The 72089-nt window shown below is 29.7% G+C and overlaps 4 protein-coding genes across 8 annotated transcripts; all 4 read left to right on the top strand.

Annotated features, from left to right (window-relative positions):
• The first annotated feature begins 791 nt into the window (after positions 1 to 791).
• LOC119684154 lies at positions 792 to 10826 on the top strand. The gene is made up of 10 exons (XM_038098123.1): positions 792 to 1045; positions 3621 to 3749; positions 4648 to 4919; positions 5930 to 6149; positions 6916 to 7065; positions 7166 to 7309; positions 7384 to 7668; positions 8361 to 8632; positions 8832 to 9135; positions 9414 to 10826. Exons 1-10 carry the CDS (start codon positions 898 to 900, stop codon positions 9743 to 9745), a joined length of 2256 nt encoding a protein of 751 aa, XP_037954051.1. The 5' UTR covers positions 792 to 897; the 3' UTR covers positions 9746 to 10826.
• A 15498-nt stretch (positions 10827 to 26324) lies between these two features.
• LOC119678252 (glutamine--fructose-6-phosphate aminotransferase [isomerizing] 2) lies at positions 26325 to 35817 on the top strand. 5 transcript variants are annotated; one of them, XM_038089980.1, is made up of 9 exons: positions 26325 to 26359; positions 27681 to 27878; positions 27937 to 28250; positions 28402 to 28543; positions 29303 to 29329; positions 29640 to 29663; positions 34116 to 34237; positions 34300 to 35139; positions 35205 to 35817. In XM_038089980.1, the coding sequence occupies exons 1-9, from the start codon at positions 26353 to 26355 to the stop codon at positions 35577 to 35579; spliced, it is 2049 nt and encodes a 682-aa protein (XP_037945908.1). In that variant the 5' UTR covers positions 26325 to 26352; the 3' UTR covers positions 35580 to 35817. The 5 variants fall into 5 exon arrangements, with proteins under 5 accessions (XP_037945908.1, XP_037945905.1, XP_037945909.1 ...); XM_038089977.1 differs by having other exon boundaries at positions 34080 to 34237; XM_038089981.1 differs by lacking the exon at positions 29303 to 29329.
• An 8631-nt stretch (positions 35818 to 44448) lies between these two features.
• Positions 44449 to 54225, top strand: LOC119676022 (intraflagellar transport protein 88 homolog). Its single transcript, XM_038087244.1, has 8 exons — positions 44449 to 44547; positions 44634 to 44830; positions 44893 to 45154; positions 46761 to 47520; positions 47674 to 47873; positions 51683 to 52598; positions 52664 to 52777; positions 54054 to 54225. Exons 1-8 carry the CDS (start codon positions 44449 to 44451, stop codon positions 54170 to 54172), a joined length of 2667 nt encoding a protein of 888 aa, XP_037943172.1. The 3' UTR covers positions 54173 to 54225.
• Positions 54226 to 65581: 11356 nt separating this feature from the next.
• On the top strand, positions 65582 to 66608 carry LOC119676020 (ATP-dependent DNA helicase PIF1-like). Its single transcript, XM_038087243.1, has 2 exons — positions 65582 to 65859; positions 66005 to 66608. Exons 1-2 carry the CDS (start codon positions 65582 to 65584, stop codon positions 66606 to 66608), a joined length of 882 nt encoding a protein of 293 aa, XP_037943171.1.
• Positions 66609 to 72089: the final 5481 nt, after the last annotated feature.

The following is a 72089-nucleotide window of genomic DNA, read 5'->3' as shown; positions in this document are numbered from 1 at the left end:
TGTATAGCTTCTAAACTAAACCGATATTTAACCGAAACCTGAATGTAACTGTACTGTACCACAAACCGACACGTTCTAGCTTTGCATTAAAGAAACGGTTAATCAAACCAAACCAAAGGTTAATTGTATTTCCGAACCATTAAACCAGAATATTTTAGAAATTTGTGCGGTTTATAGTTCTGTAATAAATCGATTTCTTTATGTAAATTTTGTAAATGGTTATTAATTCAATAATTCAATATTTAAAAATCACTGAACTTGAATTACAATACTTTGATTTTGCAACTTTACACTTAAAACTCTAATATTGTCAAAGGAAATAATTTCTTTGATATAGAGTTACCGCACTGGAACAAATAGCATCAAAATTTCGGTTTCAGCACGTTGTCACGCTCAAATTCCTTGATACCAAAATGATGCTTTCCTTATTTTCTTTTAATCCCAAAATAATTTCAAATATTCGTTTCGAAGTGTAGTTTTTACTTTGTTTTAAAATTCGTTATTTTTTGAAACGGAAATATAAAAAAATTTTAAAATTTTTAAATAAATTTCAAGTATTTAGTATTTAATATTAACATATATGTGAGTAGGCGGAAAACAATAAAGCATTTTATCTATAAACTCATCAATATTTGTTTCAACCCAACTGTATTTATTTGTCCTTTAAGGAGCAATAAAAGGATTTAAAAGATTTGTTTAAATAAAAGACAAAATTATGGAGAAACAAAAAGTGGAATATAATAAAATATATAAAAAATAAGTACTAATAAATTGGCAATGTAACATAAAAATTGCCTTCTTAAGCTTTGCTGTGTTGTTTTATTTGTCATGTCCTGTTTAAAAAGTTAAGAGTCCAATGTGGACATTTGTGAAAATAAAAGATTTTCTGCCAAACGAATGCTTTATTTACGACAATCGCACACACTTTGGCGATACATGAGCGCAAGGATAATGAAAAGTTCTAAACAGAAGCTGCTGTTTCTATGTACTCTCTGTGTATTGCATGTGGTGTACGGTGAAATTATTTTACGAGTGGATCCCTTGGGTAAGCATAAAAGTTTGATTGTTTCTAAACATTTGAATTATTACAAATTATATGAATTTTGCCTTAAATGCTATAATTTAAGTTTTACAAACTGTTAACAGACTAGCTTATAAAATATGTTCCGAAATATTTACTCGTTCTATTTACTCGTTACTTATCCTTGTACATTTAATGTGTTGACAATACAAACACGCAAGCAATTAAACTGATTCATGCTGACACGCAATTAGATTAGACAACAATTAAAGATAAACTCAGTCTGTAAAGGATATCAAGTGTAAATTACGACCTGATTACAATTTCACATATACTATATGGAAGCTACGATAAGAACGTAAAACTTGTTGAAATCAAATAATTTGCAAATCCCTCCATTATCTAATAGCTCATTAGAAACAAATTTAAAAAATACTTAAGTAATAGTAAATATTTTTTTATATAGAATAGGCATTTTATAATTCTAATTATAAATACATAATAATTTGGTTTTTAAAATGGGCTAATTGGTCAATAGTTAAATAATACTATTAAATACTACTAATAATGTTTAAAAATATTTTTCTTGTTTTTAAAAAAAGTTAATTTAAACCTATATGTCGACTATATTCTATATATATGTATTCTAAATTCTATATTATTATTATATTGAGGCTAGTTGAGCTAGTGCACTTAAGCACTTTTACTCTCTATTAACTGCTAGATTTTTTCATAACCCCTCTCTACGCCTTGATTGGATTATTGTTTATCACTTCATCAGGCTATTCAATAACTGACCTCTGATCTGCATATCTCCCCGAAGAACCATTCTGAGATACGATAGCGCAGTGTTGGTAAGCCTATTAGCTTTCGTCAATAGTTTCAGGGCTTTATCCTTTATGTATTTTTTGATCGGATCAATATTGAAGTCCGTGAGGATGCCATTCGTCCTAATATACCATGACACCGTAAAAAGTATTCTCAGATACTGGCTTTGTGCAATTTCTAGTAGTGTTTAAGACTTTTCTGAACACTACACACCCATATAGAAGTGTAGTCTATATTCTATTCTATATTCTTTATACAACTATAAAATAAACTATTTTAAAAATAAAAAAATTTTTTTAAAAAAGTATTTTAACTATTGTCATAATAGCCCGTTTTAAAAACAAATATAGTATATATACTATATTCTATAGTCATCTGATGACTGTAGAATATAGTCAAATTTTTTATAAACAAAAATATTTTTATAAAAATTTATTTAATTTATTTACTTATTTTATTTAAGTATTGACCAAAAACAAAATAATTATTAAAAATTTTTGATCATTAAAATAATAAATTATTAATTGTAAATGAAAACATTTAAAAAGTTATAGATATTTCACAATTTAAAAAATAAATATTCAGCATTAATGATATTTTTTAATTATAATTTAAATTGTAAATAAAGAAATATAATATGAAAAGAAGTTTCTTTTGATATTTTCAATATCAAATATTTACTAAAAAAGTTATAGAGAAATCAATATAAATATAGTGATTATTTTTTATATTATTATAGTGATATATTTTATTTTGCAAAACATGTACGTCTTAAACATTGATTTATTTAAAAAAGGTTATTCAACATTAACGTTACATTAACGTAACTCAATAACAACACCCAGTTATAGTTTAGAATCCGGCAATCACAAGGAAATAATGAATCAGAAATACGCATATAAGTGGATGGTCATAAATTTTTAATAACTCCAAAGACAATACATTATGGTTGGCACTTACATTAAGTGCTAAATTATATAGAAACTGAAATAATACATTTAAAAATTTTACATTGATATATAAAATTCTACAGAAGTATATTGATAAACATATATCGGTTTATTAGGCCAAATTTCTCGGAATAATTTTTAATATTAATTGCAACGGTTAGCAATCAAATTTTTTAGAAACATCAAAGTCTGAATTATGTTTCTTATAGTCTGTTCAGTTAAAAATATTTTTGTAAATTGTAATATATGCCCATTACTTAAGACAAGTAAGTAAGCATTAAGATATAATTCAGGAGTTATAAGATGGTTTTAAATTTTTTTAAAATTCTAAGAGGAACGTATGTATGTCTTTTGAAGTTCTTTAAACCATTTTTAAATAATTGATCAAATTATGTAAATTACGAAATTTATATAAAAATTATATAATTAAAATAAAAATTTTTTAACATTTAAAATAATTAAGGATTTTTTCATATTATGATGATCCCTCTTTGTAAAAAATTAAATTCTAAATAATATAGTTTTTTAATCGGTCTGTACCTTGGAATAACACTATTTTAAAATTAATATAATAGAATAGAATATAAATTATAGAAAATTAAGTCACATATACAAAATATTTTATAAGCGATAATTATTATTATTTATTTAAAAAATTAAAAATTTAATGTATTTTACTAATAAAATGATTTAACAATAATAAAACTAATAAAATTAATTATTTAATATTTTTATATTTTCCGGTGACCAATTTGATGACTGTGATCGTACATAATAATCTAATTACTTATGCTTGGCATCCTTAAAATGGATTTCTGTAGCTCTTCTGTCAGCCACATTACGAACATATCAAAAGGTGGCTTGTGATACAGATCAGGTATTAATTGCTTGCCCACGAGGGACTAGTATTTCTATCGAGTTCGCACAATATAACAAATTTATAGCGAAAGGTAAGTTATGTTGTTATATATAAGAAAAATAGGGTTTATTAATAACATTAAAATAATATAAAAAAATATATTATTGTGATTTTTTAATATTGTAAGTATTAAATAAAAATCGAAATTACTACGTATTATGTCTATTAACTCAAAAACATTGGTTTTTAGGGTATTTCACGTGGTTCAGAAATACATTTTTTCGATCACTATATTAAAGCCTGACAGTTGCTGTAAAACATTCCTCGAAAGTGAGTGTTTTAGTTCTGAAACATTATATAATGTTTTTGAAGGAAATATGTCTGATATGTGAAGATATGTCTATAAAAATAGTTTGGTGTTTTATCGTCAAAACAATTCTTTTCGGCAACTATTATTTTGATTGTTGTCTTTGTTCTGGATTTAAATTTCATCAACTAACTTTGGACTTGACATAATACCAGATATAATGTTAATCTTACTTGAAATGACACAAATGCATTTTTAAAATGAATTTACGTCTTTGGTATATTATTAACAAATTTGGGACCCATTTTATACAAAGCATATGTAAATTGTTTTGCTAAACTTTTTCAATTCATTATATATTATTTTTACAATTTTTGATGTATGTATTTTAATTAGATACGACTCAACCTAATTTGTGATAACAAATTAATATACTAAATTTGATCCTTCCACTATAATTGTGATTTTTCAATTTCTTTAGGCGTCCACATATTATGCCAAGTTTCATATTGTGAATCATACCTGACATTGCTGTATTCATATATATATGTACATATATTCTCAAATAAAATAATTGTAATCATAATAGTCCTTAATTAGTATAACAAGATATTTACGAGCCTTGATATGAATACTAAAAGACATGGCTTCCGAAAATAAATAAAATGTTCGTTCATTTTAGATGGCGTAAGCATTGATGAGTTGTGTCCTGCTGAAGGAGACATGACTCCAATTCGTTCAAAAGCAAAACATTTGTTGCGTGGCTCCACATTTGGTTATCCCACGCAACAAGTAGCAGCAACCCAATTCGCCACTGCCGACTATGCTTTAACGCAAAATAAAGGTGACTTAACAAAATCGAATTCAAGCGCAAATGCTACATCAGCTGAGATGGGCAAAACCGACACTGAACATAATACACCGGAAAACTGTATGTGGCCAAATGCTTTACAGGTTGGTATTTATTCATACAATGTAATATAAAATTGTACAAAATTAATAATCACATGGATATATTATTAAACCCCATTCTTTTAATCTATGTAAAAATTAAGTAGACTGCACTTAAATACAAAAAAACTGTGATGAGTAAAAATAGTTCAAACATCTATTGCTTTATTATTGCTATTAGGGGATAATTCTTTGAAAAATGATAAGTAATTTTGTAATAAGAAAATAAAAAGTGATAATTTACCTTAATGAAATATATAAATACCTTATAACAGTTTCTTTTAATCGAAAGGTTTCCAAATACCTGATTCAAAATTAAATATATTCGTTTTTTCGTTACGATTAGGGCCCTTGCTATTTAAGCCTTTAAAAGTACTATAGGTTGGTAAAATCAAAATTTTGATTCTTGTAGATATTTGCAATTTAAAATTTTTTATCACTATTACCTACGATGATATTAGAATTACAAACTTCTTATTTCAATAAATTACTTTATAAAATTAACTTTAAAATTGTATATCAATTAAATTGTTATATTTTAGTTATATTGAGGATTTACGAAACATATTAAATTAATTATTAATTAATTCGGTTTTATAATTGGGAATAATAATCATAGTAAAATCATGTAAAATAGCGTAGTCATGGGATATCACGAGATCGGAATCTGTAAAGATAACAAAATATTTGAATTCGGTTTTTAATTTAAGACATGTCTTTCATTGTTGAATACAGAATGAAGACTTCCATTTGTTGAAATCCAAGTTATACTACTAGTGACATATTTATTAGAATATAACTAAACAACATTATGGTATATGTTAACACAATCAGTTACTATTATAAAATTAAATCTGCAATATACTGACATATTAAATGAATCTTAAAAATTTCCATTAATGACTTGAATTTTAATTTTTTACTTGAGTTTTTATTAATTGAAGTATTTAAAAATTGTTATAAATCATATATGTAGATACTGATATAATATTTTTTTATGTAATTTTTTCCAGTATTCACTACTGCAGGCTGTAGTTGAAGCATGTCAAAAAAGAAGGCACTGTAAATTTAATGGAACCCCACAGTATTATGACGCGGATTCAAGCGGAGTTGGCGAAAATAGTTACGATAGCAATTATCACAGTTCCAGCACAGCAAATACAAATGCGGTTGATATGGATCCTTGCCCAAAACGAAGAAAAATTGTTGAAGTAGCTTATAAATGTCGTCCATGTAAGTAGATATTACTCTATCTATTTAACATTTTTGTCCATATAATCAATTTATAAGTAATCTATCATTATTATAATCTGAAGAATATGCTTCAAATGGCCCAAGCGTTATTTTATAAAGGCTATTATATTTCAAAAATATTCGGATCATATTACCATATTCCCATGTTTCTGACTTTTTCAAATCATGTCATATTTTGAAAGTAACTTATCTTAGAGTTACAATATTTTAACTTAATTAGTACAATTTTAAATTATAATTAATAATAAAAATAAAAATATAAATAATTATATTAGTACATTTAAAACAAAATGAAGAGGTCTGTAGTATTTTTTTAACAAAGTTGGCATTAAAATGAGTGTCTAATAGTCCTCGCATTATGTATGGATCATGGTACTGATGGAGTAGTTATTTTAAACAGAAAATTCGTTACGTTATTTTTTATTATTTGTATATCGAATACGTCCATACAAGCACCAGATAAAAATTTTTTAGTCCATAATTTCTGTAAGTCTGTAAATTTCTGTAAGGTTAATATAAATTTTAAATATAATATGAGATGTTTAAATAATGTTTTAATAAAGAGAAAGAATATTATTTCATTTAATAAAAATAACCTGAGTTTCAATTAAAATTGTTATTGCTAAAAATAATTAATTATTGGAATAAAATAGTAAATAACGCCATAAAAGTAAATTAATAAAAGTGTATGATTTATTCTACATAGCTGTTATTATTAGTTTATTACGATTTTCTCATATTTCAGATGAATTCCGCAGTAAAGTGGCCTGCCATAATGATGCCGCACAGTTGGAGTGTAATCCTTATTCCCGAATTGCTGTTTACAGTGCTACTTTTGGCCGCACTGAATATGAGAGCATACAATGCCCACAACCACAAGGAGTTAGGGAAGAAAGTAAGTAAATTTTTATCTGTCTCTTTAGACACGTTTATCTCATTAATTTATTTCTATCCAACAACTTGTGTAATTTGGTTGATTTATTTATTTATTAAAGCGTGTTTAGCCTCGAGGGCTACTGAAACAGTTATGCAAATATGTCACGGTCGCCGTCGGTGCAATATAGCTGCCAATGCTAATACATTTGGTTCGCCCTGTCAACCAAATTCACGAATGTATCTCAAAGTTGTTTACACATGTGGTAAGTGGAATTTTATTGGAAATTATATTATTAAGAAAACTAAACTTTGTAATGTATGATTTGCATTTTTGTAGTACCCAAGCAAGTGCTTAAAGATCGTTATGAATCGGAAGTTGAAGTCGATGAAGCAGAAGACTTTGATGGGAATATCAATGAGTTGTATGATGATGATTTAATTTATAAGGAATCGCAAGCAATTCCAAAACTTTATAGTAACGCTACAGTCAATGTTGATAGGATAAATTTTTCTACATCTGTAACGACAATAACATTAGAAGCAAACGACTCCACAATTTTTCATAGAGATATCAGTGATGTTAATCCTGTTATGACGCATAGCGGAGATTTAACTCTTGAGGGTAAATAATTTACTTTTATCTTATGATTTATACAATATAAGCGATTATATACGATGATATATTTAAGTGATTAGTTATAGATTTATATGTATATTTATTATTGTCTCTACTAATATAATGCACCGAGACAGTTTAAAGAAAGATTCAGAAGAAGCTAATATTTTGTCTTATGGTTATTTTAAATTACAGACAAAGTATCCTTGTCTGGACCTTTGGTAGTTTCGGGACATGAAATTTGTATATTGAACATATGTATATTATGTATTATATTATGTATATTATACCAATTAAGGATGTTAAAAAGATATTTGTAAAAGTTATTAGGAAATTTAAATACTAATATTAATGTATTAATATTAAATTTGCAGATTTGTTATCTTTAGATTATATTGTCAAGAAAGAGCCATCAAAACTAATTCCTTCCTTTAAATATGCTATAAATCATATGCCTTGCGGCCGATCATATTTTGCACAAATTCAAGATTCGTAGTGAAGAACTATATAAGAAATTATAAGGCTTTTCATCAAATTATTAAAATGAAAAAAATACAGATTTATATTTATAGAGGGTAACAGTGTACTTATATATCACAAAAATCTTAAAATTATCCACTATAGGTATTTTACTTAATTCTAAATTTTATTTTTCAAGTACATACCCGTATGTAATATATGCATTTTTCCCAACATAGATGACCAGGAGCGGTTGTATATTTATTTATTAGTGAGTGCATCACTGGGTGTAATTGTTTGTATCATCATTGTTGGACTTAGAGTATTAGTTCAAAAACGTCAAGATTCAAGTCATGATACACAAGCCCCTATGTCAGTTAAAACTACTGGAGGAGGAATTTCCTGTGCTGAAACAACAATACCAAATGGATTCAATGACACAATTTCAGAGATAGACACTGATATCGATTTAACAACTCCAGTTGCTGTATCAAGCGTATCTAACAATGAAGTAAGTTATTCAAATCTAATATTATATTAAATAAACAAAAAACAAAGAAATAAATAAATAAAATGGTTAGCGAAGTTTACTTCAATAACGACACATACTTTTATTTTTTTTTGAACATCAGCTTTCAATCATTAATATTTACTCTGATATGTTATAAGTAACAGTTGGATAACTTTGTATTTATTCGTAAAAAACTTAGAACTACATAACATACTGTCCTTCTGCGAGTTTATATGGTCCTTCAGTAATGTCAAATATGACATCTACAGTTGTCTTACATGGAAGCGCAATTGGATGTCCAACAACTGGTCTGGTAGCGAATCGAACCCAGTGTGGACTTCGACAATCGCCTGATGTTATAGGAATCTCGACAAGTACTCACTTTACTACAAACACTTCAAATGCAGAAAGGCAAACAAATGAAGATGCAATACTGGCTCCTGCAATTGTGATTAGTGGTGCCAATACATATGTCAATAGTGCATGCGGCATTAATACTAAAGGTAAGATTAGTTTAGGTAATAGTTTAGGTTAGTTTGGTTTTATATGCTGAATTAAAATTTATAATCAATATCATATATATTCTATTTATAATATTCTATTTAATACAATGAAGAAATCAAAATGAATTATTCAAATCTTGTATTTTAAAACACAATTATAACAATAAAAACATGAAAATACTCTCCCATATTTTTTTTTATATCTAATTTTATTGCAATTATTTTATAAATAGTTCATAATTAACATTGTTATTTCTGTTTTATGTTTTCTATTACAGATGCAATTGTACCAACGCTGACGCATTACACTACTGTACCGAGTTTTCGTCCAGATTACATTATTAGTTCAGATAAAGGTATTCCGAGACCGCCAAATACAACAAATCTACAGAAACCGATTCAAAATATATTCACAAATCAACAATTGCAACCACAACATCAACAAATAACAGGACTATCAAATACCAACCCAATGTCATCAACATCAACAGTCTGCATAAACCCGACTGCCTCTCTATCAGTTTTACAACAACAGCCATCATATGATGGGACAGCACCACGCACTCTTTCTACCGGTGTACCAGTTGATTCACAATTCTATTACGGATGACAGAATCCATTGAAAAATGAAAAAGTTCCACAAATCTTGTTAACACCTGTCGTACAGAGTAATCGAAAAACGGGGCACATTATTGATTCAGCAGAAAGCAATTGTGTTTTACAATCTTCTCAAAACAAAATGGAATCATTGTCACAAACTAATATGAACGACGATACCCACATTACCCAACCTAGTCTAACTTTAGGAAGAAAAAGTAAACAAGATTCTCAACAGAAAATAACAAGTAATGATAGTTTGAAACGACGCTATTGTTTCTAACTTCATATGAAGAGGACTAGTAATATATTATTATATGCGAAATGGAAGTTATTAGTTTTTTAAATAACTTAGAAGTTGTATTAGATGTTGAAAAAAATTGACATGTTGTGCATATGAGTACAATGGTACTTTGACTTCTTAGGGCAAACATTGGAGTAACAGTGACAAAATGTTGTTTATAAAATGTATTTGTCTTATGTTGCCAACATAATCACCAGACACATTTCCAGACTTTAAATATATATTTTTTTTTTGGATTTTTTGATTTTGAAGCGGTTTCTTTTATATGAGAGTAGTAGATTGTATACATATATAACTGTTTATACCGTGTTTGCTGCACGGGATACTTCATCTATTCCAGAGTAATGTTAATTACGGATAAATAAAATTGGGGGTATTGTACCTAAAGATACGTATTTGATGTTCGACTTAAGCTATAAAATTGGTGTTGTTGTGATTCCTCACAGAAGCAAGGGTTCGTTTGTAAACTCTCAAATAAAAGGAACGAATGGTTAGCAAATTTTATAATTCCGAATAATTGCATACTTTAAGTTCAAGATGATACTTACCTTTATGAAGGTTGTGATAAAAATTTAATTATTAATAATTAATTTGAAAAGAAATATAAATAAAATGAAATCAGTTGTTTCAATTGGGGAACAATTTTGCTCAACTGATAATTATTATGATGCACTTGCCTTGTTATGGTAAGAAAAATAAAACTACCGAGCAATAAACTGCTAATTGTTGTGATATACATTGTGACTGAAAAGCTTTCGGAAATTCTCATTTAAAATTCGCGCGCTGTATATTTTTCGATATTTTAAGTTTATGTAGTTTGGCAGCACTGTCCTTAATTACTATGCCAAAAATGAGCGCAATCTGTCAGACAGTTCGTTTACGGCAGCTGTTGAAACCAGTTCACCTCAGTAGTGCGTTGCGAAAAAAACAATGGAAAAAAATATTGAACAAAGAGTTTGCATCAAATTTTGTTTTTCGAACGAAATTTCGTGTGCAGAATCGTTGCGAATGCTACAAAAGGCTTATGGGGAATCAGTTTTATCGAAAACTCAAGTTTATGAGTGGTACAAAGCCTTTCAGGACTGTCGTACGACCGTCGAAGACATGCCGCGTTCTGGACGACCTTCGACCTCTACCACCGACGAAAACATTGAAAAGGCAAAGGAAATCGTGTTCAAAAATCCTCATGTGAGTGTTAGAGAGATAGCACGAGAGCTAGGCATCGGTCGTGAGATGGCTCGTTTGATTTTGGTGGACAATTTGTGTATGCGACGTGTCAACGCCCGGCTTGTTCCGATTCACCTCAATTTGTTCAACATTATCAACGATTTTAAGGCCAAACATTCAATAAATACCATCGAACAGCCACCGTATTCACCTGATCTTGCACCGTGTGACTTTTTCCTGTTTCCCAACCTCAAATTACCACTCAGAGGAACGCGTTTTGAATCCATAGAAGACGTAAAACAGAATTCGCAGAGGGAACTCAAAGCCATACCGGAAAGCGCCTATAAAAAATGTTTTGATGATTGGAAGAAACGTTGGCATTTGTGTATCGCTTCTAATGGAGCATATTTTGAAGGAGATAAAATAAATATTGATGAAGATTAAGAATTTTGCGTTTTATTTATTTATTTCCGGAAACTTTTCGGTCACAATGTATGTTATAATTTCAACAGTTTTTTGTGTTTAATGACCATATTATGCATACAGATGTGATACCAAATAGTACAGTAGTTTACTATATACATTTACCTTAAGTAATTACGGTACATGGGCACGTTCAAATAGATCAAATGTTACACCGCATTGGGGTTTCTTCAGACACAATCGACCAGTTGAGTAGTTTTAAAAATGAGAGTGTAAAGAATAGAAACTATATATTAAGTAAAAAGGAAATATGAGTTTTTAGTAAAATAAAAAAAAAATAATGTCATTATTTTTACCTCTAGGCATACAATATTGTACTATAAATACCATATCACATCTGTTTGTATCTACACCTATACTTAGTCAATTGGCGAGAAATTAGCAACGTGAAATGTTTCTAATTTATACCATAAGTTATGGAATCATTTTTTTTTTCTTGACTTGTTTATATAAAGCTTCATACACCGTTTTCTTATAGATCTATTTCACAGCCTCCAAATAATTTTTTACGTTTCTAAGAGTCCTATAAGGAGAAACAAATTTAAGATCATTATATACACGTTTTATATTTAAAAACCTTAAAAAATCTTAAAAAATCAGCAATCAGCATTGTATTTAAGGGCCTAATAAGACCTTGAGTAAGGGCGGACTTTCAAATAATACTTTACAGACACTCTTCATGTACTATTTGGTTTCAAGAGATTGAAGTTTATCTTAGAAAAACTGCCAAATTAAAGTCAGTATATACTTCTGAAATTATATACCGATAGAGACGGTATGCAGATCTTAGATCAGTCATCGAATAAACAGCGAAGCTTGTGAGGAATACATTAATTAGTCATAAAGAAGGGAGGGACTCTGTAGAAACCTCCCACCTAAGAAAGAGTAAAAGTGCCTAGTTGCACTAACTCGGAAAAACCTCAACATAAGACAGATATGATAAAATAAAATATCAAACTACACATAAAATCAATTACGTGTATAAAAGTTGATTTTGCTTTAACATGTGTTAATAAATTCAGAAATGTACCACATAAGTAGGTTCTTATAACTGAAAATATATCCCGTAATGTGGATTGATTAATTCTTTTTAGTTTCGGGAAAAATAAAATAACTTCAAGAAAAAAATTGGCAAGACTTTTTTGAATAGTAAAAAATAGAGCCTTAATATCTCGGCTAAGAAGTCATGATCCTGTTGTAAGATTTTTATGTTATCAAATGTAATAATGTGCTATTTCAACCAAGCAAAATTTGTTTAAAAATAATTGAATTATAAAGAAAGTTTTTTGATTAAAATATTTGACCTGGAAATATACTAATGGACTTAACAGACACGTAAGAGATACAAATACGAAGTTTTGCGGCAATCTAAAGGGAATCTTTATTATACACTGTGGTTATATATTTACCCATGCTTTCTAAAATGTTTGTCCGAATTGCCTCGAGATTACTTTGTAGAGCATATTGTTTCCATAACATTAGTCTCAGAAAGATATAGTTATAGGTGTGACTTTCGAAAACTAATTCCCAAATTATGGTTTTAAAATGAAAACAACATTAGTTCAAATGTCGATTGGGAGTATTTTTTTAGTATTACCAGTATTTCCCCATACCAAATCCTTGCCTGTGGCTAACAAATATGATGTTTTGTTTATTCAAAATAAAATAAAATAAAAATGTGACATTAAAAAGTGTGCATCTGCTTATCTACAATAACAAATTTTATTTAATGGTGGGAAAAATATTAAAATTTTAGCTACTTGTGAACTTGACTTGATTGAGGCATAAATGATTTTTGTACCATTCAAATATAATTTATGTACAGTTTGAAGAAATCATATTTTTAAAACTATTCTCAAGATTTTTTGCCTTCTCATTTAAAAGGTAGTTAGTTGATCCTATCCTCTTTTGTACTTGAAAGCCCAACAGTATTTTTTAGTACATCCCTACCTTCTGAACTTTCTTAGCGATTTTCTTCCGAATAGTGATTCTCATCAACATTATTATTATTTTCTTCCGAATAGTGATTCTCATCAACATTATTAATATTTTCTTCCGAATAGTGATTCTCATCAACATTATCAATAAGGCACTGTTACTACTTCCTTTGAGTAAAATTACAGCTTAGTTATTAAATAGAAGACAAAATGTTTTACATTATTTGGCGATTACTATAATATAATATTAATGGTATTATCAATTGTAAATTATATTAAAATGTTGATTTTCTAAATAATTTATTGTCTGGATTACTAAGGTGGTGTTTACTATATTAACACTAGCAATAAGAAAATATTCATATAACTTTTATATTAAAGTCATTTATTTGTTAAGTGCGATGAAAATGCATCATATGTGGATGCTTATATTACACTATTTTGTTTATGTGTTAATTATTTGAAATTTTGTTTAAACACTAAGTGCCTTCCTTAAAGATATTTCGAGAATTTGTTTAAATTAACACTAACACTAAATTAAATTTTGTATCTCAAAAGCACACAGTTTTATGTTTACTCAAATAAGAGTTCATTCCAGAATTTAATCAATTTCATTTGACTTACATATATATGTACTTGTAAAATTGATTTTAAATTTATATACTTAAATGAATTCTAGTAAATGTAATATTTTGAAACATAAATAAACAAAATATTAAAATTTAAATTACAATTGTAATGTATAGATAAATAAATAAATAGTTAATTAAATTTGTATTTAAGTTAAATGTGAAAGTGAAATGTGTACATACAGATATATATATATAATGGACATTTTTATTATTTTGTATTTTGTTCTTAGTCCTTATTATAAAGTTTTTAAATGTAGCAAATAAGACTAAAATTGAATAAATAATATTGGAATTAAAAAATTATTTATCATTAAATTTTAAAGAAAATTTCGGTAAGTATCTATATACTTTTTCCTAACTCCAGCTTGTTGAGCTTTGTCACTGTTACGGCCTCATAACCATATTATGGTTACAAAGCCATGCCCTCAGTATATTGTTCAATGACAATACCTGTACTACAGTGGTGACTAGCCACTGGATATTAGCACCGTAAATATAAATTTATACTTAACCCTACCATTTTCTAAAAATGATGATTTATTCTATCTACATACAATAACCTAACTTTAATGCTATTCTGTAATATGATCTTTACTTCAGTGTAGATTGCCATAGCTAACAGTGATAACAGTTTGCTTGCCAGATTGTTATATAGACATATAAAATCTCACATTGAAATCAAGAGAATTCTGCAACTAACTTTTTATACGAAAGTAGTTCGTTTTTAGAAATTTATAAAAATTGTAAATATACTTATTGTTAGTATTGAAATATAAGAGAAAATTGTATGTAATATATGCGAGTAGCTTTTTTGAATTTGTTAAGATTTACCTACCATAATCAAAGAGGTATCGGAGATCCTATTTAGGGTCTTATTTTAAACAGATTGTTTAGTTTAAAAATCTAACAGATTTTCAGATTGTTAGCTAGGTAAAGACATATATCTTGTTATAAATCTTACTCTTCTACCGAATCAAACACCTTTCTAGCCGGAGCATTTTCTTTTATTCGCACGACACGACACGACGAAGCCAGCGAAGCCGCTGAATTTTTATACGCTTCATTATGTCACGGTACAGCTCATCGCTCCCTCTAATTCGATACTCGTTTCCGTGCGTAAGAGACCATAAATCTTCCGAAAAATTTTTTCTAATGCTCCCAACGTCTTCTCATCACTCTTAGTAATTATCCAAGCTTCTTCATTATATATGGTAGTGGGACAATCATGAGATTTGTAGAACGTGATTTTTATTTGTCGAGAGAGAGCTTTATTTCTCAATTCCTTACTTATCCCGAAGTAACATCTGTTGGCAATGGTGCTCCACTGTTAACAAATATTGTTAATGTACACAGAAACTTAAATATACGAATGGTATTAAACCATACAACAATTGTGTTTTATAGATAGAAGTGTCGGTATTGAGAGTGTCCAGATTTTTGTGTTGCAATCAAACGAGAGCCTAAGACCCTGTAAAGATGTACGTTCATGAATAATTCGATAAGAATAATCAATAATTCATACCGCTTTGTGTACTTACTATTGCAACAGAGCCTAGTTTCTTAGTATTTAAGAAAAGCGAATTAAATTTTGGTCACACATTTGTGAAAATCATCATAAACTAGTAACAATTATTTAAAATACCAATCCAAAATGTATGTACTGATTACTAGTACCAATTCAAAATGTATGTACCGATATTAGTCAATTACCTTTTATTAAAAATTTTTTGCTTTATACACAAATAAAAACAGCGACTCTAAATGGCACAGTATTTGTAATAACATAAAAAAGGAATGAAGTTGGAAAGAAATTTGCTTTCCAAACACAATGTTTTACTATACTTATTACATTAATAAAACCATTCGAAAATTTTGTTTAAAGATATGTAAATGTTACCCCAAGCTTTTATAGATTGCAATACCAAATATGCAAGTAACTAAATGTTATGACCTTGACGAGGCGGAAATAATATCTTAAACACTAGTATTAGGAACGTTCTTGTACTGTTAAAACAAGTGAAAGGCATTAAACTTTTATATACAAGGTCCCCTAGTCAAACTGTATCTTTACAATCCCATTAGATACCAGTAGTCTTTTTAATTTTCTAAATGCTCTTTCTTCTGCATATTTTTCCTCGCTTTACTCGTAAAGTGATTTTCTATTGCTAATCTACGTAACTGTTTCAGATACAAATATTCTGACACATAAAGTAGCGTGCATACAAGTTTGCCGTTTCTTCAGCCGTTCAGATACCAGTTTATCTGCAAGTTCGCATTGGGTTCAGGTTAGTTCGGTTTATATTTACAACATTATATAAGTCTTTGTTTGCGTTTTGCCTTTTGCCGTTTTCGAGTTGATCTGTTAGTTCCAGTTTTATTATTTTTTTTGGATATTTAATTTGGTGAAGCCACTGGTAATTTACCAGCGAAAAAATAGTAGTGTATCTTTCCCTTCACAACGTGTTTGAATATGAATATGTTTATGGTGATTTACTTCTTAAAAGGTTTTAAATCGAAGTCAAGGTCATTATAAAATTTTTTTGTTTGTGGCCGAATTAATTAATATCACATATCCATACTAATTATTTATTTAAAAATTTATTATCATAAGTTTCATTAGTTCTTCTTTTTCGTCATTAATTTAGCTAGAAATTTTGTAGATATTTATTACAATAATAATATTTATAGCCAACAAAAGAACTGTATAACACCTACTCGTATAGCAGTATAATGAAAACAAACCAGTATAATAATGCATTAACAGATTAAACAAGTCTAGACTAGAAATTTATTCAGGGTTGCCCTAACATTATGCAGATCAAATTACCATATAGTATTTGGTAAAAGTCTTGCGTTTTTAGTACTCATTGAAGTCTGGAACCAATGTTATACATTCCGTATCTGTTTTATATGGGTAAAAATCTATATCAGAAATCGTGTACCGTGTATTATACTTTTAACTCACTCACGTTGTGTGCACAATGCACCGGATTCCATTCTGAATAAATTTCAAGCAGGGTTCTGAGCTTCAGATATAAAGAATTCTGTGCACACCCTGATGAAAGAAATAAATTTTTACTTTAACAATTATTGAAAATACAATCTGTATGCAAAAATTCTAAACAGTTTCTAAAATTTTAAAATAAATAAATAAATAAATATTTTTAGCTAACACTAACAAACACCTTTTTAGAAACAAGACCAGTAATATTACAGTTGCTGCAATTTGTCGTAATAGAAGAATGCGTTTAAAAATTCAAGTGGGAGAAATAAACGAGTGAGCTAAGTGCTAAGCACTACCACCTGGAATTCCAAATTCGAATTTCTAGACAGATTAAGCTTTTTCTAATTTATTGTAATACAAATTTTAATATTGAAAATGTTGTTAGTCTGCTTAACGTTAAAAAAAGGAAAAGTGTTTATCGGTTAATACAAGAATTAAGCAACAAAATTCATCTAAAAATTGTGGCGCTGTTCGAAGTCAGAAAACTGGATTGTGTATTAATAGTCAAAAATATGTTCAAATAAAAATATATACTCGTATATATATATTTTTTGTTTATTATGCTTATGGGCGACAGAAACACACAAAGAACAATAATAAAATTAAAAAATAAAATTAAATTAACTTCTTAAACCTCTCTCCTAAAAAAAGTATTTCCTATGTTTACAAAAATAATATTTGTGACGTTATCGTGAAAACCATTATCCGATTTGTAGGTAACCCACATTTTATTTATAATTTTCAGATACTAGTTGTGTGTGTAAATGTATCATCATTGTCTCATACATGTGTGAGCCACACGAAATCTATAATACTCTACCACCCTAAATCGTAGGTCAGCATTATTTAACCACATTTTACTTGCGATTTTTATCTACAGTTTGGCATATCACACCTCTTGAATCCCTCATCGCAAAATCAAAGATAGTAAAAAAAATGTATAGAAGCAAACGACGAGCTAAACCGGCTGGCTGATATAACCCGTATATGGGCCCTTAGGCATAGGAATATCGAAGGGTACGAGAAAGCTTTTAATTAAGCCCGTTCTGTTGGATGCGTTCCGAGCGTTACTGGTTTATGTTACCCTAGAGATCATTAAAAAACGTACTTAACTCTATTTTCTTTAGCTTGCCAATAACAAATTGAAGACACTTAAGTCATGTGCAACTTTTTGGTTCGCACATAAAACCAGATCTTTGAAACTCATCAAAAGGAATCGTGTGAATACTGTAAGGTTTACTACACTTCTTTCTGTATATTCGTGTATAGGTACCCAAGCAGAGAAACTGTACATTCCTTATATTCCACACTGCAGAAATTGTAGAAACTTGCAGGGAAAAGACCCCAATGAACAGTTTCTCTGTTAATACCCGGCTTGGGTGTCTAGAAGAAATAGGTTTTTAAGAAGGTATTACTTTGACGACTTTGCAGAATGTTCAGCAGTAAAGATCTATTATTTTATATAAATACTACGGCATGGATTTAGTCTACATTCTTCTAGCTTAAGGGTTTTTGCTAGGAATGTGTTAGCAAAATGGCGAAAAATCGGTAATTGAGGTAGTTAAAAAGTCATCTGATGGCCTGCCATTGCAACTAACCAATAAACCAAAGTTTCCTTTGTTCTTACCAAATACGCAATGTTGTTTTTAAATTTAAAAGTTGGGGCAATACCTCTAAATGTATTACTTATGAAATAGAATGTATAGTTCTTCAAAAGACCACAAAGAATTGCTTATTATTCTCACCAACTGCATCACAGTTAACTTAAATTTTGAGTACTTAAAGTTGAGTTTTCAAAATGTAATATTAATGATGAATCTAGTTGAAGCATTATTGAATACCTATATTACCTTCTTAGTCTAATAACTTTAATAGTACATAGTCTACAAAAGTTGCTTGCGGATGTTATTATTGGTCAAAATGATAATGGTCTTGAGAGTCTTGTAGCTTAAGGTTACTTAAAAAAACAAAGCAACTTTTCGTTCAAGATGCTAGACTTAGTGCAGTTTAATGAAAGCCGTTTAGAAGTGTCGGGTTAGTTGAGTTACAATCGCAAAAGTTTCACTCCACATTTTACAAAATCTGCAACTTTCCTCACTTATATTTTTGAAAGATAAGATTAGTTAAGAATTTAGTTAATAATTTGAGTTCAGATTAATCTGAGGTTAGATTAACGAACCTGTTGAGAAATAATTTATTGTCCCCAATTAGAATATTAATTGGTGCGAGTGACAGTTAGTCGTGCAAACAACCCGTTTTAGCTCGGGTTCCAAAATTAGGTCCATCGTAAAGCAATGTTAAAAAAATTTATTAAAATTATAAGTTGATTTTTAAATTATAGCAGACAGAACATAAAATTTTGCTGACAATAGCATCGCTGATTTAATGGCATAAGTTAGCAACGACATAATACTGACAACTAAGTTCATGAATTCTAAGCGCAATGTAATGCAAGTGCAAAAGTAAACTAAAATTTTCATATAACATACTTCTTACTGCATATGCAATCGATAACCTATTAAATGCATATATTTAGAAAACATTAGCGATAATGTGATATGATAACTATATTCACATTCGTCGATAGTACTTGTAAAGTTGCAAGGAATACCTTAATTTCAATGACATATCTACAGGTATTTTCAAAAGAATATATTCTAAAATATAAAGTGCAGTGGCAGTAAATCTCATTCTTGCATTAACATTTCCAGATTACATGCAATCAATAATTTTGCTGAGAATATGAAGAAAATCTAAAAGAAAAGAATTTTGTGGGCGTTTGATACACGTACATTTCACGTGATAGTATAACCGCTTTTACAAATAATATTAAGAATTTTATTTTATGCAATAATAAATTATGCTTTTAAGAGAGAAATGTCTGTCTGTTCAACTTGTTTTAATATCTCAAATACTCCTTTGTAATGTGAGTACATATATTATTTTACGCTGTGTCAATGTATTTTACAATCAACATATAATCAACATATAATCAACATATAATCGACATACGAGTGAGACCAAATTGTAAATTCCTTTACGTGCTTCAAATCCATTAAATACTCGTATATTTTTTCTTTACGTCAATACATGCTTTCTAGATGTGGACTTGAATATAAACAATTTAAATTATGTGGTGAATTAAAGAAAGAAAGACGCAAATGAGTTATTTAATTTTGCTTTTGGTCCAAAAATGTTTTTAAATGTTATAGGTTATTTTATTTAAACAAGTTTGAAACACTCAAACGTATGCGCACATAAGGTTTTTGAAAAGGCAAAGATACAATGGGAAAAGCAATAATATGTTTTTCTTTGTTTTATTATCAAAACATTTAAAAGTTCATATCTTTTAACATTTAAATTCAACAACATTTTTTTTAGTTTTTTTTAGAAAAAAAAATACTAATTTATTTGTTCTAACTAAATAAGTCACTGATTGAGTGTCTTCATAAAATCAAATTTCTATATTTATTTTTATTTTTATTTTTATATTTTTATTTTTAAATTTTTATCTCGTAATTTTGTAAAATATTGTGAAGGTTTTAATGAACTAAAACTATTTATAAAAATACAGATATCGAAATATATCAAAATTAGTTTTAATATTTCTTATATACGCAATTCGAAATAAAAGTTTTTACTCAATAAACATACCAGATAAACCAGTGTTACTACCAATACTTAACTCGCGCCATAGTACATGGTAACTTGCAGAATAAATGCTATAGTCTTAATCGGCGCTGAACGTGCAGTCGAACAAGCACGTTAACCAGAAACGAACCTTACTTACTAAACGTACTAAGAGAGCCAAAATGTAAAGTTGTCTCCATAAGCTATTGTTTTTGTATTTCAGTCAGTAGCTTAGTTTCAATAGTGATGAGGAAATTTTCAGAACCTCAAAGTAATCATAAGTATGTAAACACAAAACACTCATACAATTTATGTACATAAGTTAATTACTATTTGGATTCTTTGAAAATAATTTCCTCCAGGTTGTTCGCTAAAATTGCATTCGTTTTAGTACTCAAGCATGATTCAAGATAAGTTCAGAAACTCAAGTATTTCACATGATTCACATGATTCACATGAAAATACTCCAATGTATCGCTCTGATTTCTTTGATATGAGATACTTTGATATCGACAACATGAACAATAAAAAGTAACTTTTTCATCTAACAATCAGCACAGCACACGATCGTCGTACGTTACTATAAAAGCAAGGCATTTTGTTCGCGATACTTTTTCAGTTTACGCTTAGTGCGGTCGTAGCTGTGAAGTTGGCAAGTTCGGAGGTTGAAGTTTTGTCTGTTTTTTTTAAAGTTGTGTGATTACGACACACCGCCAGTTTATATAGCGAAAGGTGTGTAAATAAAACAGAAATTGTGTACAATAATAACAATAATACAAAGATACACTGTTACTTAAACATACCAATTCATACCAATTCGTATTGAATTTTCAATAGTTTGTATCTAAATATTGAATGGTGTTAAAATTACGAAATGGTAAAAAAGAAAACCGAAAGTTAAACGTACAATTTTTGCAATAAATATTTTGGCTAAGCTTAAAAGTAAAGTAGTCTAACGCTACGAATATATCCGTATAGCATATATGTATGTCTTTATGAAAAATGATTTATTTTAAACTTTTAAAACTTTTTTAAAGAATTATTTAAAAAAATATATATATAATAAAAACACGTTCTAAAAACAGGCTTTAAAAAAAATAATAAAATTATATTTTTGATATACAATAATTCATAAACTTAAAAGACGAAAAGAAATGTCAAAGTGTATTTATTGTATGTATAAACGTAATGCAAATCATTACTGGTTTCTTTACTCAACTGGAATTTAAATATCTGAGCATAAATTATATCTCATAACAAAAATAAATAATGAAAAAATTAAAAAGAATTTAACATATGTATTTAAAGTACACTGAGGCGTCCATTATATCAAGAACAACCAAAAATTAAAAAAAAAATCATGCAGTAGCTATATAGCATTGTATATATGTATAGAATAACAGTACTTTGGCAATTTTAATAGTTATCAGCACAACGACTTGTGATATGTCATAATTTTTCAAGTAATTCATTTGAAAAACAAAATTTTTTTTTGTTATTAAAGACTTTTTGTAAACAAATAAAAAACTATTTATTAGTTTTATATTTTTATTTAATTAGTTGTATTTGTTAGTTATTGTATTTAATAACACATACCATATATTGCAATTCGAAATTCGAAAATATTGCAATGACTCCGAAATTATTACTAATTCGATAAAAATTCGAAGTACTGACATTATTTTTATGCTAGTTACTAACTATAAAGTCATAGGACACACCTAGACCAGGAGCTTAATGTTGTATCATAGGATATTTGTTAACTTCTAATCCATATCTGATAAACTATCTGGTTTCAGTAACAAATCTTTAAAGTGCAATTAGGTCAAACATAACAAACCCAGCTAATAGTCTGTTACTGGGACTGGGTACAAACTGTCGGAAAAAAAAATTTAAAATAAATTATCACAGCCATTATACTAAATAATTTCCTAAAAGCACAAAGGTCATCAAATCAGGAAACTGGTTTTATTGCTGCATACAACTGGCTGCATATATACAAAATCATTACTTTCCCATCGATATATACAAACTAAGAGCGGCCATTACACCATGGGCACCCTTTTCATTATGAAATATTATAAAGTATTATTCGGTCGATTATTTCAGGAGAGGGGGGAAAATGCATTGCCTTATAAACCCATGCATTTAATTCTGTAAACTACAATATATTTCCTATATATCTATGTCATCAATATAATATATCAATATAAACAATAAATTTTACTTAGAGTTTTAAATTTTTAATTTCAGATTCTAAGTTTTCGTTTAATAAAGATTAAATTAGTTTTAAATTAAATAAAAAATTAATAAATAACTATTTAAGTGAAATTATCGAAACCATAGCACGACTGATTATTTATAGTGACAAATATAATTTTATTTATTACTTAGTATTAGAGAAATTCATTATTAATGAATATAAATTTGAGGGTCAGTTAACGATTAAGCCCTTAAGTAATTTTTTATTTAAATTAAATTTAAATCGAATACTTTTTGTAAATAAGTAGTTTTGTTTAAATATAATTGAAATTTTGAAATTAAATCAACAACGCAAAGAGTATCTTTTATTGTTAATTAATTTTTAATTAATTAACAGTTTTATTTACTCTACCAGCAAAAAACAATTACAAGAAATTTAAATTTAGATAAATTTGATAAATTTGTTTTTAAACAAGCACATAATTAGTAACGACAATTCAACTTTGAGATTAGATTTTTGGAAAAATTGCGCTACAGCCAGTAATTACGGTTTGTTAACATTTTTAGAAATATTATGATTTTTGATTAAAATGTTATTCTTTAAACAATTTAAATAGTCTGCAAGAATACATATTGTATACAAATATGTGCAATATGTAAATAAATAAAAAATTAAATGAAAAAATAAAGTTAACTATTTTGTAATCACTTTTATAATTTCTTATGGTCGATTTCTGTTAACGTACATGGAATTTTATATAATTTAAATATTAACTTAAATTGAGGTGGAATTCGGGACAGATCAGTAGATCATCTAGACTGAACTAATATTATTTAAATCTACAACTATCATGTTTACAACAAACATAACACCATAAAAAAATTGCAATACGTTTTTCGATAAATGAACATATATAACTTTTCTTTGTAAACAGATATAACTTCAATACTCTTGCTCTATATCTGTTATGAAATTTATTGCCCGGTTAATTTTATGTGGCAAGTGTTATACTACACATAAAAACTATGTCGCTATTATATGAACTGTATGAGTAAAACCCATATCTCTATTTATAATAAAGTAATATGAAGGGCTGGAAAATAGCTTTAATGTTTGAATAGTTTAAATTTAGAATTATAAATGTGTGGAGATTTTAGACCTCTTACGATAATTAAAATTTTTTGTGGAGAAAATGCTTTATTGAGTACTCTTTTGAAGCGGATATGACGTTAATACCCCTTCTTTTTTAAAATTAATGATCAAGGTTATTTTATATAGTATATTTCGCCGGTCAAAATTGTGTTTTAGTTTAGCAAGAGTTACACAAATATGTATGTATAAATTAATAACAAATATGTATATTATTATTAATAATTAAATATTATTATTCAAAAAACTTGATGTATTACCGATCAGCAACACAATTTTGTTTTTGACAATTATCTGTTTTTATTCATTATCACCATTTTGTTAATAATTACGAGGCTGGCTTGCTGATACAAATTTTGTTGTTGCTATATTTTATATTTTTAATACCTGGACACTTTCTCCATTATATCCATGTCTAGTTTACTGATTTAGAATGAGCACGACATTCTACACTCGTCAGCTATATTAGAACCTCCAATTTTGGCTTTATGGTTGTTTACTCATATAGTTGTAATAGTAGAGAACTTTATCTTCATGGCTAACTGAGGAAATTTGGAAATATTCGAATTCTAATAGCTGAAAACTTCCTCTCCAATATCTTTATTTTTAGTTTGCTAATCTGCATCAGAACCTTTCATACAGTTTTTGTTGCTTTTTAAAGATCGAAAATTTATTTCGAATTTGCTAGTTGATTGGACACCAAAGTTTTGACACCTACCGAAATAACTTTTAAACCGTGTGATTTTAGTATAGATACATACATACATATTTTAAAATATGTTAATCTATTAAATCATATGTTTCGCTTCTGTTTTGACCAGTTAGCATTTTTGAACCCACATTTCGGATTTACGTATTTCACATTAATCAAAAAAATGCGTACACCGGTATCTGATTCAGAGAATTATTTTTAAAATAATTGTATAGTTTTCGTATATTGATGTGCATTTAATCGAAAAAAAAACAAATTTCTGAAATTGTTGATAATGAAAAAAGTATTAAAAAATATTTTATTAAAAACTTTTTTATCAATGTGTACAATGTTAAAATTGCAATTTTAAGTTCTATAACTTTATATTAAGGTTTTACTGTAGTTGAGAATATATTTTTTTTTTTGCAATTCAGAGATAAAAAATTATGTTATCCTCCTATTTGAGAATAATGTCCTTCAATACAAAATCAAGGAGAAAGTGTAACATGTTTAAATTAAAAAGAATATAAATTAACGTAATTTAATACTGCTAAGGACCCAAGCTGTGTGATACTTATTATTAATAAGTTAAATCTAATGTATTTATTTATACATAGATTATATTAATAACAGGAACTTGGGATCCCAACGGAGCAGAGCATTGTAACTATAGAGGAATTGTTGTGGTACTTGTGTAATAATTTATAAGTGTAACTGTGAAATTAATTCTGGTGATTGACGTTGCTGTACTTAAATTTAACATATGTAAATAAATAAATAATAATAAATTAGCAAATTTTTATTATAAATAATCAACTAAAGTTAATTTAAACCGAATTGAATAAAATAATTATAATATTAACAATAAATGAATTATAAAGTCAGTTATTTGTTTTAGTATGGTATATCGTAAAAATTAAAATTTATGATATATTAACTTTACTATATAAATTTTTTTAACAATATTAGGCTATATTAGTTCCTAAATAACGAAATCATTTTAAAAATTTTTAATCTAATATTTGTTTTTTTTTTTGATTTTACAAGTAATATTATTCAAGTTTTAAGTACAGTCTGTGTTTGAATTTCTTAGTTCTAAGAACTTATTGTCTATTGTTTGTAAAAAATAAAATAAAAATTTATATAAAAAACCACAATCATCCATTTACGCAAACACAAAGTCGTGTTGATTATTATATTAAGAAGTGTTTACAAATATGTATCAAATACTTTGTCTCTTCCGTTTCTGTCTACAAATATATACTACGATCTAGTTATGAATAATTATTTATTCTGCACAAATATATTTTTGAAAAAATAACAGCTTTTATTTGATTATTTTTGTTTTCTCTTTCACGTTTCAGATATATACAAAACAACATAATTAAAATATAAATATAAATTTAAATTCAAGTACAAGATGTGCGGTAAGTCTTACAAACGAACTTTTAAATACTTTTAAATACTTAGGAAACTAGCCAAATATGTTTAACTGGATTTTATAGAATTAGAAGAAAAATCAAAACTTAAACCAAAGTTAGAAACCTTTCTTTGGGAATAGTATAACAGACCATTTTGCTTGCAGTATAAAACCACTTTTTCAATTAATTAATAATATAAGCTATATAAGCTATATTTGCTTATAAATAAACTTAACTTTTGACCAATTTTAATTGGAAGCGTTTCTTCAGAGGTAATACACCATATCTAGTTCAATAAACAATTATAAAAATAATAGTAATATAGAATTGCATTGTTGTGGCAAAAGAATAAGAACATAAAATTGTATTATTTCTTTATTATAAGGAGCTCTTTAAGAACCTTGTTTACGCTTGCACAATACATCTGCAATATATGTATCTGCGTTTACAGAATCGATGACAGATTCGTCCCTTGAATCCCTTGAATCATATTACAGATGACTGTAATATTTTTAATAAAAATTATTATGATATTACTTAAATTATTTTGTTTGTGTCAGGTAACCTGTTGAATATTTTTGGATATATGTTCACTGTATATCACTGTAATTTATTAATACTAGAGTTGTTAGTACTAGAGTTGAGCATGATAGAATATATAGTGGCAATTATGAACTAAAATAATTAATCGGAAAAAGATATGAAATTGTGTGACGCAACATCAAAGGTCTATGTTTTTGACTCAGTAGTTGACAGTCTCACATGAAATGTAGCATCCCTTATGTTGTTGTAAATAAAAAATACATATATAACATATTAGATGTAAATTCCCCGTAATCACTCGTCTCAAAGGAAACGTAGCTTTCTTAGGTCCTAATTCTGTTGCTCTAAGAAAATGAGTAGTATAGAGAATGTAAGGGAATCAGGACAAATAATAGTTTTATGTTAAATGTCCCGGGAAATATACGTCTGTCTATTTTTAAAGTATACATATTTATATTATATATAGATCTTTGAAAACTGGTGGAAGATATGTTTTTTATGTAGCACGACGAAACAAAGCATTTTTAAAACATCAGATAGATATTCATATATCTGTCCATGTTTATCTTTATTTTTAGCTATTAGTTGATAAACTAGGTTTTCAGTTTGTAATAGAAATCAGATCAAACTTCGCACTTTTTATGAATCCATAAATTTCCTGAAGCCAAAACCTGTCTTTTATTTTGATTTTGAGCAAATATAATTTTTTATTATCTCACGGTTACAATATCAGGATATTTTATAATTTCATATTTTACTAAGATGCAAATATAATAATTGACAGGAATTTTCGCTTATATAAATTATCTAACACCAAAAACTCGGCATGAGGTACTTGATTTATTGGTCAATGGCTTGAAACGGTTGGAGTATCGTGGATATGACTCCACTGGTGTGGCAATTGACGCAACAAATACTAAGGATATTGTAATGCTTAAAAGTGTTGGTAAAGTCAAAGTTCTTGAAGATAGTATTGCTGAGAGTGAGTAATTTATAAATTATTATCGAACGAATATGTGTTAAAAATTTGAATAATTTAGATTTAAGTGGAAAAGAGTTCGATGAGCCCGTGTTAATACACTGCGGTATTGCCCACACTCGTTGGGCTACTCATGGTGTACCTTGTGAGAAGAATTCCCATCCTCAACGATCGGACAATGATAATAGCTTTATTGTTGTACACAATGGCATTATAACCAATTACAAGGATGTTAAAACATTTTTAGAGAAACGCGGTTTTGTATTTGAATCTGATACAGACACAGAAGTAATTGCTAAATTGGTGCATCATTTATGGAAAATGCATCCAGGATATTCATTTAGAGAACTTGTTGAGCAAGCGATTCAGCAACTGGTAATTTAAACTCAAAATATAATATAAATAATACATATTTAAATAAGAGTAGCATTCTTAACATATAACTTTTTTACCGAACCTAACTTATCTAGTAAAGTTATTACCTACTTTTTACTCAAATAATTAATATCAATCAATCTGTTAACAGGAAGGTGCATTTGCTGTCGCAATAAAATCCAGACATTTCCCTGGTGAATGTGTAGCTTCAAGACGTGGATCACCACTACTTGTAGGAATTAAGACTAAAACTAGGCTGGCTACTGATCATATCCCAATTTTATATGGCAAAGGTAAGAATAATCTTAGAGCAAAGTTCTTTATATAATAATAGGAAAATCTTCTATATCTGTCAGTGCAATGATATATAATAAATCATTTTTTTATTTAAACTGCAAATATAGTAAAATTAATTCAGTTCAACTACGTTATGATATTACGGAAAGCATATAAATGAAAAACGAAAATATCTAAGTATGATAAGTAGTTGTATACTTTTAAATATTTTCTTGCAGTTTATTATATCAATATACAAGTCCGCAAATAGATAGAGGAAGTTTATACAGCAAAATTAAAATACCAATATTTTTTTAAAATTTCTTAAAATATAATTAATTATTTGTACAGGTCTTTATAATACAAGTATTTCAGATAGCATATAAATACCTCTTTTCGATTTATTTCTTTTTCAAATATCGTTCTTCTAATAAAATTATTTATAAGCTAAGACGGTGTATGCCAAGGAAACCCATTTTTTAACTACCTATTGAATATTTGTTCATTTAGGACTTAGAATCTTAAGAACTTTAATCTTAATTATATTTTACATTTTTTATTCTAATTTTTATTTATTTTTATGCACATTAAAAAATCATTTATTATATGTTTTGTTTTATATTATTTGATTGTTTTTTATGTACTTTAACTTTTCATTCTATCTGTGCTAAATCTATATTTCCTGACGAATCTATTTGTTAATACTTCTAATCATCTATGTATATCTGTCTACACGGTCCTACGCTCATCATCCTTCCTTTATCGATGACGTTTAGATGATAAAAGTCCTCCAATTGAAAAAGGTAGTTTGTCTCTTTTAAAAATATATGTACCCATTTCACTTTACTAAATTCATTAATATGGGATAATGGTTTATAATATCGACAAAAATATTATAACATCTTATAAGGTATGGTTACGGAGAACAAAATTTAAAATTGAATTTAATACTTAAAAAAATTTATAAAAATTTTCGTAAATATTATAATATTATATCAATAACACATCAATAATAATAATTAAATTTGATAATTTAAATAATATCTAAACAGTGTTTTCAATTCCTATTTCTTATTTTTATTTTCTTTCAATCGAACCGCGTCGTCTGAATAGATACTGACTCAGCCAAACCACAAGGTAAATTTCCTAAACTAACTTTACTTATTCAATATTATGAATTTTGTAATAAACATTGGTTATGGCCAGCTTTTTTATGTATGTAAAAAGGTGTTATATATATACTTTACAGGCTTGTAATTAACTATTCTTACATTTGAACAAATGTATCTCTCTACAAAATAAGACCAACTAACCATTTCCAAACTCATTAAATTGCTTTCATTATTTAATGTTCGAATTATTAAATATTACACATTAACATATATATCAATAATACACAGTTTATCAAGACAAATTTTACAAATTTTAAAAATATCTCCAATATTATCCAACTTTGAATTGAAAAATAACATTAAGTATAGTTTTTCATTGATTTACTTTTAATTATTATAATTAGAGGAGCTACCGTATCTACTTATAATATCTATTCTCAATTGCTATAAGTTCTCGCTAAACTAGATGGCTGTTTCTTTTCTTGCTCTAGGGATTCTTGTCGAGATTTGATTGTTATTTTCTATCTCTCCACAAAGAAAATCCATGCCATCCATATTTACTCTGTTATATCTTACAGATGTTCATAGTTATTATTCTCATTCATTAGACTCCTAACAGTTTTCTCAAGCAGCGGTTTCCGAATGTTTATAGTTTTCCAAGACCTTTGGATATTTCATGTTGGTTCTAATATCCATCTAAACGGATTAAGATAATCTTAAATTTCGAGTAAAATTGGAAAAAAGTTAGAAATTCAATATATATTAAATTCGTTCATTGCCAATGTTAAAGTTATTAAAGTTACTTAAGTTGAGGTTTCATAATTTTATTTTTTAAAGATTTCAAGTTTTGAAGTTCTATAATTTATTAGAAAAATTGGAGCTCATGTGATAAAGAAGACATAAGAATCAACATGTGATTTGGTCGAGTAAGAATATTTTGACGTGAGATTTAGTTATATATAAACCAAATATTTTTTACTAAGTGTATGTTGGCAAAATATGCCATTATTCTTACATAAACCAAATAATAACGGGTGTTTAGAAATTTTATGTCCTATGATCGATTTTTATGTCCTAAGTAGAGATAGGATACATCACTGAGATTGAAAACATGTGCAACATTCGCCATTTTGAGGCACTTTATAGATAAAGTTACGTTACAAAATTTTAATAACGAAATTAAAACAACAAAATTGTCCTAACTGTTCTAAATTTCGATAGTTGTTAAGAAGTTTCGCTGATTTGAAATCCTTGAAATAGTAACAAATTTTTTTTCAGGTTGGAACCACAAACTATACCTTTTTTTGTCAAGTGTATACCTATCCCTTCTTGAACTTTAAAGTGTTTCTGTGCTTCTATGGTATATTTTTGGTAAACGTTCCTTTAATATCTTGTACATACAATACGATTGCACTCCTGTTATGGTTATTTTGTATCTGTTAAAGTATTCTATATATCTCTATATCCGTATGTATCTTGTGTCTTTCGGAAAATTTTTAATAAACTGATTAAGTTTAAGAGTTCTTGCCCAAAAGAATTTTTTAACACTTGTATTAACAAATATAAATTAAGTTATTTAATTTTGAATTTGTTTATGTATAAAATAAACAATAAAACTAAAAATATGACAATTGATTTTTCTACCCAGAACTTCAGGGTTGAGAGTTTGACCATTTCGGTTATTGTCATCATTTTAATTTCTTGTCAGTACTCTTAAATTTTAATAATATATTGTATAACAACTCATGTATAAAGAAATCAGTTTGCTTTTAATAATGAAATCTCATTGAAATGTAATGACAAATAAATAAAAAATTATTTTTTTAATTAGTTTTAGTTCAGCTTTTGACAGATTTTATTTATTCTTCATATGTCGCTATTTCTAAATTTTGTCATATTTAATTTAATAAATACATTAAAATATTTATAATTCCAATATTCTGCAATTATGCATCGTACAAGGTAAATTAAAAATCTTTTTCGAATAGGTGAATGCTTGCAACTAAAAGTAAGTGCTGCGTATGTAGGAAAACTAGAGGGTGTAACATTGATATAAATAAGCAAATAAATAATTAAATAACTTATAAAACAATTAATTACACATAGTACAGGTGTTAAAAGTAATGTTTTTTGCAATTTTTGTATAATACAGTTCTTAACACAAACCCAAAAAATATACTAATTGCCGTTATCAAAACGGAATTACGGTAAATTCACCTTCAGTGTAATATAAAATTATTTGCAACTAGTAAAATGATTTACCACAAGCAATCAATAATATTTATTGCATCTCAAAATTGAGTTTGTTGTTCTACATCCGTAAATGTACTCTATTTTGATATGTAAGAGATATTTGACATGAAATGTACTTTGTTGTAGTTTGCTGTAACAGGAAATATTACTAAAATATGTAAGTTAAAATAAAAATTTATATTGTTGACATATTTATTAAAGTTGCATAGACTGACCTGCATTTCGTATTTCGTACAATATAGATATAGATATATGTACAATGCATATATCATATGCAAGTGTGAAGTGGCATAATTGCATTATACAAGTATATCAATGCTTTTCCTTCTGCTTTTCAGTGCAGTATTTTATTTTGTTATTTTGAACCAATTGAAACTTAACCAAATTAGATATCGGAAATTTTAATGTTTTTCAATAACTTATCCAAATATTTCGGAATCTTATGAATAAATTAAAACTACTTCATTTTAACATGATCCTTTTTAAGACCAAGCAATAATCAAAAATAAAAACATCTATTTACTAAGTCATAAGTGTTTTTCGAGTGTTTATTTGTAGTTTTGATAAATGAAATTTTAGTAAAGAAATCATGGAGTTTGCAGTAGACATGTTAATAAATCGAATTTAAACTCTAAAATAACTCTTACTTTCGAATCAAATTGTAAACAACAAAACAAAAAAAAAAAAAAGAAATAAGTTATGAATAAATGTATATAATTAGAAGAAGCAATTATCGAATTGAGTAGTTAAGATAACAAGGAAACTAAATAAGTACGAAGATAAAATGAAAGATGGTCCCTACAGATCATATATTCCTAAAAGAATTAATTTTCCATAGACTTGCGCACAAAACTAAAATGAGGAGAAAGTAGCAAAGGGCAAGTGTTAGGACTCATGACTACAATTAAGGGCGCGCTGATATACTGATACACTATACTGTCTTTTTCTATACAAGTTCACATGCGTTTGTACTATAAATTACGATGTTTTAATAGAAGGAATAGACTTACGTTCACATGCGTTTGTAAATTACGATGTTTTAATAGAAGGAATAGACTTAATATTTAAACTTGCTTTCAAAAGTATAATATATAAAGATATAGGGTACTACCTATCTATCTGCGTACTTCCATACAACACAACATTAGCATTTAGCAATACGTCGGGCAAATAGTAAACAATAGGTATAAATATGGAAGAAGGTTTACAAATTAATTTCATAACTGATTCACTTACACAAATAAAATTCAACATTTTGTATTTCTACATAGAATTCCAAGTATATAGTAACATGAAAGTCAAAATAGTCAATATTCTATACTATATAATAATCTATAATATATAATTATACTGTATGTTAAGCCTTTTCCAAATTTGTGCATCTATGAACTTTTACCCTTTGATAGCTGGAGGGTTTCTCCAGAGGCCCTTCCTTCTCTTTGACTAATTCAAGTATTCCTCACAAGCTTCGCTGTTTATTTGAAGACTGATCTAAGATCTGCGTACCGATGTGTTTTTGAAAAACAATATTTACAAAAAGTTAGTGTACGTAATTATAAAAATTAATATGCTTTCTTCTGGCACTATTGTAAGAAAAAAAATTTAAATCGTTTAAAACAACACGCACTTCAACGACATTTAATCTATTGTAATTTATTTAAATATAACGTACTATCAATTTAATCATCCCTAATTCTACTTTTGTCTTTGATTTCGTTATTATTTAATTTATATATATACTTAGGACTGAATTTATGTACTTATAATTATACCATATATTATATTCATCGCTCTTATAAATTTTATAGACTAAATATTTTTTAACTAATGAATGCGAAGGTTTTGGACATTTTCCATTGTTAATAATAATATTACATCTTTGAATATAACATAATTATTTGGTGCTGCAAGTAAACGTAGAATAGTTTGAGAAAATGCAATTTATTAAGTACCTTTACTTCAATTTCCAATAAAACCACTACCATAAATCGTACAACAACAATTGGCAAACACTTTTTTGATGCGATCGGTAATGACATTCATACTCGTATATCGATATTTTATACGATATCACTCGTATATATGAAATTTGCATTTAAATTATTTGAATTGTACATAAATTTGCGCGATCTCACAAACGCTTGCACTTACTCATTTATAAATGAAATGCAAATTATTAATCGAAAAGAACATCGTCCACATGGACAAACTCGTGAATTGCCAGTGTTACCACGTTCTGAAAGTACATCCGAGTTCATGCCATTGGAAGAAAAGGAAGTCGAATATTTCTTTGCGTCTGATGCATCTGCTGTTATTGAACACACTAATCGTGTCATATATTTGGAAGTAATTAGTTTATATATTTTAATCAAAACGATTCGTTTTTAATATTTACTTATTTCATACAGGATGACGATGTAGCTGCTGTACGTGATGGAGCTTTAAGCATTCATCGATTAAAAAAATGCACAGATGATCCACATGCACGTGAAATTACAACTTTGAAAATGGAAATTCAACAAATCATGAAAGGCAACTACGACTACTTCATGTTAAAGGAAATTTTTGAACAACCCGAGTCTGTAGTAAATACCATGCGTGGACGTGTACGTTTTGAATCAAATAGCATAGTTTTGGGTGGTATTAAGGATTATATACCTGAAATTAAACGTTGCCGCCGTTTGATGCTCATTGGTTGCGGTACTTCTTATCATAGTGCTGTAGCCACACGTCAATTGCTTGAGGAACTGACTGAGTTACCTGTTATGGTTGAATTGGCTTCTGACTTTCTTGATCGCAACACTCCCATTTTCCGTGACGATGTTTGCTTCTTCATATCACAATCTGGAGAAACTGCTGACACTCTAATGGCTCTGCGTTACTGTAAGCAGCGTGGTGCTTTAATTGTTGGCATAACCAACACAGTGGGCAGCAGTATATGTCGTGAATCACATTGCGGTGTACACATTAATGCTGGCCCAGAAATTGGTGTAGCTTCAACGAAGGCATACACATCTCAATTCATATCTCTCGTTATGTTTGCGTTGGTTATGTCCGAAGACAGATTATCCCTACAACAACGTCGCTTAGAAATATTGCAAGGCTTATCTACACTAGCTGATCAGATTCGAGAAGTTCTAAAATTGGATCTCAAAGTTCAGGAATTAGCTAAAGACTTATATCAACACAAATCTCTTTTAATAATGGGTCGTGGTTACAATTTTGCTACATGTCTCGAAGGTGCATTGGTAAGTAATGTTTTCTTAGTGTTTCAAGTTAATAGAAAATAAAAATTTTAATATATTATCAACAGAAAGTGAAGGAACTTACTTATATGCATAGCGAAGGTATTATGGCTGGCGAATTGAAACATGGTCCATTAGCTCTTGTCGATGACTCTATGCCTGTACTAATGATAGTTCTACGCGATCCAGTATATATCAAATGTATGAATGCACTTCAACAAGTTACATCACGCAAGGGTTGTCCAATTATTATATGCGAGGAAGGAGATGAAGAAACAAAATCATTTTCTTCTCGCAGCTTGGAAATTCCACGTACCGTTGACTGCCTTCAAGGTATACTCACTGTTATTCCAATGCAGCTCCTGTCTTACCATATAGCTGTTTTGCGCGGTTGTGATGTCGATTGTCCAAGAAATTTGGCAAAATCAGTTACTGTAGAATAAATTGACTGTACATAATCATATATATTTTATAAACATATATTATTATTATTTTTTTATTATACAAAATAAATTTTATATTATTTTGGTTTACTTTGAAATATTTCACAGCAAGCATTTCTTATGCATTAATCGGTTTTCGCATAAACACATAAGATTTAATCTGTATTTTATTACATATTTTTATTGGAACATATATCACAATGTATAATTTACAATAAAAACAGACAATAGTTTCTTCACTTTAAATTGATTTTTATATGAACTATAAAATATTTAATAAGAAAGCTGTTAACTGCGAGATTTCATTAGTAAGAATAATACAACACGGTTAATACGATTGTAAATTTATTGGCTTTATATCTTATTATTTGGCTTTATATCTTATATGCAGCATTCTAAATGATTATTTCCTTAAAAGCACTGATATGAAATAATATTATCTGCCTTTCACGAGTGTTGAGATATGACTAAAATTATAAAGATGGTAAAAAATATGTTTATGAATCGGAAGTACAATTTATTATACAAGATTCCATTAGTAAGAATAATAAAACACGATCAACAGGATTGTAAATGTATTAACTTAATGGATTTATATCAAAATAGCTACTTTCTAAATAATTACTTTCTTAGCAGCATTGCCATTATAGGTGTAAAGGCAAAAACGTGGAAACTTTCTTAAAGACAATACTTTGGATGAATTTAATTAATTTCAATTATATTGCAACGTGTTATGAACTTTTTACTAATCACTACAGAAGGAAACAGGTATCTTAAGTGAAGAATAAATAACATCAAAAAATTAGATTTTTTAAGTTTAAATGTGTCTTCAGACTTAAAATATTCACGCTGGATTTGCTTATTTTTAGCTAAAGAAAGACAAAAATTGATTTACAGATTTAGAATTCAGGTTTGAAAAAATGAAGGCTTTGTTGTGGTAGTATTATATGTAAAATAAAAGTATTTGTTGTTAGTTAGTTGAAATGGAGAGAGGAACGAATCCTTCTCAATTGGTTAAGATTCCACAAATCGTTTTGAATCCACAAATCCTCGTAATAATGAATAGAAGGTCAAGCTAGAACCAGCCAGAAGCATTTATAAAGGCAAGAGTCTGGCCAATGCTTATGTTGGAGATATCACTGAGTCTGTTAAAGAAGGGAACCCTTAAAAACTTAAGCCTAATTCTGGTCAAGCCTGAACAAAGATACAACAGGTGTACTGGTGTCCTTTCCTCTAGGGCCGGCAGACACGCATTGCAGGAGATATTACAGGGTAGACCAAGCCTAGCTCCATAACGTCCTATAGTCCACTGCCCTGTAAAGAGAGATATTAACGTGAATTCCTCTGATTTACTTCAGTGTATCAAGTCATAGGTTCTACATTTGGAATAGATTGATCATGCACTATTTGCCTGCCGCAAAAAGTGGTCATAAATCAACATCCGACTGTAGCTGACAGGGGCAAGGATTGAAATAGGGACATCAGTAGTATTTGCTCTATGTTATGCATTATATTTCAGTTTTATTATTAAATAAAATCTAGTTAATTTTCCTACTGTTAAAGTTCTGTGAATATACTTTCGGCAGATTCTTTGGAAATTTGTCATCGAATACCTCATACCCACAAATAGAGATTATCATTATTTTCTTTATATTAGATAACATAGATATGATATTTTTGATGTGTCTTTATAATGTTTTCTAAGTCATTCTTCGGTAGATACAATTTATATATGCTGGTAGTTAATATCATAGTCTAGTAGTCGTACAGCATAATTGACAGTATTTCCAATTAAAACTGGAATTATGTTGTTGAACTCTGAATTATGAATTTTTTATATCATTTTTGATAACGAAGTTTGTTTCTATACGCTTTAGCGTAACCGATTAATTTCAATTAGCAATATTATCTAGTATTTTTGATATAACTTTATCTATTTTCAAATGATTAGATAAGTTAAGAATCAAAATTATAATCTTAAATATACTATTTGCATTACTATAAGTAAGAATTGACCAAAAATGATCTTTTTTAAATCAATTATCCATACTGACTTCATTGGCCGATATAACTACTTAAAACAAAACCATTAAATGCCATTCTAAACAAATTTTCAGTTCGAGCTTGTAGTACTTTTCCCAGATTTGAAAATGATCCATTTATTTTCTTGTTTTAAAATGAAATATTATTACTACTATTCTCCGCTTCGCCCAGAGAGGGGCATAGAGCTTCTATAATTCTTTTAAATTTGACTCAATTTGGCGCTTCTCTGTAGATGTCGTTCCCATATAAATCGTGCTTCAGCTAGCTCACTTTCGGTCGTTCTTTTCCATATTTTTGCTAGCACCCCAGTTCTTCTGCTACTTTGTAGATTCCATGGCAAAGCTTATCTCGCTATGTAGCTTGTCAATGAAATCATTTTTGTAATAACTTTTTTTGATGCTATAAAGTCCTTTATTTAAACACCTGAGCTGTATTTCACTTTATAGTTTATGTTCTATAAGTTAATAACTGTGTACAAAAATCAAATGTGTAAACTTTTAGATTTACAATTTGTAGAATTTTTTTATGATTTCTTACTTAACAAAATTTTTTATTAGATCAGGCATTGCCATAAGTAAAAATGTAAAGCTTTTTGCTTTTTAACACAGTTAAAAAAATTGTTTAAAAAGTTTTTCAGCTGAAAAATGTTTCTCGGCGGTTAAACCATACACAATAATATAAATATGTATCACAGGCAGACTGAGGGTGTTGAGGATCAGTGCAGAAAAGTTTTTGACGTTCTTTTCTAAATTAAAAAACAAATTCTACCACTGATAAATGTAAAATGAAATGTTGCAAGAATACAAAGAAAAATGCAACATGAGGTACCGCATACATATTTGGAGGACATCCGTAACGCCGGTTCCGGTATGACTTTCCGGTATACTACAGATGCACGTGAATATACGAAATATGGAATACATATGTACTAACGTAACAAATTAACAAAATGCGAAATGAGAATTTTTTTTGGTATAAGTTTCACGTGAAATGCGAAATATGTATTTCATACAGAAATCAATAAAATGCGGATTGTAGAAAACATAGCTAAGATGACTCTATGATAATACGAAAAAATACTCATCATCAATATTTTAAGATATTTTCAATAAAATTAGCTCTATTTAGAGTTAATTAAGAAAAATATTTTTGTTATGATTTGTGACAAAAAATGTTCGATTCTAATCTCAATATCGTATATAGTTTTTTGCGTGATTAATTTTTAAATATGTTATGTGTATTCATATCTGTAAAATATTCGTATTAAAAATATATTTCCTAGTATTTACTTAAAAAAAATATCATACAATGAAAATTAGTACCGCTTTCCTCTATTTAACACACAATTTTCAACTTTATTGCTCATTGTCTATTAAACAAATCTTGCGTAAGTATGCCTTAATATGCTAAACGCAGATATAGAGGCTAATGTCATGTTTACATCTATTTAAATTAAATAGCATTTCAGCAAAAACATGACAAATGTTTCATTCTGCATGAAATTATGTTACAACCAACCAAATTTATATTCGGTTTGGGGCTTGTTAACATAAAACACACATAAAACATTCAGAAACCCAACGATGTTATTTGATGCCGGTAACAGCGCTAACCGAACCAATCTATGATGATTTCTTCTCACCAAAAGCGTATGTGTTCGAACAGGTTTGAAGGATGCGCTTTGTGTGTGAAGTTGAGTATAATTTAGAAACATTGTTATATCAAAACTTTATTTATATAATAAATTTTAATAAATATATATTTATTTTGCATTTTTATATTATACAATGAGTATAAAATATAAAAATAATTAAATAAAAAAATGTTAAATTATGGTTTCATTATATTTGTCAAACATTTCGTTGCACTGTAAATCTAACAGTATTGTAACATTTTGATGTGAGATGAAAGAATTTCTATCAGAGAATTGCGTAAACTGGAATAGAATCTTCGAAGATGAATTCTCATTCTCCTTAACTAATAAATCTGTGTATATATAAAGAATATTAAAATACACAGAGTAGAGTCTATTTCCAATAAGAGAGTTTCAATAACAGAACAGTTATGTTCTGATGATTGATACATTAGTTAAGATTATGTTGCTCAACATTAGTGTTTCTTTAACGAGTTGGCAACATGTATGAAGGAAGCACGCACAACGCAAAGCAAAAATATAGGAAATCAAATAGAACAACAGAAAATAATGAAGCAAAATAATGAAGCAAAAATTGCCCTCAATTTATTTTTAATTAATATTTTATTGTTTCCATTTAGGTATATATAAATTTGAACACAAATTTTTATAAATTATTAATAATAACACAAAAGGAAAACATTATTATTTTCATTTGTTCATATGCAGTAATTGGGGAAAATATTTAGCATTTATAATAAAGCTTCAAGCTGTTGTATGGGATAAAGATAAATAGCCATAAATTTTTCTAATATTTTATTATTTAAATTAAATGTAATATATAATTAATAGCGACTGAAATTTAAATGTAGTACCCGGAAATTATAAGTACATGTTGTATTAATAACTTAAATGAGTAATTATGCTTATTATATTCAATTTGCTTCCGGCAATATAATCACTATTCTCTGCTACATACATCATAAACGGTTCCAGATCCTATGGGATTAGTACTTAAAAAAACAACGCATAAATTATTTTGTTTTATAATTTTTCTTTAATTAAAACAGCGCTGGAAATGCTCAATGAATCCAAAAGTATCTTTAAGATGTTGATTGAAATCTTTTCTATAATCGGGATGGTATCGAAACGATTTCGTTTCATTGTCAAATTAAGCTTGCGGTATTGTCAGAAGATACCTAAAGCCAAATTTGGTGAATATGGAGGATAATTGACGGGGATGATACCTTTTTTGATCAGAGATTCGCTAAACCATAACTCCCCCATGTCAATGTTTTGATAGAACTCTTCGAAATAACTCTCAGTTGTTCTAGATAATATTCTGCTGATGGAGATCAGTTTGGGATGAATTCACTGTCAATAATTGTCTTTGAATCAATGCAAATGCTTCAAAATAGTACTGTATGGTTTTGCGCTCATTTGGTAGAATTCGTCACTAATTACAATGATTGACTGGTTTATAGTATTTTCGGACATTGTTGAATATCTTGCATTTACCCACACTTTTTAGTGTAGAGTGTGTGATATTAAAAGGGCACAGAATTTTCGTTTTTTTAAGTCTTCAACCAAACTTTGATAAGCTGAGATCTTCAGTATCCCAATTTCCTTCTCGAAACGTCCGACAGGTACGAAATAAACTTTGAAACGAAATACAACATTTGGTTTATTTTAAATTTTGTTTTCTCGACTGACGTAATATTTGAAAATTGACAGTCAGTAGATAAAGATCATCATTTGCTCAGAAATGTACGTTAAGAGTTTTTATGAGCCAGTCTTATCGCACTAACATTGTATATATTTCAGTATTTTACTTACTCTCAAAAATGTTCTTTAAAACCCGGTCTGAAGATGGCTCTTAGTTATTCTACCGAATTCTCTTTTATTTCAACAATCACTTCAACCGTCAATTCAAATTTTAGAGACTAAAATATGACAAGTTTTCGGTGATGTTTGAAAATTATGTGCCTGGTATTACTCTTTCGTCATACTTACTGGTACATTAGATAAAAAAAATTTTTAGCAAGCTCAGGACAGTTTTGTGAACAATTTTTTTCATAATTGATATATCACTGGCTTATACTTGATCAGTTTTTATAGACAATAATTATATCTTCGATTTGTGTAAACTCTTATATTTTTATATTAGGTTTTTTATGACGATAGAAATAGAATATAAAGACTTAATTCAAAGACGGTGCGGAAGTCAACGTTGAAATCAAGAACCCATAATTTTTTTATTCTGATGTATGACAAATAACATACTGCCATCTTTAGGGTGAATATATATTAATAGTATAAGTCCTTAATTTGTTATTCTCAAAATCACCTGAGCATTAGTGTTATTCTGCTCATATAATTAGATTAAATTGTAAAAAAATTGTACATCACTCTATGAACTCCCATCATATGAATCATTATGTCACCTTTTTTATGATTGGGGACTAAGAGTCCTGTTATTGTTATTCTTTTGTAAGTCTTGAAGTTATTTAATAGCATAAATGCTTAACACTTGGTCTTTAGAGGAACTTAGAAAAATTTGTATAGTATCTGTACTTGGATATGTAGGTAAGATAGCTAGTTACAATATGGTATCTAATTTAAATTACGATTGATATGATTTTAAGTATATCCAGCACAAATATTTGCAGATATTTGCGGATAAATATTTGCTGTGATAAGGAAATGTCTATGGAACACCTGATCACGAACTAAGATGCACTAGGCTACAAGAAACACAAAATTTTAGATGCATACGTACTAACAGATGTTCTGTGAAATAAAGGTCTGAATAATCAATTCTTTCTTTAGATTTATTTGTGTTGTTCTAGTTTGTATTGGTCATAAGATGTGACTAAATCAATATATTTGTTGTTTATTAATATGTATTAATTTTTGTTTGTCAGATATTTGGTAATCGAATTTTGAGTATTCTACTAAATGACCTTCTTATGAGTAACTCAACAAAACATTTCAAACAAATATTTAAACTTCACGTATTAATCATTCTACATATTAATCATATCAAATATTAATAATACTATAATTTATTGTTGAGTAAAAATTTTTAGTTTTTATCCGAAAGTTTTTTATCTCAGTTGTTTTTGTCACATCGTCATATTATGACGATTTTCATACCAACTTTTTTCCACAAAAGATTTATTCGTTTCGGTATCAGATTGAAATACTTGGCTATAAATTTTTAATGTTATAGTATCACATCCTTTGCTAAATTAAGTTATTTTATTGTTTTTATTAATTATTAATTTCACATTTAGGTTAGTAAAAAAAAACTTTTAAAATTACTTTTTGTTTTGTTCAAAGCATCAAAATGATTAAAGATTAAATTTTATTAATAGTAAGAACCTTCACATATACAGCATCTATAGTATCCGTTTGGTTTTCTTGTTGGTTTTTGGCTCATGGATTGTATACACTCTAATGCTAGGTTTGCATTGGCTTAAAATACAATTCTGTTAAGAGTCCAGTGAGGGAGTATGGGTGGTTCCATGTTATAAACAAAATCAAATTACAAATATTTAATTGTCACTAATTTAAAATTTATTATTTGTGGTGAACAGTTGTGTTTCACCAATTTGTATTTGCTCATTAGTGTTTAATGAGTTTAAGTGACAATTTGTTAATTCAATGATTTATAAGTTTTGCAAACAGATTGTTATAATAAAGAACACATATTTGTGAGCTGAAATAAAACATATTTACATTGTTTTATTTTATTTCTTACATTTCATTGGCTTAAACTCATTTCTAGTTAATAAAAGCGATAATTTCTGTTCAGGACAACTTAACTAATTAATACGACAATACTACACAAGTAAGTAATACAATAAATATTGATATTTTTGATCGCGATTTTCATCGTTTACAGCGACTTGGACCGTGCAATAATTTATTAAGAATTTCCATATATATTCCATATAGAATGCGTTGATAAGGTTACTTCCACTTTTGGCGATAAAACTTCATCTTTCGCAACTGTAAGATGCTAATACTCCAAGTTTGACCATAGATGTTGATTGTACAAAAAAGACATTTCTAGAGGTTATCAGTTATCAACTGATATCGAATTCAGTTATTGAGGCAAAAAATATTGGGACTGGGTAAAAATTAATGGAAGATCTTCATGTGACTTACTGTGAGATTTACATGGGAGAAATAGTTTTTAGCATTTGATCTAACATAATTTGATATAAACTCTAAAAATACTCTTATCGATTGGTGGGAAGAAATGTTTAAATGCAATTAAGATTGCAACAAAAGATCATAGATTTAGTCGAATTTGTGCTTCGATTCAATTTTTTTTTTTTTGGTTTTGCTTCCTTTTATTTATACAACTGCCAAGATTTGTCATCTAGTATTCATTTTTACACAATGCACTTCAATATTTTCACTACACATACAAATTTTTGTTCACAAATAAAATTCGAATATAATACGTTTTTGCTTTCGAACATAAAAACCTGACCAAAAGCTAGCTAGTGTAAACGCTAATTTTCAAAATGTAGTCATCCTAGAAGTATATTTCCTTTAATATGTTTGTGTGGAATATAGCGATTATTTGTTGTGTTAGTCGGAAAACATATTTCAAAAAATAAAAGCCTAGGTTAAATTTTATGGAGTTCTGTGTCTTAGAGAGGTTGAACATACCAGTTTAAAAAATTTTTAAGTAAATTTATTTTGGGTTCGGCGATTTTGAAATATATGTTATATTTTTTTTTTAGCCTAAGCTAAACTAATTCATACGTGTTAGGTGTATCTATAAATTTAATGAGATTAGTATTTTTTATAAAATATTCATAAATTAATTACAAGTTTTTATAGTGGAATTTATTAAATTAATTTCAACATAAATTTAGTTTTAAATTTATATAAAATATAATTTGATAAAACTTTACTGTGATGGCACCAACTTGAGTCCAATGAATTTGTACGTTATCCGTAACGTTACTTTGGTAGCAGATGGTAACGGAAGAGGGCCAAACAAAGGCTGCCATTGGCAACGCGGCACAAACAAATAATTTGTGAATAAATAATTTAGTTCATGTTAACTTAAACAGTTTTGTGCAAATATTTTAAACATCAGTGCACATATTTATTTGGAGTTAAAAATTAAATATTTTTATTTGCATCTAAACGTTGTGTATTGAAATTGCAATGAGTGCCAAAAGCTCATTAAAGGGAAATGATAATTTCACAGCAACCCGTCCGCCAATATCTGCTGCAAGCCGTCCACCAACAACTCAACTATTTTCAGTGAGCAATTTAATACGAATATAAAAGCATAATACTTGCTCTTGTTTACTAATTTAATTTACTGAATTTTAATTAAATTTAATTAGCGAGGAAATTTAGTAAGTAGCCGTTTGGGAGGCGATAAAACTGTTCTGGCACGTCCTTCCACTGCGGTCCGTGCTGTTGGGTATGCAGCTAATAGTGATTCGGCTGGCCAACGTTTTAATCAACTTTTTCTGGAGAAAACAAAACAGAAAACACTTTCGGCCGCAAATGCAGCAGCAGAAGCAGCAAAAGAAGTGAAGTAAAGTACAAATTAACAACTTCAAAGTTGTGAAGCATTTTTCATGCAAGTCTATTATTCAGTCCACAGATTAAATACAAAAATCTTGAAGCGAAAATAGTTAAACTTTTAGAAACCTCAATTATTTTAACAGCACAAAGTAGCGTTGTGGCCAAAGTCGTGGGCGCCGAAGGCAGTTCCGGTTTAGTAAACTCCGAAGCTAAAGCAGTATTAACTGAAGCCCTGAACAAAGCCAAAGAAGCATTTTCGTTAGACAGAACATTGCATCGCTTCCGAGATCAGCATGGTGAAAATATATTTCATAATTTTGACTTGACGTATGCGGTGAGTTCAAAAAACTTATAAAAACTTTTAATATATAATAACATATGACCAGAATAGGTTATTTTTTCATTTATTTATTTATTAGTGCAATCAGTTTCTTGAATTAGTATAATTAGTATAATTTAACATAATTAAAAAATCTAAAATTTTATTATGTTACATTCATTGACAAGCCTTTACTTTGAAAAGAATTATAAAAAGTTTATAGTTTTTTAATTGGCCTTCTCCTTTTTAACCTCCAAATCAAGTCTCTGTATTAGCTGATTTTAGCTGATTTTAATATATCAAAGAATTGAAAATAAATTATGTTTTTCAAATTCTTTTCTATAATATTCACTATGAAACTCTTTTGTGCTAACTATGGCTTCGAATCAATCGTCAAACTAAGTTGTATGATACATAATGTAAACTTGCAAAATCTTCATCTCCTCATGGGAACAACTTTTTTCTCACAAGATTGACAGTATCAGCGGTCTAATATTTATTGGCATTGATCTTGTCTTATAAATCGCTTGTACCCACAACTCAAATGGGTCTGATGACCGGAAGGTCGAAATGAAATTTAAAATGTTGTCCTTTAATCGTTGTTAATTGGCGTGTGCTTTGTGTGATAATGAAAAATCTTGTTAAAATGTTGACTCTATTTCACCTCAAAATTTTTTTCCTGAAACACATTCATATTAAAGGCTTTCCAAAAGTACAAATGGATTGCGAATAATAGCTATAACAGTCGCCCAAATCATCCAAAACAGTAGCGCTTATTTTTTTACGTCCATTTAAATGTGTAAATTCTCGTAAAGAGACTAAATTCTCTTTTCGTTATGTTATGCGATATTTGCAATTGACTGTGTTCGCTCCGATGTTTGCTCTATCTTTTTTTAAAAAATCTTTTATTAAATCTTGTTTAATAAAAAATATTTGCGTCGAATGCGAGTCTCTTATCAAATAAAATACATTTCACCTATTTAATGAAATCTAAAAAGTATTTTTGAAACAGTTTTTGAGTGTCAACAAGGTTAATATCCTTCCTCTGTGCCTGAGCAAGCCCCAGCAGTCGTACAGTATGTTACAAGTTGTTTTGAACTCCTTCAGCGCCCTATAACTCCCCTTTTTACATACAACAAAAGCACTGTCAGGATAAATTTGAATTCTAAATAACTAACTATATACTTTGATTATCACAATGTACATTGTAATACAAGGTGATGTATTGTTCGTTTAGGAACGATCTTATATCAATATGTAAAGTATAGAACACTCAATCAATAACTAACGTACTATGTACACAAGGTATACGAAAAATATTATGTATTTTACTCAATGTTGGCGCAATTGAAAAATCGAAGAATTGTTAGAGATATATTTTTAGGACATGGCGGTCTGGGTGGTCACTCAATCTTGTCTGCCCCAAACGTCGTTGCTGTCTGAAATGTTATAGGTATAGTTTAGCTTTTCAATTTCTATCGCATAATCCATCAAAGTATTAACTATTAAGTCTTATTCTGTTAAAGTTTAATTTACAGATGAAAGTATATATAAACAATCATTAAATAAAGGAATGCCATGTCTTTTGCACAAATTTTACCAATATTATTGATCCTTTCAGGTATTTTTCAATTTAGCCAAACAATACGAGAATAATGACATGCACGTGGAGTCCCTAAATATTTACAGTATTATGACAAAAAATAAAATGTTTCCTCATGTAAATCAGCTCAAATTGAATATGGGAAATATTTACTACAAAATGGGCATATATCCTAAGGCAATTAAAATGTATCGAATGGCTCTTGACTCGGTACCAAATAATCTTAAGCAGTTACGTCTTAAGATTACGCAAAATATTGGCATTTTATTCGTGCGAATGGGACAATACACAGACGCCGCTGCGAGTTTTGAGTTTGTGATGTCGGAACGCGCAGATATCCGAAGCGGTATACATTTGATTTTGTGCTATTATGCTCTGGGAGATGTAGACAAAATTAAAAGTACATTTCGTAATATGTGCGATGTGCAACCCATGGAAACAGATAATGAATTAGAAAATGAAAATAATCTCATAAAGTTACAGCAACATGCGGCCTCTGAACAGCAAAGGGATTTTAAATCCACTCCGCCGGCAGAAGTGCAGTTAATCAATGATGGACGAGGTTTCGACACTGGTATGAACGACAATGATACGAATCCCATGGAAAACGGAAATAGTAACAACGATGCGAATAACTTTAAATATCGTTATATACTACAAGCGCTTAAGTCCGATGAGTTGGCAATTTATACGAAACAAAATAAAAATAATGATAAGCGTGCAATCACAATGATAGTGGACTTAATTTCACCAATTATCGAGGAAAACTACAATGATGGTAAGTACTTTCATAATATAAGGATCATGGCAGGGCAGAGGCGCTACGCTAATGGAAAGGTGAACTTTTGTTTTTATAATTTTGTGAGCAGATGGCACTAATCTGGTGACATCAGTCAAGTACAAATGACTTCATAATTACTTTTACATTCAGGTTACAACTGGTGTATTGAAATAATAAAAACATCAAATTTATCCTGGCTGGCAAATGAATTAGAATTAAATAAGGCGTTAGTGTATTTGCGACAGAATGACGTCAATCAAGCAATTGAAACGTTGCAAATGTGCGACCGGAAGAGTAAAGGATTCATGACAGCAAACGCGCTCACTAATTTATCATTCATTTACATTAACGTAAGTTTTTCCAAATTCATTTATCACAGAATTATTGTAAATAAATCTTGTTCTGGATTCATAATTATTTTTATGGCATGGTTACTGCGAAAAATTTTATTAGTTTAATTACAACACAAATTGTCCCACAAGACATTTTTGCTCAACAAATTACAACAGTCAGCTCAAAATAAATTATGATGTGTCAATAGATTGAATTTTGATTAAATGATTAAGTTAGACAATAAGATCCTTAGGGTTCAAAGGAAAATAAGTCAAATTTGTCAAAAGTTGAACTGTATTAAAAATTAATAATTTCATTACGGCTCACTGACACTACGAATTTCGTCCTTGTTGTTATTTTTATTATGAAATAAAAGTAACTTAACATTTTTGTATTTCATCCAAATAGTTAAAATAGTGATAATACGAGTAGTTATTTTTGGAATGCGTTGAATTAAAAGCATGCGATGCTAGGTTTAAGCCCTAATCCAACTCAAGTATGTGTTATCTAAGTTTAATTTAGATTTAAAAATAATTGACATACCTTACAATATACTTTGATATTCACAAAACTGAAGTTAACTGTACTGATATACATGTGTGAGAACAAAAAGATATGTGTAATCAAGGAAGTTTCCCAGAAAATTGAGGATGGATCTATTCTCTTACACTTCAAACACCTATCTACCCTTACTTACTTAGTTGGCCATTACAGACGTGTGTCGTCGTTGGCCGCGTCGAGTAGCCTCCGCCAACAAATCGTTGGTTACTTGGTCCTTCCACCGAAGATGCGGACGTCCTCTACCGCGTTTTCCACCTGCGGGTACCGAAACAAATACCTTTCTAGCCGGAGCACTTTCTATCATTCGCACGACATGACCAAGCCAGCGTAGCCTACCTACCCATAACATATAATTTATTCGTATCGACAAATTATAAGTGTGCAAACTGGATACTTAATGTATACGATTAAATAAAAATAATTATAATATATACGTATAATTATATTTTAAAATTTTAATTATTAAGTGAACATGAAATTAACAAATAAATGATAGTGATAAAACAGTATGCTAAATATTCCAGAGTCTTTTAAAGAATACCGTTCAAAATTTAGAGCAGAATTTATTTTAAATTTTTGAAATGAACAAAATTAAATAAAGAATATTTAATGTACTACTTCGTGGACTTAATAAAGGATTTGTAATTATTCATAATAGCGATGATTTTGTTTGATTCAATATTAAATCAAATTAATCAAACACTTAAAAATTAATTTAACAAAATAATCAACGTTATCACTACTAAAAGAACAAAAAAATATAAATATGTAAGAAAAAAATGACATTTACTCTTCTATTAAATATTTTCAATTCTAAACAAGTCAGGTTTAGCGATGCAACGAAGAGTTATTAATACAATCTCATAACATATTTATTATTTGCTTATACAAGTACTAAAAAAATACATAACTTTATTTCGTCACACATTGCAAATGTTACACTGCATATGAATTATCTTAATAAATTGAATATATGTCACAAAGTTTATTTACAAAGTGAACTCCTTCACTCTACACATGCAAACATTGCAGAAAACCAGCAAAAATAAAAAACGGTGCAACCTAACAGCACTAAAAACGGGCAAGATAATTGCCATTTAAAAAAAATTTCAAAGGCGATTTGATTATGAAAATTAAGTTCAATGAGTTGTGACTCAGTTACCAAGCATTGAACTTTACGTTAACAGCATCATACAAACAGTTTTTGACAATATCGTGCTTAATCTTCAGTTATGTAGCTCTGTTACACTACTCACAAAACGGCCTTCTTAACTCTTATCAGCAATGTCATTGATTTTATGGTTGCAAACCAACTAGACTATTATGCATATTCCAAAAAAATAAATAAACCAGCTAAAAGAAATTGTTTGAAAAATTATATATTTTTTTAAACCTAGACAAAAATTCAAATTACTTTTCCCTTAATCCGATATAACATAAGCCTAATTTAAACAGCCAAGAAATACTGCCATTTAGAGAGTAAACTATACTAATGTCTTACTTTCTATAGAATCGTAAGTAGTTGCAGAACTTCTACTTAAAAATCATATTAAGGTTTATTAAAGGGTCCTCAAGTTTTTTACGGTAACGAATTAGTCCAAATTATTCTTATTAAACCCTTAGTACCTCTGTAGAGACTTAATTTAACTTTTAAGCTATTATGTCTTTACTTTAAATACAGGTACAGGTAAAGAAATTGGGAATTTCTCTTTTTACTGGTTCTTCTTTCATTATTAATTTGAACATACATAGTTTATGTAAATACTGGACTATAGTTTAAACGTTTGTGTTAAGATCTTAAGCTTCTATTGAAATATGGAATAATAATAATAACATAAGCATTTTTTTCTTTATATATACTACCCTAAAACCTAAAAAAAAAGCTATGACCTTACGTTTTTGAGTAAGCCCGATATAATATATGGGATGCTTATCCGCTTTATCAAAAACTATATATTTTGCACTATATAACCACTTGATTATATAGTTTCCTCATTTACTTGCTTGTATTATTTTATTCATATCATAAAAACTTTGATAGTTGGGGAAATCTGTGTTATTCTTATTAAAAAAATATGCCACAATGCTACTGTGGTATGAAATAACATCTAAAATTATTATAATACAGAGCAATATTGTAGAAGAATGCTCTTTGTTAACAAAGGCATAGTGTCTACATAATAGATAGTATGTTTTACACTGAAAACGTTTTGGAACACACAAACGAGTGTTAATTACTATATTTTTTCTTATTCCTTCTATTTTTCCTTATAACTATATATTTCATATTCTTACCGCTACTACTGCTGATGATGACATATTGTCCTTGATTTGAAAGAAGGCTGAGTGTCTTCTTTTCAATTGAGGTCAGGGTAACATAAAAGAGCTACCATAGTCTTCGCAGTACTTCACTTCATTGTGAACCAGTGTTCTATTTATTTCCACTCTTTTCTATTTTTTGCTAATTATCTTATAAAATCTTATAAAACATATATTCGTATATCGATATGTGGGTTATATTTCGAAGAATATTATTTATTAAAATAAATATTACACTTTTGATTCTTATATAGATGCATATTTTATTTTACAATGTGTATTAAATTTTTATATTTTTTATATTTATTTAACAAACATCTAATTTATATTGGTATTGGCAATTGAATAAATCTGAGACATTAAATCTAAAAAGTAGACTAAGTCAATTTTTATGTATTTTAAGTTAACAGTCAAGCAATATTTTTTATAGTGCATTTTATTTTATTATTTTTGCTTTGTACAGATGTTGACATTGCACAAGTGTCAAAGAAACGTGCCATGAAGGTCGATATTAAAATTAGGTTTTTTTACCATTTTACCATTACCAAGTATTTTTTTCTCCGCCACTTTAATAGGAATACCTTTTTGAAACAAGATATTTGTGCCATTGGAAGGAGTATTGGAAGGAGCTTCAACTAATTTTAGGTTCATTTTAGAGTTTTCCGCAATACACTTCAAGCTTCTAATTTCATTTATTTCAAGCGTTTGTTCTGCTTCCTTTGCTCTGTGTTGAAGTTGATAAAGTACATATCTAGATGATTTTCTCATCCCATGGGCACGATGATAGGATTAGTTTTTATGTATTGTCAGCGTGTGTCTTTTATGGAATTTAATTTATCTCTATAATTGTTGCGTTGTCTATAAAAAGGAATTAGTGTGCATTTATTTCGTTCAATTCGGAGTGTGCAAAATATAATTTCGATTAATTTCTTCTTATAATCTTCAGCTTGGAAATTTAGAAATGGCTACGCATTGCGTTAATCAATTAAATGAAATCGGCGCATTAAAAAGCAATGCCATGGCTTTGAATAATGCAGCTATAATTGACACTAAGATGAAGAATTATGCTGCAGGACGACATAAATTAGAAAAAGCACTGGAAATACAACCCGATAACTTTGAAGCAAATTACAATTTGGGTTTATTGGGCGTAGAAGCAAATGATTTAGAACTGGCAAAGGCGCAGTTTGAGTACTTAAAAACACAACATTTGATTCCGCAATCTGTACAACATAGCCATGTCCTTTATCAGTTGGCACGAATACAAGAAAAAATGCTTAATACAAAAATGGGTGTTGATGGCATAAAAGTATCCATGCCGACAACATTACAATCCTATTTACAAGTGCTTGGTGCCTCAGTAGCAGAAATCGATTCCCGACTCTTTGAGAAAGTTGGCACAATGTATGAACAACTTCAGGACTACCAGGAAGCCAATCAATACTATCATGAGGCCTATCGTATCAATCCCAGTGATATAAGCATTGCTAACTCGATCGGTTCGTATTATATAAAACTGCAGGCAACTGAAAAAGCAATATACTACTACGAACGAGCCGTGTTAGCAGATCCAAATGATCCGAGTTTGATGTTGCGCATAGCCAGCTGTTTTCGCAACTCATACTTGCCACCAAAGCAATATTTGGAAATGTTTGAAAAAGTATATAACCGTTTTCCGGAAAATTTAACATGTGTGCGCTCTCTGATGCAGGTCACTAAATCTATGGGCATGACCGAGTTATATGAAAAATATACATTAGAATATGAAAGACTACATCGTTTGCAAATCGAACGTCAAAATGAGAAACGTTATCAACAGGAACGTCTAAATTCAGCTGCATCTGAGAGAGCAAGGCTTAAATGTAATATTTTCAAAAATTATTTGAGGTTCTAATTATTGTTCATTTACAAATACTTATACTTATAGCAAGCAGAAGTAATATTGAAGATAGTTCACCAAAACATAAAATGTTGCAAAGTTTTGATTCGACTGGTAGTATTACATCAAAATTCAATGGTGAACGCTATTTGCGAACAACAGGTATGTTTCAAATGGATCAATTCTAATAATTAAAGTATATTTTCAATTCTATAAATTGTTTTGTACTCTCACTTTTCTATCTTCAGTCCCCTGCAGGAAAGATTTTAGAATATTTTCGACGTAAGGCATGCCTGTCGTAAGAGGCGAATAAAATCCCGGCGCCATTCCGACACTGTTTGAAGTGTGAGTGGTAATGAGTCGGATTCACTTGCGACACTCACAGATTCGGCTGTTCTAACCAATTGAAGTTGGCAGTGTCGTAATGACTGTGGTTATATCCAAACTTACGTAGCAAGAATGATTGTATTTTACTATCATTCGGCATAGTATTGAGTATTTACACCGATTGCTAACACCCAAAATTCAGCAGAGGTTGGATGGGCCTCATTTCTTACCAAGGGGGAAGTTTCCAAACATATACCTTCAGTTGGTGCCGGCGAAAATTCCTTGAATTTTCCAATGGGGCGTTTTTTTGGCGCATTATCCTTATACATGTGTTTTTTAGAACAACGTGATCTTAAGCTTTTAAGGCAGGTAACCAAACTAAACAACACTGCATTCTTTCTATCCTCAGATATAATAGTGAGAAACCATTGGATGTATTACTTAACAGCCGGAATTTTTTTCTTGAAAAATGCTTCACTTTAGTATATGTAAAAAAATATATATATTGTTCAAACTATTGTTCACAGAAAACGACCACATTTTTCCAATTTTCTGTCAACTTATAGTTTTATTGTCAAAAACCGATCGGCTTTTGAGATCAAGAATGAATTGAATTAATTTTTAGTATTTTTAAAGGTAGGTGAATCATATGTAAAAGGGATTATTCAACCATTGGCCAAAATAGGTCGTAACCGGTAGAGACAAAGAATGGGATAACAATTCAAAATATTATGTAATGATTATAGTATAGTCACTATATAACTTCCACCAGCAATCATGATTATCGGCAGCAGTTTTCTTGAGAAAAAAGTCACCCAAAAAAATTTTCCATAAATTTTTTTTAATAATATTTAAAATTTAATTTTGTGGAAAAAAAATTTAAGGGCTTCAATTAGGCCCTACGTAGTACGTGTAGGGTAATACAATAGGGTATTACAGTGCACATTTACGCAAATTCACTGTCATTAAGTTATATAGCCCATACTTTATTGTAGCGCTATCGGTAGGATTTAATAATGTTTTATTTTTACAGGATTGAATTTTTTTGGTATTTAATACGCGTTATTCTTTTTAAATTAGATTATATTATTAATTTTTCATATTTTTACAGCTTATGCAGATCCAATTGGACCACTCGCTGAACGCCCACGTACTGGAATGCTGAAAAGTTCGTTAAGCAATAATTCAGATGACGAAGAGATGAACGCTGATAGCCTATTGCCGATCTAAGAATATCTAAGTTTAAGGCTTACCTTAAACTTCTTAAGATAAAATTAATACTTAGATGTTAAGAATTGAATTTTTATTTTTAATATTAATTTTATGAATGTATAATTTAATGTTATTACAATAAATGAACTGCAAATTACAAAGTTTCTGAGAAGTACTGGTACTGCTACCGGTGTGTTTACCTTCTGACTTATTGTACATTTATGCAATGCTCGTCCCATAAAAATACTTTATTTAATTTTGGTTTCAATTTGTTTAAATTCAACTGTCTGGAAAAGATTCTAACGAAAGTCGAACCTATTCGCATGAGGCATAAAATCATTAACTTTGTTCCGTAGAGCTGTACTGTAGTAAAGCATTCATATGCCAGGTGCTTTCATTTACGCATGTGAATATTTACTTTTAATTATAAAAATTTACAGAGAAAGTCACGTATTTAATTATAAAACAAAAAGTTAAAAACAATATACAATTGCATGCAATTTAGAAGAATATGAATTATGAATTTCAAAATAAAACTAATAATTTTGTTTATATTTTAAACATTAATTTCAATGAAATAAAACATAATTCTTTAAAGTATTACAATTATATTACACGTTTGTATGATATGTTAGTAATCTAAATCTGCTATTAAGAGTAGTAGTAAGATCTTCATAATAATATCTGAATTAAATTAGACCAATCTTCTTTGTTGTTTTAAGTTCCAAACAATTAAGCGATAGTTTAATAAGATCTATACTCAGATTTAAATAAGTTGAATTATTTTTCTGATATTTTTTTATACTTATTATTTAAAAACAAATAATAAAAAAAATTTTTATTTTTATGCTCATGCTATTAATTCACATATTAAATGATGACAATAGTGTATGGCCAAATGAAGCAAATAATATTTAAAATATTATAAAATTATATGAAATTTAAAGAGACTATAACTTTAACAACACTTGGATAGTAGAATACCGTATAAATAAAACATTGCTTCAAAATAAAATTGAGTAATGTTGAATAGTAACCACTATTTTTGGTCAATAAATAGTTTTGGTACCCATATATCTAGAAATACTAATCCGATTCGAACACATTCTAAGTTCTACTTCAATGAAGTTACCCGAAAAATGACAGAAGCTCATAAATAATAATGGAATAATATAATATAAATTTTAAGATTAATTTTGAATAAAAAATTTTCGATACAATCTTCCTCAATAAATAACTTTAATACACTTATTTTAATGATTATCCAATTCATCTAATTACTGTGATGGTTTTCCTAAAGGTATGTATAATACTTCACTATAACAGCTAGTACCACTTCGTTTAACAAAAAATGCTGAAAAACGAAATAATTTTATCAAATGTAAGAAGAGCCAGAATAAAATGTCAACTAAATCTGTCAACTAGATTGAATGTTTCAAATAATCTTCTTTTTATTCAGTGATTTCAGAAATTCACTGGTTTATTGAGCAGTTGCTTTGGTTGGAATTAAAATATTTCTTCCGTAAATCACAGAAGAATTTTCATCAGTGGATTTATATCCAATCGGTTCAAAGATTGTAATAACGATCTGAGTTTATTGTTTTCTTAGTAATATAGTATAAATTCCTCTTTTTAATGCCAAAAAAATTTGGACGCTTTCCCAAGCTCCTCTCGGAGCTAAAGAGCTGGTCGTACACTTCTTCTTAGCGTATTGTTTTGAATCACGATCCTGGTGCTCAATCAAAGTATCCTTAATGGTAATGAAACGATGCACAAAATACTTACTATCCTTACTATTACAACTATCCTTTAAGAGTAAATACTGTACACCGTAACTCTGTTTGTCATTAAGTCTCGCCGTAATTGGACTAGCAGATTATAAGGCTTTTAATGCACATCTTACTAAAACACTTTATATATTGGTGACAAAGTTAAGTTTTAACGACAAAACGTGGATAGATGTATTAGTTATTGTGTAGTATTAGGCTCACCGCAACTGGACTAACAAATTACAAGATTTTTAATGCATATTTTATTAAAACAGTTTAGATGTTTTACTGACAAAGTAGAATTTGAATGACAAAACGTATCACTAATTTTGTGGTACGTCTATCTGCTTTGTGGATAACTACCGACAATAGACAAATAGTGTTACTGACTCACCGGCACCGTAACTATGTTGGTCGTTATGATAACCGCAGAGTAGGATTCTAGTTTACATCCTTTCTAGAAAGTTTTAAATATCACACATAAAGTCGAATTTGAACTACATAATATAGATAGATCTGTATTATCAATTTAACGTTGTTAAATTGAGCTATGTGGATAGCTGTTTGTACTTGGAAGTATAAAGTCAAATACAAACAAAATGATTAAAATATATTAATATGTCAAAGTTTAAGTTCAGTTCTCATTAAGTTTTTATAAAAGTACTGAAAATGCAATATAGTATATTGAAAATATGTGTTGTAATGCTTAAATTTTTAATTTATTTTTTTATTTAAAATTTTCCAGTTCCAGTTCCTTTGATTCAACCATTTCTGTCCTTTCCACTTATTCAAAGCATTTCCAAAATAAGTTTCACTGCAATGCTATGCATTTAAAATGTAAATTGTATTGTCCATTTAAAGCTTTGGCATTTTGGAGTCATGAGAAGAAAGTGTCACAACGAAAGTGGAACAGCTCATGTAGCAGCTGGTGGCACTACCATGCGCAGCATTCAATTGTTCACAAACGCAATATTTTATTGTACTCCCATCTGCAATTGGACGAAGTTACTTTAATAATTTAAGAGATTTAATGAAAATCCGTGTTCCCTCGTACATTTAAAAGGACACTTCACCGACAAACAAAGCACTAGTAGAAGATTGCATAAAGGCTTAATCGACATATTTAGTGAGAGAATATGCGAATATACTATAGTATGTGTGGCTCTAAGCAAGCAAGAAAATACGAGTGAGTACCTTTCCGCAATGTGATGTGGTATTACGAGTACTTTCATGGGACCAATTAAATCCGCAAAATATTAAAATTTATTCCTTGACATACGTGAAAACTTTTGAACGACATAAGTTTAAATGGTTTTTATTGAAAGCATTTAATTTTACGAACTTACAATCAATAAACCCTTTGAACCCTTTTTTTGTTTGGCATTCAATGGAAAGGTAAGCTTTTTTGTGATTGTTTAAGATTATTTTATACTAAGTAAATGAAAATTGATTTATTTGATTCAAAAGGGAATTAAGATAATGAAAATGGGCATAAATGGTTTTATTAAATAAAAATCGATTCGAAATATTTTATTGAGAAGGGACCTTTGTATTCAAGTCGAAATTTCTATTCTTTTCCATGTAACAAACAGAAAAAAAAAGACTGGTAAAAGCTCATGCTTTTGTCTTGTTGACTTTTACTTTTGCGGTCATGTCCCTCAATTAATGACCCCAAGGAAATTTTGTTAAGGTAATTCTTCGATGTAAGCTGATTAAATCTAAATTCCATTCCATTGTGTGATTCTCTCCGTTATTGGTGTTGTCACGATGCCGCAACTTCGGTCAATTGTGTATAATAGCGCATTTTAAATAAAAGTCTTTAACATTTAAAATGTTTTGTAGGAGGGTAATTACGGAAATTTGTTTTATTCTTATTTAGAAATTCTAACAACTCTGTTATGTGTCGGCTGACACTTGAAACTTGATACTTCACAGTGTCGGTGTTAGGTGTTGTCGATGGCTGATAGCTGATGGGCTTGCGGTTGTCTATACATATATAATTAGATATAATACAGGTGTGGATTTACATATAATTTGATCTGATCATATATAAATGATAATGCATGGTTACAGAATAAACAGAAACAGAATATAAAAAATCTCTGTTATATATGATATGATATAATGATTAGATTAGATTTAGAAAGGATTGGGAACTATGTCACCACGTCACTGTGTATATGAGCAGTAGACTACAATACTGTACTGTACAGTGCCCTGTCGGAATTTATATAAAAACAGTTAAATTAGTTTTATATAGTTGCATACAGGGCTTAAGTCGCTGATAGCGCTGGTAAATCATTTCAGTATAGTTTTCTTTGTTTCTCCTCTCCTCTACTTTCTGAATAACTTCTCTTTATTACAATGGACCAATGGATCCACCAGGGATCGTCGATATAACCTTACCTAACTTCTCTTCAGTTGTCGATTAAATCTTTCGCTTTTTTCAGTTTAGATACTAATGAAGTATATACTTTTTCATTCATCTCAATTCATACCTGGTATCATTTTTACAATTTATTTTACAAAAACTGTGTTTGTACTTGAATTGAATAAGTAAAGCTATTATCGCTCTTCTTCTTGCATTATTCACTTCACAATGCACTGAGTATATTTAAGTTCTCTATATTTTTTTGGTTTCCTTTATTTATAAGACTACTACTCCTTTTTATCTTATATTTATCTTGACCATTTCAGAATACACTCTTCGCATTGGTTTCTGTGGTGTGTAAACAATTTTACTATCATTTGGGCAATTATACCTTCGTTTTTGCTCCTTTATTAATTTTCAAACGTTTAATTAATCTACATTGATTCATTTTTGAACTTTTTTTATCATGTAATCGTTTCCAGGATGTGTGTGGTATTGTCAAGAGTATGATTTTTGTCGATTTTCCTTGGTTTAAGTCCATTATGTTTAATGAAAACAGTAGAGCCTGGAATAAGCTCTTATGTTCCAGAATTGAATGCACAGTAAATGTTTATTGATAAAGGCAAAGGGTCTATATGCTCTTTAATGACGCGTGCCCACCTTCTTCATCAAAGGAAATGATTGGGATTTTTAGTGTAAATCTCTATTGAGAAATGATTTAAATTTATTTATTGTTTGGAAACTATAATAATTTTTTTTATATTTCTAGTTCATAGAAAATTTACTTGTGCATTTATAATTAATGAAATGGAAAATATTTAATAAAAAAATGAATGCTTAAAATAAAAAACCATTCATGTGTTCATCATGTTTTGTGAGTTTCCACCGGCGTATAATTTCTCACTCAATATTGATTAAAATTTAATAATTCATTGAAATACTTCAAAATACTTAATACTGGCTATTAATAGCCGAGGCGCCCAGAATTCGAGTATGTGATACGAATAAAACAATAGATACGTGAAATAGCAAATTTTTACAGTCGAGTAAGTTTAAATACTTAAAATAGAAAAGCTGATGAACTGATGAGATGATGAGAAAAGGCTAAATTGGTGCAATCGGAAACACATGCATAGCCATCAATATCGATACATACGGATATACCACAAAATTGCTTTCTACATAATGAAACGTCTCCAGGCAACTGGAATATTTAATATTTTGTACATTCAATTTTGCTGTTAAATGGTTTTTAATAATGACATTTTCCATCCTTAACACTGACATAGGGACGAAGTCTTGTTTCAGTTGCCGTTTATTGGCAGTACTTAAAATTTTATATAATTTGCCTTCAAGTAACTATTTTGTGCTTCTGATTTAGCAGCACTGCTTTAATGATATATACCCAAAAGAATTGTCATTCAAGACATAATATGTTTGGTTCAATGTTTACTATTTTGTAATATGGATAGTAAGTGCTCGAAGTACATCGTTTCACACACAAATGTCTGTATTTTTTTAGTTCCGATTTAACGGTCCTAAATCTGTACAATGTATCAAAATGAATTGTCTTTCAAAACATATTATATTTATAATGTAAATTTTTTTTACCGAGAGTGTTTCGTCTTTATGACGAAAAGAGAGTTAGACGAATTCAAATAGTAATGAAAAGACAAGGACAAAAATTTAATTTAATTTAATGAAATTTGGCTAATGCTGTTTCGAGTATTGCCAAGTAATCATCATCAGCGGTCTTAGGAAATATTCGAATTTCTTAATTATATAAATAATATATTTAGTTTAATGTTTTTTTTCTTAGTAAATCTGGTATAATAAGAATCTTAAATTATCAAAAGACCATAATAATAATATATGGTGGGACGTTGGGACAGCGCACTGTCCAACAAGTGGCCCCACTGAAGTGAAGGATTAGTCGAAGTAGACCACGAAACGACTTGGGTCCTTTTTCGTCCTTCGATTCTCGGATGTTGTTATTGAGTTAAAGCTGGAGTGGCTTCCGTTCGCATAACTACATCTTTTGTTAATGCAAGCATCTCATTTAGCTTGAGGTTTCCTGCCAAGTCGTCACCAACCCAATGGTGTCCCAAGACAGTCTTCCTCCTACTTGCCAGTGCTGGACATTGGCACAATATATGCACCGCTGTCTCCTTTTCTTCTAGACATAGTCTGCAAGTGTCTTCCTCAGCTAGAGTTATCTTTTTGAGGTGATACTTGAAGTTGCCATGTCCAGTAATTAGTGAGGTCAGCCAGCTTAGAGTGCTCCGCGAATAGCTAAGCACTTTTATCGCTTCCCTGGCCCACGGTTTAGGTAACATGAGTTTGGTCTGTCTACAAGTGCTCAACTCTCTCCATCTATTAAGATGAAGTGAGATTATCCACTTATTGACATAGGCTGCCGTCATGCTGTACCCCAATGGTATTCTGGGCTCCGGGCCACAGAAATTATGGCTTGATCCTTGCTTTGCAAGTTCATCTGCCTTCTCGTTTTGCTCAATACCGATGTGTCCTTTAACCCACATGATCGTCATCTCATTTCCATGAGCACATTCCATGAGCTTCGTTACACATTCTTGTACTAAGCTGTTAGTTATGTATGTCCTTTGAATGCTTTTGATAACTGCTTGGTTGTCCAGCGCTATCAGAATCTTTTTCTGATATACCTGACAATCCAATAGGTGATCCAGAGCATGAGAGACCGCCATAAGTTCCGCTTGATAGACGGAAACATATATTCCTAGATGTAGAGTGCACGTTAGATTTAGCTCTTTCGAGTAAACCCCAGCACCAGCTCTGCCATCCATTAAGGGGCCATCGGTAAATATGCAAATGTCATTCCTTCCACATTCATTATGTAGAAGGCCGTCTACTATCAGTGTTCTGTAGGACACTTCTGCCCCATAAACCCTCCTCATAGTCGCCAATGGCATCTGCGTTTCCTTGACCGCGGCCTGGACGAGATCAAGAATCTTACGATGGCCCACTAATTTTCCGAAGTTGTTCCACGTGGAGCTCCGGTTCATGCGAATTGCTGCCAGTGCCGCCGTTTTCTATATATGTAAATCCAACGGAAGCAAGCCTAGCATCGCCTCTAATGCCGGTGTTGGTGTAGTTCGTATAGCGCCTGTTATTCCAACACAGGCTAGTCGCTGGACTCTATCTAACTTCGTCTTTATTGTCTTTTGGGTAACTTTACACCACCAGACAACTGACGCATATGTTATAATAGGTCTGACCATCATGGTATAGATCCAGTGCATCGATTTTGGGGATATCCCCCATCGTCTTCCGCACACTCTCTTACATTGAAATAGAGCTCTTTTCGCTTTCCTGATCTTTTCATCCACATGTTCATTCCAAGTCAGTTTATTATCTAGGATAACACCTAGATACTTCACCGACTTTGATATGCGAATGTTATTATCAAAAAGTTGTAAGGGCTCCATTGACAGACTTCTCTTCCTCGTGAAGAGGATAGTGTCTGATTTCGTGGCATTAATGGCCAGGCCTTGTTCCCTACACCATTTTTCGACGCATTTGAGAGCACCTCTCATCACGTTTCTAATGGTGTCTGGGAACTTGCCATTCACCATCAGTGCTATATCGTCCGCATACCCAATTGTTTGTATGCCTTTGAAGTCAAGCTGTTGAAGTAGGGAGTCTATGGTCACGTTCCACAGAAATGGTGAAAGCACCCCTCCCTGTGGGCAGCCTCTGACTGTTCTGCCTCTCAGTCTATGTCTTCCATTTTGTAGGTTTACTGCTCTTTGCCTTAACATGAAATCTATCCATCCAATAATGATTGAACCGACTTCTCGGTCAGCTAGAGCAGATTTTAATTTATCAAAGCTTACTTTGTCAAAGGCTCCTTCGATGTCCATCATGATGGCCATCGAAATGCCTCCTGAAGTCAGCTCTCTCTCAGCTGTCCTCACGACTTCGTGCAGGGCAGTCTCTGTTGATCTCCCCGCCCTATAGGCATGTTGACATCTGCTTAAAGGATATTTCATTAGCGTGGTGCATTCTAGGTAGTCCACTATTACCCTTTCCATAGCTTTAAGCATGAAAGAGGTAAGGCTAACTGGCCTGAATGACTTTGCTTCTGTGTAATCCTTTTTTCCTGGCTTTGGTAGAAAAGTCACCCTTGACTCTCTCCAAGCTTTAGGGACGTACCTTGTTGCCAGTGACGTCCTGAATATCTCCGTGAGCCTAACTGCGAGCAGGTCAATTCCCCATCGCAGGAGTGCTGGAAATATGCCATCCAACCCCGGTGACTTAAATGGAGCGAATGTCAAAATGGCATTCCTAACTGCATTTATGCATTTATGGTCTTTCCTCTCTGTTCATTCCCCTTTTGGGAGATGGCCAGTGATCATCAAATTTGAAGCTTCCTGGAAAATGGATCTCCATGAGAGTACTCAATGACTCACCTACTGTCTCCGTCATTGTACCATCCTTCTTTCGGATTAAACCAAGTCTTGAGACCGGATCTTTGGTGACCATCTTTTGTAACCGACTTACTTCAGAGGTCCCCTTCATGCTCGAACAGAAATTCCTCCACGACTCCCGTTTCCGGTTGCGTAGTGCTTTCTTAAATTCACGCTTTTTGGCCTTATACAAGTCCCATGATTCGGAGTTCTTCTCCCTCATGTATTTATTAAAGGCTTTCCTTGTCTCCTTTTTTATTACATCAAGATCCTGACTTCACCAAGGTGTCGATGACTTTTCTGCAATGCTAGTTTGGGGACAAGCGTTTTCGAATGTATTAATCATCGCAGCAGTAATTGCTTTGACTTCTGTCTCTACATTCCATGTGGTCTTGAGTTTCCTCAACGGCCTGTTTTGTAATAATTCCGTCAACAACGTCAAGTAAGTTACCTGATTAGTATTCTCAGGAATTCTTACTAGCCTCTGACTATTAGTGCGTTTCGGACGACAGAGTATTTCAAAGTGTATAGCCCGATGATCCGACATTGTTAGTCTATCAGCGACCCTCCATTTCTCAATTTTCTGTGTCATTGCGCCTGAGCACAGGGTTAGGTCAATAACTTCTGACCTTCGTGCGTCAACGAAGGTAGGTTCTAACCCCCTGTTTACAATCATCAGATTGTATTTTTCAACAAACTCGAGGAGAGATTCCCCTCTGTTGTTACTATCGCTGCTACCCCACACAATGTTGTGTGCGTTCGCATCACATCCTATGACAATTTCTAGCCTTTTCGTCCTACAATACTCCATCAGTCTGTTTACCTCCTGACTGGGAGGTGGTTCAGTAGAGTCGTATGGTAGATAGGCTGACGCCACGATAAAGGTATTTGCATCACTCCCTAATGGTCAAAAGACCATTGTATTAACATTAGTCATTTTTTTTTTGGAAATGACAATTTTTATTTTTAAAGACTAGCGATTTTGATTTCTCAATATTAACTGTTAGCCCCCATAGCTTACAGTATCTGTGTAACTCGTTTATCATAACTTGTAAACAATCAGGACTTTCTGCTAGGAGGACGATGTCATCTGCATACAAAAGAACTTTAATATTTACACCATTTATAAATGCGCCTCCAGATAGATGTGTAACCACATCGTCTATATAAAGTGAGAACAGAATCGAACTGAGTACGCAACCTTGTTTAACTCCTGAAGCAGTAGCAAACCATTCTGACAAGTGTTCCCCATCCCATATAGCTGCACGATTTTCGGTATATAAACTGCTTAGAATTTTCATAAATTTGGTTGACATGCCAATAATACAGAGTTTATAAAATACAGCATTTCTGTTTACTGAGTCAAACGCTGCTTCAAAGTCAGCATATATAAAAAATGCATATATATTAGCTTTTTACCTTTTTCCGTATACTGATTGGCTATACTTCTAAGACAAAAAATATTATTGATTGCTGAGTATCCTTTTCTAAATCCTGCCTGGTATACACTGAGCAAACTAAATTCTGCTGCCCAAGCCTTTAGCCTTTCAAGAAGGATTCCTGTGAATAATTTTACAGTGAAGTTTAAAAAAGAAATGCCTCTATAATTATTCGCAATCTACGGGTTTTCTTTTTTAAAGAGCGGATAAATGATAAATGTTTTAAAATCTTTCACTGTACTATTATTTATATTAATAAATTATTAAAAAAATTAAATTAAATAATTAATAAATAAATATTTTATATAATTAGTATTTAATTCTATTAAATTAGAACAATATCAATTGAGAAGCAAACCTCGAAATTTCGCTCACTCAAGCAATCATTTATTTTTCTTTTTTACTTGCCAATATTTTTAGCATCACATAAGCAATCATAATTTATTATCAAATGAAATTCAGAAAAGTATAATCTATATACATAAAAGAAAGTTGTGTTAGTTACACCACTCATAACTCAAGAACGGCTGAACCGATTTTAATTATCTTTGATTTGTTAGAATCGTCTCCGCTCCGAATAACAGAATACATTATAAAATATTGGAAAAATCCACTAATTTTAGCAAAAATAATAAATTTGTAAATGCTGTTTCAAACTGTTGACAGTTCGACAGTTTGAGTGATATTGATTTCTTTTTAAATTTTTTTTTCAAATATTTGAAATATTTGAAATTTCAAATTTCAAATATGATAAATTCAAATATAATAAATAAATATTGTTGTCAATATACCATCGAATCCACGTGACCTGTGGAACAAATATAAGGATAACATGTCAGAAGACATTTTACATAGAATTCGTGTCAGTTCAAGAAATCCCGATCTTCAGGTGAATGATGAAATGCATAATCAGGCTTTGCTCTTGATCGAAGACATATGTTACCATACCTGCGGTAGTTTGTTAGCCAGATTAGGAATGCCAGCTCCTGATCGTGGAATAAATAACGCATTTAATCGATAATTTGGAACCTGAACGTGAATATGATCGACATGAATTAGACCAATCAGTTCAAACTAATGTACTTCTATTGAATCCGCAACAGAAGGAAGTTTAACATTAATGAAAGCGATTGATGAAGAAAATGGTGGCTTTTTTTCCTGGACGCCGCCGGTGAGACTGGTAAAACATTCCTCATGTCATTAATTTTCGCCACTGTTCGTGCGAGATCCGACATTGCGGTAGCAGTTGCTTCTTCTGGAATAGCGGCTACATTGTTATAAGGATGCCGTACGGCTTATTCAGCGTTAAAATTGCCGAGCACCCGATATGTAATATTGCGAAGCATTCTGCAATAGCTAAAGTTTTAGTAGCATCTAAAATCATCATCTGGTACGAATGCACAATGGCGCACAAACGCGCATTAGAAGCACTTGACAGAATATTGAAAGATCTTCGCAATGACTGGAGATGTTTTGGAGGCGCAATGATTTTACTGTCTGGCGATTTTCGCCAAACACTCCCAGTCATTCCAAAATCGACTGCTGCCGACGAAATAAATGCTTGCCTTAAATCATCAAATCTTTGGCGCTATGTGAAAAAACTTCAGCTGGTAACAAACATGAGAGTTGCATTGGTCAACGATACATCTGCTGAAGTTCTCCAAGCAATTGCTGTTAATCGGTAATGGCCGTGTGGCTGTTGAAGAATCGAGCGGATTAATAGCATTTCCTTCAAATTTTTGCAATTTCGTCTCATCAAAAGACGAACTCATCAATGAAGTATTTCCGAACATCATTGATAATTATAAAAACTAAAAATGGTTGAGTGAGCGAGCAATTTTAGCAGCTAAGAACAAAGATGTGAATGACTTAAACTTTGTAATTCAAAATCAAATCGTTGGTACTCTGCATACATTCAAATCTATTGACTGTGTAACAAACGAAGAAGAAGCTACCAACTATCCAACTGAATTTTTGAACTCCTTGGATATGCCTGGCTTACCACCGCACAATTTACAATTAAAGATTGGTTCGGTAGTCATTATGCTTCGAAATCTAAACCAACCAAAACTATGCAATGGAACGCGATTAGTGATAACAAAACTGATGGCCAATGTGATTCACGCAATGATACTCAAAGGAAAATTCAAAAGTGATGAAGTTCTCATTCCGAAAATTCCAATGATCTCAATCGATATGCCCTTTGAGTTTAAACGAATTCAATTTCCTATTCGGCTTGCATTCGCTATGACTATAAATAAATCACAAGGCCAATCCTTTAGTGTTTGTGATCTGAATCTAGAAAATGCATGTTTTTCACATGGTCAATTGTACGTGGCATGTTCACGTGTAGGCAAACCATCTGCTTTATTTGTTCTTGCGCCTGATAAAAAAACAAAAAATATCGTATATCACAAGGTTCTTTATTGAAGAGTGTCAATCGGAGTGCAACCCATAGGTTCTTGCTGACAGACCATTAAAATAATTAATTATATATCAATATCCTAATAAACTATTGAATACAATAAATTTTTTGTATTCATTTTATTTCTAAATTTAGTTTACCTATAATTTAATATAACATTTATTGACTGTTACGCGGTACGAAGTTCGCGGGGTCACCTAGTATTATATATAATTATACATCTAACTAATCGTTTTTTTTTTAAATCCGTGTTCAAGTTATCTCGAATATATGGAATAAAACAAGCAAAAGTATAATAGCCAACTATTAAACTTTTTAGCTGACTATTAGGCAGTGCAAAAAATTAAAAATGCCAGCTAACAGTACCAAAAAGAAAATTTATTTCTGAATAAGATTTTTGTAGTAAATTTTAATTGGAAACAATGTGAAATATCATTAAATTACTTACTGACCATTTTACCTAATGTTAAACAAAATGAAGAGCCATTATTGAGGTTAACAAATAACAATGGCACTGTACTCCCCTCAATATTCAATTTAATGTGTAAGGTTGCTTTCATAGATGATAAATTTAATAATACTTTTATGTGCCATAAATAGAATAGAAATAAACAGGGTACCAGCTCCCAACGAAACGGAGCACTGCGACCATAATTGATCTTTTGTGCTGTATAATATACATAATATACGTTACATGAAATCTAAGTTATATGAAATACCTCTTCAAACAAATGTTGAGATCTGTTAAGACAGAGTCTATAGATTTTGAACATGATTAATGCATTAATGCAAAACACCACGGTTTTCTTCACAAAATTGTCACTATAATGCAACAACAAACGCCTCTATTGGAATTTCAAAGTACTTCGCCGGTACCAATTGAACCTATACATTTGGTTATAATTTCGTTATTGGAAGTGTACGATGCCCATCTAACACCTTTGCTTTTCTTTTCTTCTACAGCCGTTCTACATCCGTAACAATAGTAAAGTAAATAAGTTATATATGAAGCGCATTAAATTTAGAAGGCAACGGTAATACATAGTATTACCACAGTCATACAAAGCCACTGCATACACCTTGTTAAGACTTTATAATTTTCCGGCAGCATTGAAGTGATATTCTCTTTTCTATACCAAACTTTTCAATTTTCAAGGATTTATTTATACGGTCTTAAAAATGGATAAAAATATTGCTGAGATTTTGGAGAGATTACATTTAGAATGTATGTGCTGAATATGGACCATAAGTGTAATAACTCTCAAACTGTGGTGGTTGACATGACTACAATAAACAATACCTTATGATAAGAGGGTTGAGTCTTTGCTATAAATTTAATTATAGTTTGAGTCTTGAATAGAAATATGTAGAGACATCACTTCAGTCTTTGTTATCCTCCGTGGGATGGCGCTACTGCTATAAAAAATTAGTAATTTCTACTTTATTAAAATGATTTTTAACGTCCGTTTTGGAAAGAAAGCAACTAAATTTTTAATATAAACTATTGTTTTCAATAAAAATCTATTTTGTACAGTTTTACTGTTACTTCTTACTTACTGTTGCTTATTATTATTATATTTATTATTATTATTATTATATTCAATTTAAAAATATTCTCACTGTTACCCCAATATTTTCTTTAAAATGTTTTTATTTGCATTTTAACTCGCCATGTATGTATGTCATTATATCTAATATACCTCTCGATCAGTGTCGCTAAATGCCAACGAATTTATTTCTAGATTTCCTATTTAATCGAATTAAATGTTGTAAAAATAAATTTTTATAAATTCCTTCAGTTCAAATCGATAAAATTGATTCAATATGGCGTCTATTAATAAGTATGCACTTCTATTAAAATTAAACTTAAAATAACTAAAATAACACATATTTCTTTCAGAAAGCCTTGTTAGATATAAACAAAACCTTTGTTAAAGTAATATGTATTGATAAATGACAATTTAATCCATTTGCCGATTCAATAAAAATGAATTTATAAAAACTCTGCTCGGTACCAATATTCAAAAATTCTAACAAAATAAAAGGACTATATTCTATATATTTGATATATTAATATAGTCAAGTACTCCATCATCATAATCCATCATGTATGTATTGATAGTCTGGAACAATGAAGTTCATTAAGTCTGACACATCTGTTAATTATTTAATGGTAGCAAAAGTTGAACTTTAGAGAAATACAAAAAAGAATAACTCTCAATTAGCTATCATATATTACGAAGAACTAGGTAATACACATATCTTACTAATGCTTACAGATAAAATTTCAAAAGCCTTTTTCTTTTAAATATGTTTTTCTTATAGTTAAGTTTATCTTATTTTTGGATTATTAACAGTTGTTGCCTTTGAAGTAATTATCTTTTAAAATTCATAATTGGATTATTACTGTTCCTCAGGATATTAATTATGCGCTAAACAATCAACCAATTTTAATGTTATTGCAAATATTGCAGTATCTTTATTGCTGCTTGGGTACCTGGTAATTTCCATACACCCACTGGAAAACTGACACAACTCAACATTTTGCAGTTTCGATTTTATGTATTAAAACTATTCATAAGGCTTAACTTTACCAAAAAAAAAAAGGTGTTTTGTTTTTTGCGGCCAAAAACCCATTATGTCTGCGTTTTGCTATTTACATAAAAAATTTTACAATTTCCGAAAGGCCTATCATTTTCAATTAAATCACATTTGAAATATATGTGTGATAATTGTTGCATTAACGAGGGCAAGCCAATAAGTTGGAAAAATATGGTAAAGTCAGTTTCTTTTTTCGGTTAATCTGTTTTTATTTCTCAACATGCTCGCTACTCATGGACTACTGAATATAGCTAAAGAATAGAATTTATCAAAGTCTTCAATCGGTATCAACCAATTCTGCACTGGACATAAAAACAAATGAAACTCAATCTCCTTTACCATTAGAAAAATAATAAAATCACATCAAACAATATAAAAATTGTTCTGTATATATATATACACGGTTGCCACTTATGGTACTTTAGTACCAAAATTGGTACTTTTTTTTTCGTTTGGTACTCATGTTCAAAAGATGGTACATTTTTGACGACCCAACTTTATTGTGGATATTTCCAATTAATTTTTTTTATAAATGCAACTTTGCACTATTTTATATTTTGTTCATTTATAACACTATGAAAAACACAGAACGAAAAAATAAAAAGGTCCAAAAAAATGTTGGACCTTTTTTTACAGAAATGGTACCTTTTTAAACCAATTTTGGTACAGAAAAAAATTTTCAAGTGGCAACCGTGTATATATACACATTTTTAATGAAAAAAAATTATGCTGTTGAATAAGTAACTTTTCCTATATTTGGAAGGATTACGTTCCTGTGTAAAAGTTTAGTGTAGAACTACTGGGAAATGGAACTTATTTTGTCTTTTTGAAATCTGTGTAGACATATAGCACTAACTTGTAATTCCGATATTCTCGAGATAATTCCAATTTCAACTCTATAAAAAAGTCCCTGCTCATTAGTACGTGGGTTAGGTTAGGATATGCTGTTACCATAAAAAAAAAATAAGTTTAAAAACCACCTCGACCCTTTGGCAAAACTTAAAATACTTTTTAGTGAAAGGTCCTGGAGTTAGCTAAGAAGAAAACCATTATAATAGTAAAACGGCATCGCGCCAAGGAATGCCAAATGCAATAAAAAAGCAGATGGGCAACTTTAATCATTATCTTTATAACTGCGACAGGAAGGATTAAAAGGTATAAAATGTACAATCTTCTGACATGGTTATCTAAATGGCTTTGATCCCTGAGCAAACCTACCACAAGACTAAAATCTATACAGGACATCTCACTGATACTACTGAATTTTATCTTAACAAAACGGTACCAATTTGTATAAAGGTGCCTACATGTCTTTCAAATACCATATTTAATTAAAAAATTCAGCACGAGAAGAATTCAGCATATTTTAAAGCTTTCAGAAAAAATGATTAGACTTTCTCTTAATGATAGTGATGTGTCTTCGCATGGAAACATGACACTAAATTTCCTATCGAATCATTTCTTACTTATAAAATTTTACTCACATATAATAGGAAAACTATTTTTACTAATCAACATTGATCATTTGCTTAAATTAAACTACAGGACAAGTCACAAAAAACTGTTACATATATCAGTGACTTAATGATTTCTCTCATTTTCAGATCAAGTCCAAAAAGTCAAGTTTACTGTTTTTCTGATACAATTTACCCCATTATTTCGAACAAATGAATCTGACCAAATATATTAAAACATATACTTGTGGCGAACTCGCCCTCTGTTGTGATAAAAATCCACATACGCATCGATTCTATTTAAACATTTTACATTAAATTTAATAAGTACTTCGCATTATATTCAAAAATATTTTTATAAACTGTGTTTACTAAAGCAAATAAGAATTATAAAATAAAACATATTGAATATTACTTGTAGGTATATTCAGTCATTTTATTCAATCATACACAACTATATAATTTACAATAATATCTTTTGCTGATTGAAACTATTTTCATGAAATAAATTGATGCAGCAAAATATAATGGGATTAAATTCTAAAGATCTTATAATGAATCATTTGATAGCGTGCACTTTTTGACTATATTCTTATCGATTGAAACGTAATGAAGTCATAGATCCATTTTTTAAAACAAATGACTTGATATAGAAATACAAAAGTTCTGTTATATTATGTTTAAATATTTCCAAACATTGTTTTCCAGACGTTACATGGTCACGTTTATGGTCAACAGTGCACACCAAGTGAGGCCCCTACCTTACCGATAGTTATTTCAAAGTTTTCTATTGTAATTTCTACGCCTTTAATTGGGAAGTAGTTCATTTAGAACTATAACTAACGTAATAAACAAATAGTTAGCATATTTATGTAAAGAGGTTTTGAAAGGTAGTAACCAACAACAAGAAAAATTATTTTTTATATTATTTTAATTAAATGAATTTTTGGCTGACCATGCAGCTGTTTCGAGTACCGCCAAATACCCATCATCAGTGGTCTTAGAAATTATTCTTGTATTTAATTATTCTTAAATAATTTTTTGTGACTGCAAATACCAGGAATCGAACTTGTGCCCTGCCAAATTTGAAGCTCAGAGATAGCGCTCCTTTACCAACTGATCCAAAGCCGTACTTGACTTCTATGTTCGTACATTTTCCTGAAGTTTTTGTTCATTTGTGCTTATAAGCCAGCTGTAGAATACTTGAATTAACTAATTATATTTTTATTTTTAATATATTGCTAAATTACAATTCTATTCTGTTTGTAGAGGCATAATTTGTTGCATGATTTATATATTCTTTCTTATGTAGAGAACCAAAATCTAGGAACGTGATACTGAGAAAGTCATGCTAATTTTTTTTATAGTATATTTACTATAAAAGTTTATTTTTTAATTATATTTATAAATGCTTTTTTATGTTATATCTAG

Source organism: Teleopsis dalmanni, chromosome 2 (genome assembly GCF_002237135.1).
Source record: "Teleopsis dalmanni isolate 2A chromosome 2, ASM223713v2, whole genome shotgun sequence".
Lineage (NCBI taxonomy): Eukaryota > Metazoa > Arthropoda > Insecta > Diptera > Diopsidae > Teleopsis > Teleopsis dalmanni.
This window is presented reverse-complemented; position numbering and strand designations above follow the sequence as displayed.

Excerpts from the sequence above, each read along its gene's own strand:
- LOC119684154 (XM_038098123.1), top strand. The coding sequence starts at position 898 with ATGCTTTATTTACGACAATCGCACACACTTTGGCGATACATGAGCGCA. Across the intron at positions 6,150-6,915 it reads AGCTTATAAATGTCGTCCAT|ATGAATTCCGCAGTAAAGTG; the intron begins GTAAGTAGATAT and ends CTCATATTTCAG. Across the intron at positions 7,066-7,165 it reads ACAAGGAGTTAGGGAAGAAA|CGTGTTTAGCCTCGAGGGCT; the intron begins GTAAGTAAATTT and ends TATTTATTAAAG.
- LOC119678252 (XM_038089977.1), top strand. Across the intron at positions 29,330-29,639 it reads AAGTCCTCCAATTGAAAAAG|ATACTGACTCAGCCAAACCA; the intron begins GTAGTTTGTCTC and ends TCGTCTGAATAG. Across the intron at positions 29,664-34,079 it reads TGACTCAGCCAAACCACAAG|AACATCGTCCACATGGACAA; the intron begins GTAAATTTCCTA and ends TTAATCGAAAAG.
- LOC119676022 (XM_038087244.1), top strand. The coding sequence starts at position 44,449 with ATGAGTGCCAAAAGCTCATTAAAGGGAAATGATAATTTCACAGCAACC. Across the intron at positions 44,831-44,892 it reads GAAGCAGCAAAAGAAGTGAA|TCCACAGATTAAATACAAAA; the intron begins GTAAAGTACAAA and ends TCTATTATTCAG. Across the intron at positions 47,521-47,673 it reads CGAGGAAAACTACAATGATG|GTTACAACTGGTGTATTGAA; the intron begins GTAAGTACTTTC and ends TTTTACATTCAG.
- LOC119676020 (XM_038087243.1), top strand. The coding sequence starts at position 65,582 with ATGGCGCACAAACGCGCATTAGAAGCACTTGACAGAATATTGAAAGAT. Across the intron at positions 65,860-66,004 it reads CAAGCAATTGCTGTTAATCG|TGAGCGAGCAATTTTAGCAG; the intron begins GTAATGGCCGTG and ends AAAATGGTTGAG.